Source organism: Grampus griseus (genome assembly GCF_964374135.1).
Source record: "Grampus griseus genome assembly, chromosome: 6".
NCBI lineage: Eukaryota > Metazoa > Chordata > Mammalia > Artiodactyla > Delphinidae > Grampus > Grampus griseus.
In genome coordinates, this window is record NC_139000.1 from 61,801,496 (window position 1) to 61,873,584 (window position 72,089).

A 72,089-nucleotide genomic window follows, 5' to 3' on the forward strand; every position below is an offset into this window, starting at 1 on the left:
CACCAAAACAGAAAATCTTTTTATTGAAAAATATCAGTAGGATTTGATGATTAACTGAATATAAGAGTAAAAGAGATAAAGACATAGTAAATATTGCCAAACTGCTAAACGATGAAAGAGGCTGAGCTCACAAACTGTGGCACCATAAATTAAAATAAGGAAGCACAGAAATAGCTGGTTTAAGGAAGATGACAAATTTAATTTTAGACATGATTCTATGTAGCATGAGGTAGTAGGAAGAACACTGTATTAGAGATAAATTTGCAAAGCCTCTAGCTCTGTGAAGAGCGTAAAGAAGTTACTTATGCTGTTGGGTTAATATTTTCATTAAGTCACTTAACATCTCTGGGTATTTACGTTTCCTAAGATATTAAAAGGGCACATACATTCCTGCTATAATTACCACACTGTGAGGATAAAATAAGATGGTGATGGTTAGATTTCTTGGTTATTGTCAAATCTTATCTAAGTTAAAAATCAGAGATCCGAGGCAGAGGTACAAGTTGTTGCCTGATCCATATAGAGGCGGTTTATTTGCTCTTTCTAGGATCTTACAGAGGAATGAAACTCTCCCATATCTACTGTCAAAGGGATGGAAGATAAAACTGCAGAGAACACAGGATTTATTTTCTAAGAAAACAAATCCTAGGATTGGCCAAGCTTTCTCCTGTCAACCAAGTACCTCTATTTTCCTAACTATAGAACAAGACATCCCCAACCCATTTAACTGATTTGTTCTACAAGCTTCAGCAAACACAAGAACAGGGACATTGGATGGGTGGAAGAGGGAGAAAGTGGTGCTGGGTGACAGGGATATATGGCTCTCTGAGTTACAGCAGATCTACAGAAAGCTAGAACCAAGTAGAAGGAAGGGACCTTTTGATGAAAAGGGGAGAAAGCATTCAATAATGATTAAGCTAAGTGCATGGACTCTGGAATCAGACAGAAGAGTGTTTATCTTGAGATAAAACACAGCTCCTAGCTGTGTGGCCACACACAGCTTGCTGAAGTTAGCTAAGCCACACATTTTAACATGGGCACAGTAAGAGCACCCACCCCCCAGAGTTGCGAAGCTTAGATGAAATACGAGTAAGTACCCCATAAATGCTAACATTATTAAAAGGAAACAGTGTTAGATCAACCTGAATCAGCATGAGGACACCACTAATTATTTCTAGTCTTTAAATATAAGGATAAAAAGAGACAGAGAGAAAATGGAAGAAAGGAGAGCAAAAGAGAGAGAGAGGAGATAGCAGCCAGGATAGGTAAAGGAAAAATGGGATAAAAATGAGGGAAAATGGGGAGAGAAATTGACAGGGAAGAGCTGAAAAGAGCAATGGCAAAAGGGGACAGGGGAAAGATTCTTAAAGTTAACACTTAACAGTTTGAAATTTCCACATTTTGTTCCTTGGTCATTGAAATAGAAGAACACAATAAAATATGATTATGAATGAAACTGGAAAAAAATGTTAATGAAAGACTCATAGGAAAGCTTAGTGGGAAAGCCAAAGTATAAAGGAGGAAAAAGCCTCCATGTTGTACTTGTGAGAACTGATTAAAAGACAGAGAAAAATAATTTCATCTAATTATTTTCTGTTCTTCTGTTTTACATATTTCTATAGCTACATAAAAATGCTATTTAAGTAACGTGCATTGCAAGCCTTCTGAGTCAAATACAGTTTGGCCTTTATACACTATTTTAAACAAAGTGCACATATAATTAAGAAGGGTACCATAATACAAAGCAAAGATATTATATTAGACGAGGAAACTTACGTTCTATAAAACAGAGCGTACATTCCAGCAAACTAGCAAATCCTTCTTATAATCCCTATTCATACACAACTCAGAATGATGTAATGCCAGGTTATATATCAACTAAACCATTCTTTCAATGAATCTCTGATCCAAATGCCTAAGGAGTCTGTCTGGAGTTGATGGCCTGTTGAAAAAATGAATAAACCCTGTGGTATGACTATCTATTATGGATTACTCCAGTTCTCACACAAGAACCAAAAATAATTCAATTCATGACACTCACATTATGCTTAGGAAATGAAGATTAATGTGATGAAAATTCATTGAGTTAGGACGTTTTGCAATTTTCTTGTGAGTTGAGAAATCCTTCATATAGACTGAGATTTACAGATTTAGTGACCAAGAGACTTTGAATGTGTAAGACATGTACATTCAGGGGTGGCCATGGGAAAACTGTGTAGCACCTAGCTTCTATTTGATGACCCATCACCTCTCAACCCTCCTTCCCTCCCACACATCCAGATACACGTACCGAGAGACTCATCTATCTCTCCGGACACAGGACACCCAACCAAGTGTCTACACTCTAGTTATGGCTTTGGCCCCTTCCCATAATGTTATCCCATCTCTCAAACCTTCCTACCTAGTTATTTGCTACCCTACATGGCACAAACAAACCAGGAAAGGGTTACTGAACATTCATAGATTGAACTCCTTTCTAGTTAACATATTTGAATGATAATGTTAAAAAAAAAAAGTTCAGTGGGAGTGCTGTGGGATGATAATTTTGCTAGATCATTTATTAAAAATATAGAGCACCCATTATTTTATGTCACATATAGTCTGCTTTTGACTATGATATTCCACGTTGTATCAGGTAATAATCCTACTGAATTTCTAGAGTTATTCTTTGCTCCCTACTTAAAGGTGTTATTCCAAAATCATATGCTATTCCAGAGTAAGCAGCCTCCTTCACTAGGGAAAGGTGTAACACAAGTTTGCCATGAGGTAGCCAGAGAGTGATCATATTATTGCCATTGTATAGAGTTAGGGTTTTAATATTCAGTATTAACAAAGGCTATTTAGAAAATCCCCCCGGATTCCCCTTCAAAATTATTCCACTTAATTTCTTTCTTTAGGGTTAAAAAAACCCCACTTGTTTTCAAATGTATGCATAAATATTTAAGAATAAAATAGAAGGCACTAAAAAGAAATTTTAAAAACAATGTTCTGAGGGTTTTTTAATAATTAATTATAGTTAATAAAAATAGAAAAGCACAGAGATTAAATTAAAACTCCCATCATCTCACCACACAGTGATACTTTTGATAAATTTGCATACACATTTTATATGACTTTTATATACATCTAATATGTGAATGTATGTATGTGTATATACTTATATGCATGGCAGCTTTTGCTTGCTTGGTTGTTTTTCTTTGGGATTTTGTATTGAACATATTTATAAATAAATCTCTCCACATATTGCTGATTACCGTTTTAGAAATAAATTCCTAGAAAATGAACTGCTGAGTCCAATGGTTTGCCTGATTTAAAACCTTGAACACCGGCTCACTCAAAATGTTATCAATTTACATGTACATCAACAGTATATTTAATTCATCCCAGATATAGTCACAACTCAAGTGTTTTGAAATCTGAGATGGTAAGTAAACAAACAAATACTTTGCCTTCTGTTTTTCTTGTAAAGCAGTTGTAACAACTTGCTTAGGAGAAATCAAAACCTGTCTTTTCAGTATCCTGTTATCCCCCTAAATCATCTCTAGCACAAAACCAAATCTGAGAATGAGAATGAGAGGTGTTTCTGCTCCCAATTTGTACATGGCTGTCTGATGAAAGCGGCTGCTGTTGCAGCAGAGTGACCTTCACTGTCTGCAGGGAACTGTTAGGTTTGCGCTTGTCAGAAGCGCTCTCTGGCTCCCTCTATCTCTCCCCCCACCCCCGACACCCATCCTTTTTTCCTCCTCCTCTCCCTCCCTCTCTCTCTTTCTGAGACCATATCTTCTCCTATGGCACCTCAGATGTTTATGATCACATTTTTCCACTGACCCCCAAGGATCAGCATTGACGCAAACTCAACTCAGATATGAAGTGTTTCTGGTACAGCATACTGAAATTTACCTATCGACAGGATTGAGCAATGTTCTTAAATCAAACCTTGACGTGTTTGAACTACCAAAGTATAGCCTAAGGTAACACGTCAAAGGTTATGGAACGGAGGGTCAGCTACTGCAAAACCAGCTACAACATGTGGGCTGGGTATGGGAAGAGTACAACAAGAAGAGATGGAGCAATGGCAGTCTCAGCTGCCTTTTATCTTCTGGAACGGCAGTGTGCCTTGGGCTTTTTCTTTCCCCTGTGAAGTTGCCTTGCCCTTGGCATTTGCCACATCAGACTGGAAAAGAGCAGTCGCCCTGGTCAAGAGGTCATGAAACCTTCCGCACAGTGCTGATTATTGCCCAAGCTTTCCTACAGCACCCTTTCACGATTGCTCTGCTCCTCCATTTCCATTATTTCTTGCAGAGCTAGCTCCCTTTGAATGAAAGGATTAATTCCCACATCTATTCAGATCTGGGCTCCACCGAGAGCCAGATTCGGTCTCAAATACTGGCCCCTTGCTGGAGGAGGGAGTGATAATTCACATGAAACCAAAGGTGGAGAACAGGAACTTCCTCATGTCCCTTAACGATGCACTGTAAATGAATCTCCCGTGAATGCACTTATTTCTTTCTAATCTATTTCACTTTTTAACTCTACCTCATTTGGAATTCGAGTTTCCCCAATAACATAGGAAGCAACTCAGTGTTGACTTCTTAAAAATATATGTGTAGCAGTGGAACCCCTGAACAGTTGTGAAGGAGGGCTAATGCCCATCTTTCAAAGAAATGGAAACAATAGGAGTTTGGGAGTAAACTCTAACTTAGGGCAAATCCCAGCTCTTCCACTTATGCTAATGAAGCATTAGGTGAGTAGTTTCACCACTTGGAGCTTCAAATTAATCTTAGGAGAGCAGGGTTAATAAAATTTGCTTCTCTGGGTTGTTATGAGGATTAAATGATACAAAATATGTAAAGAATCTGTCATAAAATGATGTTTAATATATAACACCGACCCCTTTAGCCAGTGCTTTTTCAGAGTTTCCTCCACTTTGTCACTGTGATTTGTGTTGCTCTGTTAAAAGTGCTTTTCTACTTCAAAAAATGTTCTTGCTGATTCATCAGATGGGCATTATAACCAGTAACTATCTGCCTGAATATTCTGAGGACATAATTACAGTATTTATCTTTTATATAAGGTGCATATACTCAGTATGTCTCATTATGGTCACAAAAGTATTCTCATTGAATCATACATACTGAAAGAAAATCACATTCTCTCTCTGACTCTCCAGGCAGCAAGCTTACTTAATAGCTTAAGAAGGCTAACTTTCAACTGTTGAGTAATGCTCTTAAGTCCTAAGGCTAAGATCTGCAATTCTGCTATGGGGAGTTCTTGAGTTTTCACTTCCAAATAATACTAACTAATTTATGTGTGTCTTTACATATAATCCTTATGATCTTTTCAAAATTAAAAAATGCATAAAACGTTTATTTCTCTTCCTCCCAAGACTTTTGAAAGGCACTTCTGCTTTCCCTTCTGTACCTATGATGCTAAGCATAAGGAGAAAGTGGAAGCCTCAAATACGGACAGGAATTGAGATATTCATAGGACATTACCAGAAGTGGGCATTGATCCTGAAGCCATGCCATTCAGGTGGGAATTCTATGTCGTGTGCCAAACCTCCAGGTCAAAGCTCTTGTGGAAAATCACAGTTCTCTGTAAACTTCTTGGACACCATCCTCTCTGTGAGCATTCACCATTGCTTTTTTCTACCCTGATTGGGGTTCTAGTTCAATATGCTTAGTTTCTGTGTTCCATAAAATCAATACTTCAAATAAAATCTGTCAAATAATTTTCAAATCAGTTCATAAGTTTGCCTCTAAGCTAGGACATAGAAATAGGGTATTTCTTTAGGCCTTTTATTTTTATTTGTAATGTTTACACTATATAATGTTAGAGCCAACCTCAAATTCAATTTTAGAAATTGTCAAGGTATTTGGTGAAAGATATCAAAAGTGGATTTATGAATTATGTCCAAGATCATGTAACTGGATTTCAAGATAGGGATGTTTCTGTGATCAAAGTTTTCTAGTCTATAAAAGCATACTTTAAAAAATAAAGCTAATAGCTGTTATTAACTAACTCAGAGGTGATTATTAATAAAGGAATAAACACATTTTTACTGATTAGAAAAGAGACTGTTAACTATTTCTTTTCTGTGGCTTTAAGCCTTCAAGGTGACCTCCATACATCACTGCCAAATATAAAAAAGTACCAAATAAAACGAAGATTCCAGTTCTTTCGTATTATTCGCAGCCTCATGTCTGAAGTGGACCTGCAAGACCTACATCATTCCACAGTGTTATGGGCTGAATTGTGTCCTCCAAAAAGATATGGTGAAATCCTAACCCTATCATACCTCAGAATGTGACTTTATTTGGGGATGCAGTTGTTGCAGTTTTAATTTGCTAAGTTAAGATATACCGGAATAGGATGGGTCCCTAACCCACAATAACTGACATCCTTACAAGAAGAAAGAAGTTTAGACACAGACACAGAAGGAAGACAGCCACCTGATGATGGAGGCAGAGACTGGAGTTATGCTACCACAAACCAAGGAATGCCTGGGGCTACCAGAAGCTGGAAGAGGTGAGGAAGGATCATTCCCTAAAGTCTCCAGAGGGAGTATGGCCCTGTCAGCATCTTGATTTTGGACTTCTCATCTCCAGAACTGTAAGGCAACAAATTTATTTTGTTATAAGCCACTCCATTTGTGTAACTTTGTTATGGCAGCGCCAGGAAACTAACACAGTTTTATGAGACCCCTCATCTTTCTACTTTAACTTTGGGACTCACTTCCCCAATTATCACTTTACCCAACCTTAGACTTAAAGCTGAACTGCTTTCTCTGGCTTTGAGTTTTTAATCTCTTTTCTTAACTAGAATTAATGATCATCCCCCAAGATTTTATGAAACAGAGGTACACTGGAGCCAGCCCATACCAGTTTACAGCAGCCAATTGTTAATTTTTTAGGAATTTTGTAAGCCAGTTGCTAAACACAGCCATTATTTTTAAAATAACATTGTATAAGTTTTAAATTAGGTAAATTATACTAAGACAAATGTAATAAATATCAAAACTCATCACTTCCTAATTGTTTGACTACTTTTTACCATAATCTGTGCTTTTGAGGTTATTTATGTCAAATGTATCTGTTTGGTGGAAACAGTTGGGGAAAAATGTGCTACTGCTCATTTTTTCCCAGCTTACACTGGTAGCTTGAAATCAGCCATGGTGGGAATACTTACACCATGAAAACTGTCAAAAGCCACAAGCCAGATATTTTTATATTTTCAAAGAATTAATTGTAAACATTTACCAGCACTCCACCGAAATAACCTTTAAGTCCATTCAGTAAGCCAAACTAGGATGACTACAGAGGAAAAGCTCGTGGTTAGCTTCATTAAAGATATCTCTTTTCTGGGCCCTGCTATGCACCTCTCAGTAGAAATTCAGAGCTCAGGACAGCAAGTAAAAGGAAATAAAGGAGTCTATTACAAACAATGAAGACAGAGAGATTTGACAGGGATTATGAAGAGGGGATAAGACAGACTTAGATGCTGGTGACCTATTTTTAGTATTGTCTAGAAAATCTCTCAGGAAAGTGTTTAGCTCTGATTATACATATTAATTACACTCCAATCAGAGAACTATTTAAAGGATCTGTGCTCCTTAGGGAAAGGTATTTCAGACAGATAGATAGATAGATAGACAGATAGATAGATAGATGGATGATACAGGGATATATATGGCATACACATGTATAAGCTGTTCAAGTTGGTAATAAACCAGATGATTTTTCTTAGTAAAACAGACCCAACCAAGCTACAAAATTATAATTGAATTAAATGACTCTATAGACAGGCAGGGTAAAATCTTCATAGCTTTAGCAGATATATAATTCCACTATGTATGGATGGGATCAACAGTCTTTAGTTTTGCTATGACACCTTCCTTGTTAAACACATCATCAGCTGAACAAAAATATTTATAGGAACAGTACCTCTACACATTTAAAACAAAGATTTAAAGAACCTGACACCCATTACATAGTTACTTCCTAAAATTCTTAAAGGTAACTTGAGGCTGTTAACTGTTTGAAATTACTCTGCACTGTGGGGATTGGAATCTCAGGTTAGAGACTCTGCCCTAGTCCTTGAACTCTGTGCCAGCGAGAGTTGGGAATGCTGCAGACTTTCAATCCGTGCCAGAGAGAAGGTAGAAGGCCTTTTTTTTTTTTCTTTTCACCGTAAGGCCAGCAGCAGATTATGGAGTGGCATTACTCACACCATACAAAGTCTTGCTGAGTCTACTTCTGCTCTAAACACTGTCTCATACCAGGAAGTGTTCTAAGGGTGGAATGTGTAAAGCTTGCACCACATCACTCTGTTTTTGTGACTGAGGCATTCTTTTAAAACCTGTCATCTGAGTCCAACAATGTTCCCACTTCATTAGCTACCAGATTTTTTTTTTTTTTTTTTAATGATAAATAAGAGTCTCTCTTTCCTTCTTTGTGAACACAATCCAACTGGGGAAGAAACCCAGTCTCTTAAAAGTTCTCCATAGTTTAATAGCCATTCTTAGATTCCTTAGGCATTCTAAATGGAACAAAGGCAAATCCAGCTCATACAATAAGGCAGTCAGAAAAGGACGCATATAATAAGGTAGTCTGGGTCTGGAAAATTATATCACAAACACAAATAACAGAGTAACTACTTTTATGATTTTACTTTTCAGTATATTAGTCTTGGGGAAACATCCTGAGTTTAGGTTGTTGCTGGAAGATGCTATCAATTAAGGAAACAAGAGGTGGCTGGAGAGGGACAAGAAAAGCAGGAGCAGGAAGGGAGCACTGCTGAGAGAGGGGGACCAGATAAATATAAAGAATTGCTCTGCAGAGTTTTTCCCTCCTATTTCTTCTCTGTTCTCTCCATGGGCCCTCTTTTTTGCTGATGACCTCACTTCCTCCCCAGGCCTGCTACTGCAGTTCTTGTCAACTAAACCCTCAAATCAACGTATAATATAGGGCTAACAGTTAGCAATTAGTTAAACCTCTCACACATTCTTTTTCATCATAGAAAAATCTTGAAGACAAACAAAATATTCTCAAGACCCAAAAGTAAAAAAAGATCCTTATTTTTGAACGTTTTGGGCAAGGAATTTTCTCACATCAGACAACATAAAGCAGTAATTGACAGGGTTAACACAGTCAATTAGAGGCCTAATAAGATTACTGTGATTCTAATATGTTTTGAAAATTATCATTTTGGCATTCAAAACATCTCTCTTTTAAACTAAAATGTCATAAAGCATTAAGTTGAGAAATTTTAAAAGGCTTATCATAACTAAGCTTTTCTTAAAAAGCCCACATTTGTTTTATATTGCACCAGCACAAAATACTGATTTACATACAGATCATGTTTTTACCTTCAGAGATGGTTTCTCTGCAGAAATCTAAAATGAAAAAAATAGTTTTCTATTTTTGAATATCTTCGGTATCAAATACAATTTTACTGTCTGTGACTCACAGCAAAGGAGGTGTTCCTTTTTTGTACAGTTACACTGATGATAATTTGACAATAAACTACTTTTATGGACCAAGTTCAAGTTAGATACTGTGTTTACGCGCTACTCTTCTCAGCCAGCCCTATGCTGAACTTTGTAAGGGCTTTATGACAAAAAACAAAACAAACAAACAAAGAAAAGCAAAGTAAAAACCTCTTCTTTACTGAAATTCAGGCTTTCCATAATTACATGTTACAGTGTAATTCTTATCCAATGAGCTTGTGGTTTTCCAAATTTAGGACAGAGCATGTAGTTTTATCAGTGATTTGAGATTTAGTTTTGTTCTCCTTTGCTTCCATAAATGGTTGTTCCAACTCTAAAATGGGCCACTTAATTTACAACTATTTTCTTCATTTCTTTTTTTTTTTCTTTACAGGTTTTTCACCCACAATAAGCCTTTTTTTTTTTTTTTAAGAAGAGGTTGGGGGTAGGAGTTTATAAATTAATTAATTTATTTTTGCTGTGTTGGGTCTTCGTTTCCATGCGAGGGCTTTTTCTAGTTGTGGCAAGCGGGGGCCACTCTTCATTGCGGTGCGCAGGCCTCTCACTATCGCGGCCTCTCTTGTTGCGGAGCACAGGCTCCAGACGCGCAGGCTCAGTAGTTGTGGCTCACGGACCTAGCTGCTCCGCGGCATGTGGGATCCTCCCAGACCAGGGCTCGAACCCGTGTCCCCTGCATTAGCAGGCAGATTCTCAACCACTGCGCCATCAGGGAAGCCCTCTTCATTTCTTTTTTAAGAGAAGAAATAACATACAATTTCTGACATGTTGACAAGAGAACTTTAGCAACTTTCTCCCTGACGTGAAATATTTCACTCAGAAGGCTTGTTTCCTATCTATCCTTAGGCTTCCTGGATGAGGCTCAGCTAAGAAAGTACTCTGAGATGTATTTGCCCATGTGCTTATAAGGGTAAAACCTGAGTGATGTCTCTGGGAAGGACCAAGAACACAAATACTTACTTGTCCCAGAAAGAGAGGGGTCCCTATTTTGAAATATCGTAATGGAACCCCAAACAGAGCTTACTAGGTTGAAAATAGTACCCTCTACTTGCAGATTCTTAACACGAATTCAATGTTGAATCAAAGCTATGATCCATATAGCTCATAATAACTTACTTGGTAGAAGAATCTCCGATCAGTAGATGGCAGGCTTTGGGTTTCTTTCAAATAGTTGGAAAATACAGATAGATTATCAAAGACTAGTTTTACCTTAATTACGGAGAAAGAATATTGAGTATAAGTATCTCAGCAACCTTCTCCTTTTAAAATCCACCACTATCCTCAGTAGTCATAGAGATTATTCTGGCTATTTTTCACATCTGCTTGCGGTGACAATGTAGCATTTGGTAAGACAATTAGCTTTGGTTGCACATTCTCACTGAACTTTTGGTGAATTTATTACACTGTATATTAGTACAAAATTATTAGGAAAGGCTTCTAAAGCTAAAGTTTTGTCATTTAGGAAGATGGGGGGTAGGGAATGACACTACATTTAAAGTCATTCTTCTGCCTCTATTGTTACCAGGCCTAAAAGTTGTAGCTACCCGGCAATTTCGTTGGGAAAACTGAAAATCTAATCCCCGTATTAGACACTCCCAACTAAAACAGGATGTTGAAACTACTACTGGCAGCAGGGGTAGGAAATTTTCTGTTGCTCTTCTTGCCTGTGTTTTACGGTACAGGGGTTGGCCCTGGTTTGGTCCACCTGCCAGCGGAGCTTAAAGTTTCCGAGGCTTGGGGGAACACAATGACTTGGATCTAACAGCCTAAATGAGAAGAAGGGAATTTGTGCTGCCTCGAGGAAGCCGTTAAACTCCTGATAAGCGAACTCTCTTTTTTATGCATCTATGCACACGACCGACCTCCTCTATCACTGACTAGAAATAATTTCTGACAATCCAGGATATTCCGAAAGCTTGGAGACATATGGCTGGAAAATGAAACTACCCTGGAGTGTGGCCACATCATTATTTTGTGTCGCATGGTACCAGATGGGCAGGTGGTGAATGGCGCTGGGATGTGAACGGACAGTTTAACAATGTGAATTTTTTTCCCCCATAGAGCTCAGACAGACTTCATTTCCCTCTTGTCTTTCGGTCTCTAGTACTTGGAATTTCCCCCTCTCTGCAATATCAATTAACTCAACTTTGCAGTGGGGTAGCCAAAAAGGAAGAGGATGAAGGGGGCTCTATAATCCTAACAAGTGTCGAGGGAGTCACTGCGCCCCGGGAACCGCGGCGGCGACCCGCCCATCCTGTGCGGATTTCAGGGCTGATACCGCGCGGGCGGTTATGGAGCGGACCGTTTGATCCGCCGAGGATAGAGACCTGGGCTCGGTAGGGGTGTGCTGATCTTCAGGCAGACGTGGAGGCCCCTGCTGCCTCTCATCCGTAGCGTTTTATAACCATTTTCATCGTTCTTCAAAAGTCATGGACGACGGCCCGCTGCCCGACCTCCGAGACATCGAGCTGAAGCTAGGGCGCAAAGTGCCCGACAGCCTAGTGCGCTCGCTCCGTGGGGAGGAGCCGGTGCCCCAGGAAAGGGACAGAGACCCCGCCGGGGGGAGCAGCGGCGGTGGCGGAGTCTGCAGTAGCAGCAGCAGCAGCTGCAGTTTCCCTCTCTCCCTGTCATTCTCCTCTTCGCCCTCCCCAACCTCTGGCTCCCCACAACCTAGCCATTCCAGTAGCGCCCTGGAGAGGCTGGAAACCAAGCTTCACCTCCTCAGGCAAGACATGGTGAGTGTGGCTCTCCAGCTTTGGGAGTGGGGGCCCGCGCAGAAGCACCGGGAGATTGGAAGATGCGGTCGGGGGCAGAGAGGGCGGCCGGGGCGGCCGAGCTGAGCCATGGGTGCGTGGGAAACACGGGGAGGGGAGCGCGCAGCGGGTGCGCATCTGGAGGCAGCAGCCGGGAAGCTTGTTTACCCGAGACTTTGCTCGGTCACGGTTTGCTAAGACAGCAGAGCCTGCCCTGCTCTGTGTACTTTCTGACGTCAACTCCCTTTTCCTGGCTCTGACCATTGAGATGCCAGTCTGCAGCCTCCCAGGCATAAGCCCGCCGAGGGGGTCTGCAGTTATTGCACGCATCTGGGGCCTGCTGTGCGCCGTTCACACTTTCAGTTCAAAAGGTGGCTCGGTCCCTTGCACTTACTGTAAAAATACTTCCTGGTTTGCCGAAAGGTGGCGCGGCGGAGTCCCTGCAGCCCTTCTTCCTGGCTCACTCCTCTTCCACCACCACCGCCCCGCCCCTTGGTGCAGCAGCCGAGCAGTTCCTAGGCCACTGTGGAGCTGATTCTTCACTGCTGGTTCTGAAAACAATGGCCCACTCGGCCTTGATGTCCTTATGAATAGCTTGTCTCATGGTTGATCCAAAAGAGCAGGTGATCCCCAGGCCCAGGGATTTGCTAATGACCACTTCCTACCCTCCCCCGTCAGTCCTCAATCTGCAATTGTTTTCCGTGCTGTTTGCAAATGTTAGCCTAAGAATAGGACAATGGGACTAGAAAGGGTCCGAGAATACTTGTTATTCCGGATGTACTTAGAGGGAGACACTTATTTACTTACCATGAACTCAGGCAAGTCACTTAACCTCTGTGGACCTCGGTTTATTCGTACAATGAACTGCTTGGAGGAAATGATTCCTTCCTTAATCCTTTTAAGAAGATGACCACAAAACAACAGCATTTTCCACCAGCTTGGAAAGGAGGAAAGTTACAACAGGGGCCTCAGCCACTTCAACATAAATGACCGATCTACTGGGGCTTTGCATGAAAAAGAAGTAACCGGTGGTGTTACTTTAGCTCCTCTCTTTTTGCAGTTGGAACACTGGGAGGGAATAAATTCCAAGCATAAAGTAATCTTGGCAAATATACTAGTGCAAAAAGCCATTCTTCAGAGATCATGTCCTATGCTCAGAATTTTTACCACACTATCAACACAAGGGCTCTAAAAACCTCTCTCAAGATCTTTTAAGCTGGTTTACTTAAGAACTTTAGTTTTTATGTCTCAAGAATCCATTTTCTTCCCAGTTTGAATGCAAATATATAGAGACATACGTATATAGGTCTATGTATGTGTGTGTGTATATATATGTGTGTGTGTGTATTCATACAACATGTGTAATGCAAATGATTTTATTACTCTATTCATGTTTCACTAAATATACACACACACCACAGGTTATACATGTTAGTTATTCAACAAGTATTGACTAAGCATTGACTATACCTGGTAATTAACTGGGTGCTCAAATTACAAAACAAAAAGTTCAAGGAGCCTATTTAGGGCTCTCAAATCTCTTGCACTCATTTGCCATTTATTATTTGTAGTATATAAAGCCTAGTGTGCTGAAGAATTTTGTAGGGTAAAAAAAATCTGGTTATTTTCAACAAAAGACATTTTCCAGCCTTGTCTATTTTTCTTAATGAAAATGTCACAGAGTTAATAAAAATCTGTTTCCCCAAGCCAGATCTTGTTATGCATAATGATTATGGTATATACATAAATACATTTTAAAAAAGCAAGCAGAAACAACAACAACAGGAGGGGTAGATTATTAAACTGACTATTCATTATGTTTTCTACGTGAAGCATAGTTATCTATGAACCTAGGAGAATTTATGTCAGAACAGATGTTTTGTGTTCAACTCTGTACTCTAATAAAGGTCTCCTTTATTGAGCAAATGATAACATTGGCTATGGGAGTTTAGAGGGAAAGGATTGAAAACAGGTATATTCCCCTGCCAATGAGACAGTTTTCCCCCATTTTAACATAACTCTTACGGGTACTAAAAACCCCAGCTTCAGCATAATTGCAAAGCAACAGATTTGTTTTTATGCAGACTTGGCAGTTTAGTTATAAACATGGAACAGATGCAGTTGTGCAGTTCTTCCTGTCTCCTGGCATCCCCATGTCGAGAAGTTGGGCGATGCCCCTGTGAGTTTTATGTTCTTTTCTGCTCTCTTCTACGAGCACTGAGTCAGCCTCCTTGGTCTAACGCTTGACCACACATTTCATGCTCCTTACTTTGAGTTGTTCACAGATTTTTCTTCTGGATGGTCTGGAATTATCAGGCTTCGTTCAGTCCTGCCCTCAGAACTCCTTCGTAAGAAACACCTTAGCCATGTACAGGATTTTCTAGAGACTTTCAGGAACTAAGCCTTCCTTCTTTTCCTATTAGGATTGATGTACTTACCACTGACACAAGGCACCTTAGACTTGCAGGGACGGAGTCTCAAAACTTAAACTTATTTACATGCACCTGATCTTCTCATTGTCTCTCTCATCTCCTTTTATGAGATGAATCATTTCCTTAACTCTTCTCTGTAAATATTACAATCAATGCTCTTGAAGTCTGTGAGATACAGGTGGAAAGGAAGCAAGATGAAAGAGATGGAAGTTGGGGGTGGACGGGGGACTGTTTCTGTGGCCAGACTTCTTCACCTTGAAACCCTTATTAACAACATAAATAGCACAATACATAATAAAGGGTGTGGGAAGGAAAATATTGGAAAAGAAAACTTGCAGGCATATATTTGATACAGTAGGCCAATTCAGATGTTCTGGAGAGAGAGCACATTTTCCCAATGTGTAAAATATTTTTTATTTTTAATTTAAAGATAAGGAAATTTGACAATAAGCAAATGCAGGGATACACATAGGAAGTTTATAATGAAATCAGAAATAGATGTCAGACTTCTGGTACGAAGTCTGCCCAATTATATTCGTTCACTACTTTTCAATTCACAGTGTTTTACGATCTGTCATATTATTTGAGCATAAGGTCATACTGGGAAATAAGTATTTTCATCCACATTTTGCAAATGAGATCACTGTGGCTTAGAGATGGTTGAGAAATCAGGCCAATGTCACATAGCTAACTAGTCAACAGAATCACAATTTGAACTCATATCATCTGACTCCATGTACTGTGCTTTTCCCCCATTCTCGTCTGCATCCCAATAATTTCTCTTCAAAATAGTTTTTATATATCTGTGGTAAGTCAGCAATCCCTAGAGTACTAAGGGACCAACAAACAGAAGCCATCAGGATGCATGTCAAGGGCTGTTTCAGATATGGGTTCACTCAATAATCAGCAAATATTTATTGAGTGCCAACAATGTACCAGGCCAGCCTGGAGACCTTGGGAATATAGTACAAAATGGCTACTTTAAAAAGTCAGTCTTCGGAAGAGGTCCTGTCCTATGATTGGACTTTTCATTCCACTGTCTATGCAGACTCCTTTTACAAAATTTTCTTAAGACTTTAAGCATTACTTATCAACTGCTGCTCTAAGTTTTAGAACGCCTCATAACATCTGAAATATTTTTCCAGTAAATGTAAATAATCTCTGTCAAAGTCAATGTTTACCACTTAGTAATACATTTTATACTGCACTTTTCTTTTACAAGACGTTCAAAGGATTTTAGTGCTATCTCAATAATGTCCATATCATACCTCTAGTTTAAGAGTGAAAATTATTTTCATCGATTTACTCTGGAAAAAATTTGAAATGCATAAGTTTATAAAGGCAATCACTAATGAATCAGAGCCTGGAATTAGAAGGGATCTAATGGACGCTCCCAAGTTTGCCTTCCTAGATAATTACTGTTCAGTCATCAAAGTATAGTTTGAAATGAAGTATATACTACCTATTGATGCCGTATTCCAGATTTTAGTCAATTCTGTGTCACGCTGGAATGGTTAATGTGGTACCATTATGAATAACTAATTTGAAGATATTGTGTCCTGATCCCATATTTTTAGCAAGTACATATTGGCACAGCAGCCGTGTAACAGTGAGAGAGAAACAATTTCAAGCTAGTTACTTGTCTTACTATTAAAGCATTCAAATACCCCACCTGATTCCTCAACTCTTGCTTTAATAAAGTTTTCTAGGCAATACACAGGGCTAGACACAAACACACATAAATGATACCAGAAGAACATGAATCAAAATGTCAAAATTTTTGAGAAGGATACAATTGTACTTCGTTTTTATCAATATTTTCTCTTATTGATCTTTTTCATGTCCCCGCACCCCCATAATAAATGGCTTGCCTATTTTGTAATAAAAAATATACTTTATATTTCCTCAAAAAGAGGAAAAGATCATAATTTCATTACATTAACGTCACAACTGCTTTGGAAAAGATTCAGAGTAGGCTAGGAGCTTTCTATCATTTGTTCCATAATACTTTCAATACTATCTTTACTATTTTATCATTTAGGTTTTTTTTTTAATTGAACAAAACTTTAAGGAAAACCCTTAAGGAAGGCGTCTGCCTTGATGAGTTCACAAGATAGTTGAAAAGATAAAATGGGGATATAATTTTGCCAGAGAAAGATTACAAACCAGCACGTCAGCATGTACAAGATGCCATAGTGGAAATCAGACGTAAGTGTTGAGATTAAAAGATAAAGCTGAGGAGATCTGTCATGGCGAATGTGCCTTGTACAAGGAATTAAAAGTGCTGATAGGGCTTCCCTGGTGGCGCAGTGGTTGAGAGTCCGCCTGCCGATGCAGGGGACATGGGTTCGTGCCCCGGTCCGGGAAGATCCCACATGCCACGGAGTGGCTGGGCCCGTGAGCCATGGCCGCTGGGCCTGCGCGTCCGGAGCCTGTGCTCCGCAACGGGAGAGGCCACAACAGTGAGAGGCCCGCGTACCGCAAAAAAAAAATAAAATAGATAAATAGAAAATAAATAAATAAATAAATAAAACCCGAATAACTCTCCTTTTTAAGAAGGGGCTAAACACCGTGCTGGATGTTTATATATAGCTATTATGTTCATTTTACAGATAAGGAAACTATGGCTTACAGGGGTTAAATAATTTGAGTAGGTCACCGTAAGTGGTTTCCCAGCCATTCATTCAAACAAGAACCACTGGCAATCCGCTGGATCCAAATTACTCCCAAACCATACTATATCTCAGCACCATGAAGTGTGCCTATGTATTGTGACTGAATATTTCTACAGTGATTTCATCCCACAACTACCAGTGGATCTTTTGGTATTCTTTTAAAACTGTTATTGTTTCCTTTTCAAAATTAAATATATGCTCTCATTATAAAACTTCCAGAAATATGATATAAAGAGAAACAAAAGTCCCTTTTTACCTACTCCCAATACATCTTCCCCATATTACTCTTTACCCCAAAAGAAACCACTGCTGACAGTTTGGTGTGAATCCTCTCAGGTCTTTTTCTACGTCTTTGCCTGCATATATAGGCACATACACATTTACATAATTTTAAAATGTCTGGATTTCACTTTTCTTATTTTACATAATAATATTTTATTATGTCACCTGACATTTATTGGATGATTACAATATGTCAGTTGGCACTGTAAACAGTTTTCATGTATTACGTCATTTCATTCTCACTCCTCACCCACTTGTGAGGTAAGCACTGTGGGTTGTTAGGTAATATAAACAGATTCCTGATAGAATTTAAGAAATGTTTAGGTAATATTTATTCTGTCAATTCTCTTATATGAACCTCAGCTAGTTACTAATTAAAATGAAAATATCATTACTTTGCTTTTTATAATAAATGATTATCCAAATATTCAATAGTTCTTCTAGAATCAAATTCCATCCACAGAAATCTGACTTAATCAGAACACTTCCTCTATTGAAGAAATAACCAAGTCTTCACATTGGAATGTACTTCTCCTCCATCACATACCATTTTAACATAACCTTTTTGTTGAGTTTTTTTTTTTCTTTTTTGATAATAATAATATCAGTAAAACCTCTAAAAGTTGGATCAGAATGCTAACATGGCACGAGATGATCCCTACCACATGGAGAAGGCAGAATGGCCACCAAGAAACTATGGCTCAAAACCATCTTAGGTTTGTTCAGACTTTAGAAGGCCCATGATGACCAAACAGATTCTGCTCCTAGAGATCTGGCATAATCAGAACACTGGATTCTTTAGTTGAAGATATAATTAATATCCTTCAAATCAACTCATAACAAAGTGATGTATAACACTGGAACTAGGGACTTCCCTGGTGGCGCAGTGGTTAAGAATCTGCCTGCCAGTGCAGGGGACACAGGTTTGATCCCTGGTCCGGGAAGATCCCACATGCCACAGAGCAACTAAGCCCGTGTGCCACAACTACTGAGCCTGCGCTCTACAGCCCTCGAGCCAGAAATACTGAGCCCAAGTGCCGCAACTACTGAAGCCCGCGTGCCTAGAGCCCATGCTCCGCAACAAGAGAAGCCACCGCAATGAGAAGCCCACGCACTGCAGCAAAGAGTAGCCCCTGCTTACCGCAACTAGAGAAAGCCCGCATGTAGCAATGAAGACCCAACACGGCCAAAATAAATAAATAAATACATTTATCTAAAAAACCCAAAAAACTGGAACTATAATATATTACTAACTCGCCCTCTCCCTGAAGGCCCATTTTATGGACAGTTGGAAGACTGGTGAAGCAGAGGATCAGCACAATAGTGAGATAGAAATTTGATGGTATCCTGGCACTATCGGACCCAGCGCTGCATTTGGCATCTCCAGGACAGCCATTTCCCTTGATTGTCTTGGTTGGGTCTGCCAGCATGTCCACTGCTGTTCAGCCTGTATTCTAACTGACACATCTTATTCTTCAAAATGTTAATCCCATCAATCAGGAGTTGGTCATATTGGACGTCTTTAGGGTGAGTTTTCAATCTTGATCTCTGATGTCTTATTATTGATTTCAGATTTTCAGAGGATAATCAATTTCCCTCATTTCTAAGTGCCAGGGGGCACATCACATTCCCATGTATTTCCCCTCTACTATCAGCATCACATTGCTGTTGTAGAATAATTTTTAATTTTTAAAAAACATTCTGGATAACATGGCTTATTTTTATGTAAAAAATGATCAGATTATCCATTTGTAATTAAAATTACGGAATGTTCTTTTTTTCTCTGTATTTTAAATTAGGATGCCTGCAGTGAGGCAGATGTAAGTCTTCAACTTTCCATATATTTGGGAGCAGAACAAAATTGTTGCTATATTAGTACCCACCTCAGGAAACACATAGAAAGGTTTTAACACCAGCACCCCAAACAGTGAGATATATGTCACAACTCAGGGATTGATAGCCCAGGATATGATTATAATAGTTTCTCTGATTATTTATTTATTTAGTTTTTGCAAAAGACATTTAACTAAATTTACGTTGATTTTGTTGTTTTGGTGCCGACCAAACGAAGCTTGAGACCGAAACTGAGAAGGAAAGTCCTTCCTCATGGTGATAAAGTCCAACTTTCACGGCTGTGCAAGTCACAGAACTACCTATAGTTCTTTTGCTGAGAATTTAATCATAAAGAGCTACTACTAGCTCTTTATTGGTGTGATGTTAATTTTGTTTCCAGGTTTTCCCTTAATTTCATAAAATGTTTAAATTATTATAATTGAAATGATACATGCTGTTATTAAAACATGCAAATAGTACAAAAGGATCTAAAGTAGAAAATGAAGGTTCCCTACATCCCCCTTCCCAATTTCCAATCCCTAGAGACAACTACTATGAATAATATTCTATGTATCCTCCTAGAAATTTTCTGAATATATGTAAGTATACCTATAGTTTCTTATATACCTTTAGCTATAATTATAGACATATATTTGTGGAGGCATATGTGTGTGTATAATTTTAAAATTGAGACTCTCAGAAGCTCATGTTGCAGCTAGTTTTCTAGATTCAGTAAATACTCTGGTATTGAATATATATCTATAGCTTCAAAACACAACTTACAGTGCTCCCACTTTGGATGGGTTACTGGCAAAGGACAGCAGTTAGAGTCTATTTGTATAAAAACATACCGCAGTTGGTGAGGCAAAAAGACAGAGTCAATAAACTCTAGAAATAGAAAAGACCACTGTAGAACCCTAGGGTGGGAAAGAACTTAAGAGGTTCCTTGGTGCCTTTAGACCAATTCCCCACTGGCATCCTCACCCATTGATCATCCATCCTTTGATGAATTTCTTCAGTGATGGGGACTTCACTGGCTCCCAAAGCAGACCATGCCATTTTCAGACACTTCTATTCATTATACTTGTTAACTGGCAATTCCAGTTGTTCATCAAAAAGACAAAACTATAACCGTTCATCAAGAGGTAAAAAAAAAAAAAAAATGTTCCAGCCTGTTGCCTACAAGCCATGAGTTTATAACTTAAGATGGATGCTCTATCAGGTGTAAAATACAATGAAAGCTCAGTGAGCTTCTCCTAGTTCGATATGTACATGACTAAAATAAAAGCCTTTCTTGACTTCCTTGCAAAATGAAAAAAAGAACGGCAATGTCAGGTATTGGCAAGGATGGGGAGAACTGGGCACTCTCCTGCACTGCTGCCGGAAGTGTATGTTCCAAGCACCTTTTTAAGTGGTAAACCTGACACTGTATTTAAAAGAGGGGGGACTTCCCTGGCGGCCCAGTGGTTAAGACTCCGTGCTTCCACTGTAGGGGGATGGGGTTCGATCCCTGGTCAGGGAACTAGGATCCTGCACGCCACAGCTCGGCCAAAAATATATAAATAAAAATAAAAAAGGGGAAAAAAAGATACTCAACACAGCAATTCTGGTATCAGTAATATTTAAGATAAATATAAAAATTTACTCTAAGAAAATAATAATGAATTTGTACAAAAATATAGTTTGTGTGTACCTTTGGTATTATGTATGATTGAAAAAAAATGGAATAATCTAAATGACCAATAATGGTAGGTAGGCTATTTATCTGCATATGATAGAAATTTGTGTAGCTATTAAAATTATACTGTAAGATTATTTATGGAAGAGAGAAAATGGTTATAGATATTTACATGCTTAGAACAAAAGGCTGGAATCAAATACTACTGTTAACATTATAGGGTATCATTGGATGGTGGGGTTATGAATGACATTTTAAATTTTTTCTGTTGTGCTCTGTTGTTCTATTTACTTTATCTGCACTAAGTATACATTGTATTTTGATAAGAAAAAGTATAAATAGGCAGAATTTTAGAAAATAAAAGAGTATGGGCTTTAGAATAGGTAAAGGTGAATTCAAGGAATCACAGCCCTGCCTTTTACCAGCTATGTGTCTTTAAGCACATAATGAGTTTAATATACATAAAGTAGCTGGGAGTCTGCCTACTAAATAGTAAGCACTCATTAAGCATTAGTTTTTTTTGTCTTTCTCATTTGATTAATGGCTTAACTATTTCATACTTATAGGAAAAGATGAGATTAGAAGTTGTCCTATTATCTTTCTCTTCTGTCCTTTTATTGTATTTCATAGAAGAAGGGGGAGGGGCATGGCTACATGTAAAATAACTTCTTGTCCTGCACAAACTACATCTGGGTTGCTAAATTTGGCATTGAGCACAAAAGCAACACCAGGAATGATTAGTGCCCAAGTAAGAAATGACCACTTCAACTCTGGCAAGTCCTTTCTGTTGAAAAAGGTGAATTAAAAACCAACTGACAGGGCTTCCCTGGTGGCGCAGTGGTTGAGAGTCCGCCTGCCGATGCAGGGGACACGGGTTCGTGTCCCGGTCCGGCAGGATCCCACATGCCACGGAACAGCTGGGCCCGGAGCCTGTGCTCCGCAACGGGAGAGGCCACAACAGTGAGAGGCCCGCGTACCGCAAAACAAACAAACAAAAACCAACTGACCCATCAGGATCTTGGAGTGGCTGATGCTAATCACGGGCAAGACCACCACAAGAAGGTAATGGAATGGACGACTGCGCTCAGAAACATTTACCAAGCATTCCACAGTCTCCTCCTATGGGCCTTATGCCTCCTGCCAGAAGCAGATGGGTAGAAAATATGAAGACTCTGATAGATGTTCACATAGGTTTTAAGAGAGAAAAGTAGTCACTGCTCAGAATACAGAAAAGGATAAGAGATAGTTGATTACAGACAAAGCCCTTTTTTGGATTTCATGGGTAAGAATCTGAAACCATAGTCCAGCCTTCTACCATCTTACAAGGTGATGATAACACAGTAGTGCAGAAAATAATACACAGAGCCACCAATGTAATCACTTAGATCAGTGATTTTATCGTCACACTATAAAACTTAATGATTTCATGGTATTTCAAACATTGTTCATTGACACAATCTTTCTGCAGTAAAAGCACATGGTTATTTAAGTTATACTTATAAGTCTCTGGAGCTACAGATTTCCACAAGGTGAGAGTCTGACAAAATCCTGTGTACCTGACTTCATTTGTCACTTTATTATTGGGCCAAATGTTCAGCTGTATATTTCAACTTGGTTAATAAAACTGCTGTCTTTTTCTCCCTCCCTATAATCACCCTGAGGGCAGAAGCTATGATTAATCAATGCTTGTGTTTCTCTAACACCCAATCATTTAGGGACTCAGCATTTGCTTAATGTGTAAATTAAAGTACACCTTAGTCCTAATTCTAATTTTTGGGTTTGGAATGCATTAGCAACATTACTTTTTTGGACAGGAACACAGAACCCCAATCCGTCCTCTGCTTCCCACTGGCCAATTCCACTCACCTGGAATTTAGGTTCTTGGTTAAGAAAGACTAAAACATGTTTCTTCCTATTACCTGTTACTGTGACATTTGACTTAGAAAGAGAGAGGGAGAGAAAAAGAAGCAGCAGGGGGCGGGGGGAGGTGAGGGAGGAAGGGAGGAAGGAGAAGAGAAAAGAGAAGAGAAGAGAAGAGAAAGGAACCTTTCTTCCGCTGTGAAGTGATACAACAGAATTTCTTCTTGGTTGCAGGACCTACTCTATCCTCAGATATGGTCAGCTGCAGAAACCATTGCTGTCAGGGGTACTGGCAACACATAGAAATGGAAGAGTTGTTTTGCTACTCTGTTAGGTGCACAAACAAAAGGCACATTTTATTGATAGTTTTTGCCATCCTCTCTTCCTACTCAGGAATGAGGTTTTGAAGTTCCAGAGTGAAAAGAAAGAACTTACAAGAAAAAAGACATCATTTATAATTGTGTATGTATTGACATATGGTACAGTCTATGTGGTTTGGGTTGAAAAGAAATAATAGTCTATTTTGGCAGCCTACGTTAGTACCCAGATAGCATTGATTGTTTGGGCATTCCTTCTCTCACTATCCTTAGCACATCCTCAGTATAGACTTCGGAACTTAGGACTACGACGTCACTTGGGCACATTGTATCTGACGTGTTTGAGACAGTTAGCAAACTTGTAGTGAACCTCATCAGTGATGACCAGATGGTAAGTTAGATTGACAGAATGAAAAAAGCTAGGTTTCTTGAGTATTCATAAGATTCTAGAAGTGGAGACAGTTGCAAGGAATCAACCTATTTTTCTGTTTTTAATTAGTAACTAGATTTGAAAGATGAAAAATGGCTATCAAATACTCTAGTATTGCTACTAAAGCAGCAACTGCATGGGTTTCCTTCTGAATTTTTTTGTCCTTACATGAGCTTTTACATACCATTCACTTTCCCAAAGGCACTGGTTTTACCACCTTGCAAGAAGCTGTACTACATGAACTTTTGCTGCTTTTAATCTTCGTATTTCTTATTTATATTATCTGCAGGAAAAATTTACAAATATGTGGAGAAATATTTTTTAAAACCTGTATTTTAAAATAATTTTGGACTTTACATAACAAAAACAGTACCAAACATCACTATATACCCCACCCAGACTCTCCCACATGTTACCTTTACCTTCTCATTCTCTTCCCTCCCTCTCCTCTCTCTCTCTCTTCTTTCTTACCCCCGCCCCCGCAAACACACACACTTTTCCTTAAACATTCTTCAACTTAAAAGCTGCAGACATGATATTACTTTACCTCTAGATAAATACTTCAGTGAGCATTTCTCAAAAACAAGGACAGTCATAAATGTTGTCCTTCCTCTCTCCTATATACAGTACAGTCATAATTAATGACTTACATCATTTTTTCCTGCTGAGTTTAGACCTGTCCTCGGAATATTTTTCAACAGAGCACTACAGGAGGCCACCTTGCATCAATCAGAAGTCTACCTCAGGCCAGCATTCAGTTAAATAATACAAGTGGGCCTACCTGAAGCATAGAAGGGGCAATTAGAAGAGCATGCCCTCAATTTCCCACCTTCCTATTGACTTAATGTCAGAAATCCTGTTCTCACAAAATCATCTTTTGAGCCAGAGCTTGTGATCCATATGAAAAAATGAAAGAGTAACTGGAAGATTTTGGACCGTAGGTGGTATTCAGTAAATGCACTTTGAACGTTGGCTACACTAACAACACTATCACCTTCTACCATGTAAGCTGTATGGGGGCAAGGATGCTGGGAGCCAGTTTTGTTAAGTGAGGAAGAAGAGAGAAGAGGACATAGGAAAAGGAAATATCTTTTAGCATTTTTGTCTAAGAAAAGATTTCTCCTAGGAGTCAGTATTTTGCACTGTACACAATAGTTTACAAAGCATTTTCTCATATGCTACCTTCTTTCCTCAGTCCTGGGGTTATGAGGTTACAACAATTAGGCAATGAATATAACATTTGCAGCATATGCTGTTATACCATGTTTACAGCATGTATTTGCTAGAATATAGTATTTCCCCAGTAAATGTGACCAATAATAATAGGCTTCTGCCTGATATTATACTTGCTTGGCCAAGGAAGTAATAAATCAAGCTATGCTATGACTGTCACTATGTGCTACATTCAGTTTAGTTCTTAAAATTCAGACAAACTCCTTTTGGGGATTATATTGAATAGTAAAATCCATTTGTTGAATTAACTCTTGAAAATTATCCGCTTGTTTTTCCTTTAATCTGGCTATGTTCAGAGTTTGCCAGGAACTATGGCCCCGACAAGCCTGATGAAATGAAACAGAATTTTAACTTTTATATTGTGCTTCTTAATTTTGTTTATTAGTTCAATTTCTAAATTTGTTTCGTGTTTGCTTTATAAAGTAATACTTGTTCCAATTATTCCTTATTTGAAAGTTTTTAAAAGTTAGTTTGGGAACGCCAGAATAAATATGCGAGAAGAAAGTCAGGATAACGAAGAGATGAGATTTAGGGTCTTCTCTCTACGTGTGTTTCTGTCAGTGGGGAAAAATGAACTAGCATATGACAAGGATTCTTTTGGTGAATATTGGACTCATGATGATGAGCCCACATGGCTTTTATGGGGACCAAACTCACATAAGGACTTAGAAATGGATCTTGAAATTTCCCCCACTCAGTCCAGTTCCCCTCCCTCCAACCACCATCCTTCAGTAGCCTGGGAAATTATACCAATATCTGCCATGCCTACCAACATGCATCCTACTTCAAGACAATCTGGTACCATAGGGAAATGCAGTCTGGATTCTCCTTATCAGTATGCTTAATGTAAAATGAAACTATTTTCTTAGATGTCCATATTGGTATGATTTCTTTCGCTTATCATTTGAGTTGATTTTTATCAGCACAGTATTGTCCGTGACCTTGATCTGTACTTTGGAGTGGAGTTTGATGAACACCCTGTGTGTCCTGCTAAGCATTTTTTGGACTTGTTCAGTTACTCACCGGCAGTAATTTTTAATTGCCCTCCTTTCCAACCATGTAACGATTTACATTTATAAGTGGGATTAAAAGAGACCAATTTCATAGAAGATGGGAAACTTGTTCAGTGAAGCAACTGACTAGTTCTACGCTGTTGCAGTTGAAGTCTCATATGGATTCATACATGATAAGATCAGGAATTCTGAGAACTTAACGGTTGTCATGTATTATATTAACGTGTACTATAACTTTAAAGGGAAGTTAAGAAGACACAGTGAAAACATTTCTTTCAACAGTATTCCTCCCAGGCACAAACAAAGCAATCTTTTTAGTGAACCATAACTTTACTTGGCACTAGATGTGGAAAATCAACATGATTTGAAGGATGGTGCCAGCACCAAATGGAATTCCCCAAACATTTTGATTTAATTAATAAACGAAATGAGTTCAGAATATTGTCATTAGCAGTCAATAAATAAAAAAACAAGGCTAAAGTCACAAATGCATACTACTTTTTGTGTTGGAGACTTTTAAATAATCACAGCACAACCATATTATCTTATTGGCATTAATAAACAAGTGGGTTAAAATGATTATTGTTAGAGTCTGTAATACTTTTATTTAAAACCACTAACCATTAATTAAGTCTCCTAGGAGCACTATCAAATGATCACATTGCTGAGTTGGACGTGGAGATACGGAGACAGAGTGATTTACAGTAGATTAAGACAAGCCCAGATTTCCCACTTTCCAAACTGATTGTTCAGGATGCGTGGAACAGCCAATACAAATAGAGGAGACGCATTTCCATTTACACTTTAATTCCAAAAGTCCAGACATCATTACTGGGACTGCTCAGTAATTTCCTAACATTAAGTGTTGCGTTATTTTTGTTTGCTTTCAGTCTTAAGACAAACTGATTCTATTTGGATTTCACCCAATATTCTTTAAGGAGAAATGCACTGTTCCTTTTTTTTTTACATCTTTGATTTGATTTTGTGTCGACAGGATCAAATAACTTGAAAATTTTATCTACATGAAAACCAGTGCCTTTTTGTAAGCAAAATTTGGTGCTACTCAAAGGCACTAACACTTCTGAGAACAAATAAAGTAAGTTAAGTACACACTAAGAATGTCAAATTGATTCACGCACTTGGAAATGAGTCTAACAAGAATCTATTTTCCATCTCTTGACCTTACACATGATATTAATTTTGCCCCAGCCAAAAATCTTAGTTGTTCCAATTAAACACTGATGATGCATATCTATAGTAAATATACATATTTCCAAATCCTCACTCTGTTGGGCCTTAAAGACAGATGGAAACTCTCAGTTGCACACCATTTAACTATGTAAATGTCCACCCTGGACACTGTTCCCCATCTCTGCTTATAGAAATGTTTCTATAATAGAAATCAAGTAAATACAACATATTTTAAAGCATCAACTATATCCCACTCTTGTATAAACCCCAGAAGAAATACAAAAGAATTTGAAGACATGAATTTCATGGAACTTGCAAATCAATCAGGTAAGTAAGGCATGAGGTTACTACTAAAACAATAGCAATATTTAACTTCCATAGTATTGAAAATTCTGATCTAATACCAAAGGTTCATGATCCATAATAAAATGCAATTTTTATTTGAAACAAATTATACCGTAACCATTTAATGCTGTGCTTGTCTTTTACATCATAATGTACGACCCCACCTCAGCTCCTGAAATGTGCTATGTATATACTCTTGTCTCTGGACATTTGTATGTGCCATTCCTTTTGCCTGGCTCTTTCTTCCTCTCCCAGCCTTATCCCTCACACCTCATCCAGTTAACTCTGACTTTTTATCCTTCAAGTCATACCATTGATAATATTGTATTTTGTTTTGTTTTTTATGTCCCTCATGAGACTATAAGTTCTCTCATAGCTAGAACCTTGTTCAATTATTTCATTTCTAGAATTTAGCAGACTGTAAGAGCTCAGTATTGGAGGAATAAATGAATAAAGCTCTCTAAAAAGTTATTACAGAGGAGGGTAACAGTAGGTAGAAGTAACAGTAACAAGTTTGGGGTTATAAGCACTGACTGCCCAGGCAACAGTAATGATTGTGAGAGTGATTGAAGTAGATGGGAAGGTTATGTTGGAGCTAATGAAAAGAAGATTGGAATGGTAAAATATTCCCAATGAATAGAAAATACTATTCTAAGAAGTTTGAAGACAATTAGATAGGCAATAAGGACCAACAGTAGTTGTTATTTTAGAGAATTTATATAATGAAAGCTGTGTTATATTTTTTAATACTCTATTTTTTTCTTATAGTTGTCTTCTTGAGAACTAAATGGTTCCATGTGTTTTATATTATGGGATCCTTAAAGTATGTTGTCCTTTTGAAATACTCATTAACAAGAAAGCATACTGTTTATTACTGAGGAATGAAAGTACGCAACAGAATAAAAAATGACAAAAATATTTTTGGAACAAGGAAAGAGAAAAGGTTATATTCATTCAAGATACAAATATGTCAAAATTGTTTGTTTTCTTCCTACTAGATATAATTTCATAAGTACACAGATTTTGATTATATGTCCTCAATAAATTTAAGTTGCCTTTATTAGTTATGTTGACACTTTCTAAACAACAACAAAAAAATAAGTATGTTTTAATCATCCAAATGACATTTACCTATGAACATCTATTTATACAATTCTCTATGCTTAGGATTGTTTGATTTATTTTGAAATTAAGGGTTTTTCTGATTAAAATGTAATATACTTTCCTGATGTATATTTCAGGGAGTACATAAAATATAAGGAAAGGAGGGAGGGACCAAAAAAACATGATTACATTACCCTGAAGCCACTGTTGTAACATTTTTATCTTATTAAAGTATTTTTCTTCTGTACTTTTTCCTTTGCGTTGTTGAAGTTATAATATATATCTTATATCTTATTTTTTGTAAATCCTGGTTTTTTTGTTCAACATCATATCATAAACCTTTTCCTATATGATTTTTCTAAACTTAATTTGTATTACCTGAAAAGTATTCAATTTTCTGTGCATTTCTCTAATATTGGATAGTTAACTTGCTTCTTGTATTTTTGTTGATGATATAACATTTCAGATTATTTCCCTAATAATTCCTAGGCAGGGAGAATAAATGTCATTCCTTTTGTAACATGATTTTCCAACTCTTGATTCCTTTTTCTTTTGTCAGACTGAATATTGAGTAGTTTGTTTTTTTAAAGGGTGCATGAATCCTGTTTTCTTATCTCTTGCAAAGGAGAAAAGAAGCAGGTAAGCACAAGGGCTTCAGAGCCTGATAGATCTCAGTCTGAATCCCAACTCCATCACTTATTGTGTGAAGCTGACAAGTTACAGATCCTTTTTGAGGTACAGTTTGAAGACAGTAATATCTATCATTTAAAGTTTTGTGAAGATCAGGTGATACTCATCATAGTGCTTGGAACTAGTGCTTTATTAAAGAGTAGCCATTATTTTGTATGCTATTATTATTGTTGGAATTCTTTGTTGTCACTATGGAAGTTACCTTTAGTTAATTAAAAATTTCTGTGTGGGATTACAAAAACAATAAGACAAAAATCAAAACAGCGAATACTTTATCAAAACAAAAACCTCCACTACCTTTAAAATGCATTGCTACCAGGATTCCTCCTATTTCTGACATCAATCACAGGGCTTTATTTAAGGTACCTATGCTTATTTCCCAGAATTCAATATACAACCTCCAGCTGCTCTTTATCTGAGCAGTAAATTCTGATCATTGCAAAACCAGCCTAGAAAGATGCTATTATTACTATTGAAGAGTGGCAATGAGAATCACTGTGATTAGTTTATAAAAGCTGTACATACAGACTGTTAGGAGGGAGCCATGTCAAGTTTTAGTTGATTACAAGAATTACATTTCTGAATCAGGAGATAGACAGTGGGAAAAGAAAATAGGCTTTTTTCTACTTTTAGAGGAACCTAGGCACATCACTGATTATGTTTTAAATTGCATCCACCAGGATTTTAATTAGCAGACAATAATCTCAAACTCTAGTGATATCTGAGTGAAAGTCTGAGCTGTTATTATGGTAGTTTTGTCTTTTATTCTGTATTATAAGATAAGCTTTCAAGTTTTAAATTCAGAAAATTCTTCAAGGATTTTATTTCAGTTAGACTTATATATTTTCTTTAATAGAGAGAGATGAAATCAACCCAAATAGAGCCTTATTTAGAAAATTCACACCCAAGGAAAAATATATGATTTGGCATCATCTTTGCCAATTATATGGCAAACACTTGTATAAAATCCAGCTATTATTTACTATAACATGTGTGAATATAAATACTTTGGGTTTTTTTATCATCTGAGTTGACGAATGGTATTTATGGAGCCAACTCCATAGATGATGGACTATTTCTTAAAAATGAACAGTAGTTTAGAAGCAAGCATCCCATCCTGGGGTATCTCTGTATTGTTTTATAGGTATTAAGTCAAAGTTTTATCATAAGCATCATTCTTATTTCAAATTTATAAAAAATGGCACATATAATTATAAAACTATAAATGCTTCATAGATGAAACTTTCAGTGTAATGTTAGGATAAGGCATCATCTGAGTAAAAATAGTACAATTTGGTATTACTACGAAGCCGGGTGTCTGGACATGTCCTGATGAATTCATCATGTGCCATCTGTTCCAATATTTCTTGCCACCAGCAACCATTTTTTTTTGGCCAGTAGCTATTGTAGGTTTCTACCTATATTTGTTTGACTCTATTATGGATTTTTCTACATGGTTATGGAGAAAAATATACTCCATACTATGACATACATTTATACTATGACATAAAAGTCCTATATGTTAATAGGACATTTTAAAACTATAGGAAAATTAGGACCCAATTAAGACTGCATTGCCTTGATTTTTTTTTTCTTTTCCATCCTTCTCACCTTATGTGATAAGAATTAAGAAAAGTGAACCATCCTATTCCCAGTAGCTCTTTTTAAGTGTGGTGACCCATCTGTTGCCATATGCCAGGCATCTGTTTTTATCACCCTCATTTGTGGTCCTTCAAAGCTAAAAATGATGAATTAACATTGAATTTATGCTAATTTTTACTGCAAGAGAACAGCTATTTGCAAACCATTTAAGCTGGCAGCAGTGATTTTCAGGTGTAAGAGAATATAAGAGGATAAGAATAGAAATCAGCAATGTATTTTTATTCTCAGCTACCTTTTTGAATAGGTGTACAACTTTTAGGTAATTGTAATAACTGCGTGGCTCCATTCTTCAAGAGCAAAATGTGAGAAGTGATTCTTGCTTGTAAAATATCTGTTGAATTTAGATCAAAGGAAATATGACATTAAATGTAATAGGGTCGAACTGTTCATGAATGCTTATTCAGGTGAGTGCCAGTTTAATCCAAGTAGTAGAATTGTTTCTTTTTTGAAAAGATGATTCATTTTTATCCAATCCTAAACTATCATCAGAAAGTGTTGATGGACTATTAAAGGCTAATACTACTCTGATCAGAACATAATGTAATATTTCTCAACTTTTTAGTACTGTGGAAATATCAATGAATTGGAACCAGAAGATAGAAGTCTCAGTACTATTTCTGCCACTAAGTGGTGATACAATTTGGGGCGAGTCATCAATCTTGAGTCCACGTATAAGTCTCAGCATATGGTAACCTGACTTGATTATTAACTGTGGTTTCTTTTACCACTAGCAATCTGAGATTCTTATGCCTGTCTTTAAGGTATATACTTTTTGGTTGCATGGAATTAATCATGTGTGCATTTATCAATTAATCTAATTTTTCAATGTATACATGTAATTCTGAAGTACAATAGATATCAATGATATTAGATATTTAGATTGAAATAGCACTGACTTTAAAAATGAAAATTAAAATGTCTTAAATAATGTGTATTATGCAGATTTTCTATCCTGAAGCCAATGTATAAATAATCTTTTTGAGCAAGGGAACAACCAGATTTTTATTGGAAACATATTCAGTCAGCTTCATTGACCTGCTTAATTACCTTGAATTTCAGCATCCTCAAATGTGGCAGACGTTATTTTAAAAATTCAGGTCATTTTGGGCTTCCCTGGTGGCGCAGTGGTTTAGAGTCCGCCTGCCGATGTAGGGGACACGGGTTTGTGCCCGGGTCTGGGAAGATCCCAAATGCCGCGGAGCGGCTGGGCCCGTGAGCCATGGCCACTGAGCCTGCGCGTCCGGAGCCTGTGCTCCGCAACGGGAGAGGCCACAGCAGTGAGAGGCCCGCGTACCGAAAAAAAATAAATAAATAAAAATTCAGGTCATGTTAAAAGTAAAGGAGGTAACTGAAATTTTTTATTGTGGTAAAAAACACGTAACATAAAATTTGCCGTCTTAAGTATAAAGTACAGAGGTGTTAAGTTCATGTACCTTGTTGTACTACAGATCTCTAGAACATTTTCATCTTGGAAAACAGAAACTCTATACTCATTGAACAACTCCCCTCTTCCCCCTTCCCCCAGCCCCTAGCAACTACCATTTTACTTTTTGCTTCTAAGAGTTTGACTACTTTAAATACCTCATGTAAGTTAAAATTTTGCAGTACGGTTGACCCTTGATCAACAGGGGGTTTGAACTGCACAGGTCCACTTATACATGGGTTTTTTCAATAAATACCAGAGTACTATGCCATCTGCAGTTGGTTGAATCTGCAGATACAGAACCATGGATAAAGAGGGTCAACTATGGGACTTGAGCACCCTCTGATTTTGGTATCCTTAGTGGGTCATGGAACCGATCCCCAGGGGATATAGAGGGACAACTGTATTTGTGTTTTTCTGCCTTGCTTGTTTCACTTAGCATAATGTCCTCAAGATTTATCCATGTTGTAGCCAATGACAAAATTTCCTTTTTTTTTAATGGCTGAATAATATTACACTGTATGTGTATCACATACACACATTTCACACATCACATTTTTTTTATCCATTCATCTCTTGTTGGACATTTAGGCTGATTCCACCTCTTGGCTATTGTGAATACAGGTATCCCACATTTTTCAAAAGTTTGCTTTATGCCACTTCGCCTTTACAAAAGACCTACACTAGTACTGTACCTGTTTTTGCTAACCAAAGACATATGGAAAGTGTTTTTCCTTCCACAAAAAAAGGCAATTGCTTCTACCATTTATGACATTTCAGCTTAGAAAAGGTTTCATAGGAATGTTCTACTTTTGGATAGCTGAGGAAAGCTGTAATGCTGCAATGAACATAAGTCATTCTTTGAGATTCTATTTTCAATTCTATTGGATATATACCCAGAAGTGGGATTGCTGGATCACACGGTAATCCTGTTTTTAATTTTTTTGAGGACCCGCCGTACTGTTTTCCATAATAACCACCGTTTTACATTCCTACCAATAGTGCCAAGGGTTCCAGTTCTCCACATCCTCACCCACACTTCTTATTGAATGATTTTTTTGGATAGTGGCCATCCTAACAAGTCTGAAATGATACTTCATTGTGGTTTTGATTAACATTTCCCTGAGGATTAGTGATACTGGGCATCTTTTCATATGATTATTTGCCATTTGTATATCTTCTTTGGAGAAATGTCTGTTCAAGTCCTTTATCTATTTTAAATCCCATTATTTGTTTTTTTGTTTTTATGCTGCAGGAGTTCTTTGTGTGCTCTGGATATTAACCCCTTTTCAGATATGTGGTTTACAAATATACTCCCATTCCATATGTTTCCTTTTCATTCTGTTGATTGTTTCCTTTGCTCCACAGAAGTTTTAAAGTTCGATGTAGTCCCATTTGTCTATTTTTTGCTTTTGTCGTCTGATCTTTTGGTGTCATATCCAAAAAAACAAAACATTGCCAATCCAATGCCATGAAGCCTTTCCCTCAGGTTTTCTTCTAGGATTTTTATACTTTTGAGTCTCATGTTTAAGTGTTTAATCAGTTTTGAATTTATTTTTGTCAATAGTTTAAGGTAAGAATTCAACTTCATTCTTTTGTATGCATATATCCAGTTTTTCCAACACCATTTGTTGAAGAGCCTATCCTTCCTGCATTGTGTAGCCTTGGCACCCTTGTTAAAGATAATGTGACCACATACAGAAGGTTTTATTTCTGGCTCTCTATTCTGTTCCGTTTGCCTCTATGCCTGTCTTTGTGTCAGTACCATACTATTTTGATTACTGTAGCTTTGTAACATGTTTTCACTTCAGGAAAAGTGAGGTTTCCAGTTTTTTTTTTTCTTTCTGAAGATTGTTTTGGCTCTTTAGGGTCCTCTGAGATTCCGTATGAATCTTAGGATTTTTTTCTATTTCTGCAAACAATGCCACTGGGATTTTTATAGGGATTGCACTGAATCTGCAGATCACTTAGGGTAGTATGAACATTTTAACACTATTAAACCTTCCAATTCATAAATACAGAATGTCTTCCCATTTATTTGTTTCCTCTTTAATTTATTTCAGCAACATTTTGTACTTTTCAGCATACAAGTCTTTCACTCTCTGGTTAAGTTTATTCCATTTTATTCTTTTTGATGCTTTTATAATGGAATTATTTTCTTAATTTCCTTTTCAGATTGTTCATTGTTACTGTATAGAAATGCAACTGGTTTTTGCACGCTGATTTTATATCCTGCAACTTTGCTGAATTTGTTTGTTCTAACAGTTTCGTCTGTGTGTGTGTGTGTATGATTTAGGGTTTTCTAGATATAAGATGAATTCATCTATGACCAGAGATATTTTACTTCTTCATTTCCGATTTGAATGCCTTTTATTTATTTCTCTTACCTAACTGTTCTGTCTAGTACTTCCAGTATTGTTGAATAGAAGTGGTGAGAGAGGGCATTCTTACCTTGTCCTTGACCTGAAAGGTAAAGCTTTCAGCTTTTCACCATTGGGTATCATATCAGATGTGGGCTTTTAATACATATCTTTTATTTTGTTGAGGTAATTTCCTTCTATTCCTAGTTTGTTGAGTGTTCTTATCAGGGAAGGATGCCAAATTTTGTCAAATGCTTTTTCTGCATCAATTGAGATGATCATGTGTTTTTTTGTCCTTCAGTCTGTTAGTGTGGTATATTTGGTTGATTCTCCTATGTTGAATCATCTTTGCATTCCAAGAATAAGTCCTACTTGGTCATAGCATATAATCCTTTAAATTTATTTTTTTAACTCTATCTGCTAGTATTTTGTTGAGGATTTTTGCATCAGTGTTAATCAGGGCTATCTGTTTACAGTTTTCTTATTGTATGGTATCTTTGATTTTGGTGTCAGGGTAATGCTGCCTCATAAAATGACTTAGGAAGTACTCCCTCCTCTTCAAGTCTTTGGAAGAGTTTGAGAGGGATTGTTCTTAATTCTTCTTTAAATGTTTGGTAGAATTCTCCAGTGAAGCTTTCTGTTTCTGGTCTTTTCCTTGTAGGGAGGTTTTTGACTGATGATTCAACCTTCCTACTAATTATAGGTATAGGGGAGAAAAAAGTTTTCCTTGACCCTCTTAGGCCCGCAGCTGGGTCTGAAAATTAAACCGACAAAGGCATAGTAACAGGAGAAAAGCATACAAATTTGTTTATTTAATATAAAGTTTATGTGACATGGGAGCCTGCATAAGGAAATGAAGACATGAAGAAATGATTAAAACTGAGTACTTTTATGTTAGGTTTGCTGAAAAGTGGACAATCATGGAGAAATATCATAGGTCGAAGAGTATGAGCTCAGTATAATAAACTGGAGGAAACTTAGCAAGGCCTGTTGGTTCAGATTCTTTTCAGCGAGGGCAAGAGCAAAGGCAAGGGCCTTTGAAGATAAGGATGCTTCTTTCCTCTGAAGATAGGGAAGGCACCTCTCACCTGAGAGTTTCGGGACCTGTTTCAGGAGAAGAGTGGGGAAAGGTGGTCAGAGTGACCTTCCTGCTTCTGCTCTCTTCTCAAGCTCCTTCAGCTTAAGATATTCAGTATACCAAGGTTCCTTTTTTGGAGGTAGCCTGTCATGAATGCCATCATAGGCCTGTTTAGGTTTTATTTATATATGATTCAGTCTTGGTAGGTTTTATGTTTCTAGAAATGTATCCATTTCAACTAGGTTATCCAATTTGTTGGTGTATAATTGTTCACAGTAGTCTCTTATAACCCTTTTTATTTCTTCTGTGGCATCAGTTTTAATGCTTCCTATTTTATTTCTGATTTTTGTTACTTAAACCTGCTCTCTTTTTTCCTTAGTTTAGCCAAGGGTTTGTCAATTTTGTTAATCTTTTTAAAAAGCAACTCAGTTTCACTTATTTTTTATCACTTTTCTATTTTCTATTCTGTTTACTTCTGTTCTAATTTTTTTTTAATTTCCTTCTTTCTGCTAATTTTGAGTTTAGTTTGTTCTCCTTTTTATAGTTCCTTTAAGTGTAAAGTCAGATTGTTGATTTGTGATTTTTTTTTTTTTTTCTTTTCCCAATGTAGGCATTTACTGCTATAAAGTCCAGGAGTTAACTAAGTTTTATTGAACACCATTGGGCCAGGCTCTATGCTATGTGTATACATTATTCCACGCAGTTCTTCCAACCATACTAATATAGTAATCCAGTAGGTAACATATGCCATCTTCTGGGTGAAAACATTGGTATAGAGAAAATACTAAGTAACATGTCTCATTGACCAAAATCTAAGAGCTAATTAGTGGAATAATTGTATTTTATCCCTGATCTTTCAAGATCCAAACCCAAGTTCTTTCTAGGATACCAGTCTGCCTGGGACACCATTTTCCTACACTGTTTAAGTCTGGAACTTCATAAAGATGTAGCAAAGAAATGCCCAAATATACTGAATCAAAAAGGAAAAAACAAAATAAAACAAAAAAATCTATTGTTCCTTAGTTTATTTAGAGAAAACGGTTAGGTAAAGTGTTTCTGTAAAGTGATATTACCAATGTATGAGCAAGATTCTGTTAAGATTATTTGAACGTCGAATAACTTTGTAGTTTTCACAGTGAAAAAGAAATAGTGTCTGGATGGTAGTCTTTTCTTGACAAGCTTAAACAGAAACTGATACCTCTTAATTTTGACTAAGCATAAAGTTAAGGTGCAAAAGCAACTGAAAATATTTAGGGCTTTTACATAATGATACAGATCAAATTCTTAGCCTTGGTACAAAAATATTTTCCCATGAGTTGCAAAAGCTGAGAATGAGATCTCCTAATTATGATAATCATACTGCAATTCCACATAGTACCTTTTATCCAAGAACATCTAACCACTCCACAAACTGTAATGAACTGAGTCTAGCTGCATCTCTCTGAAGTAGCATGAGATATTATTTTGAAAGTGGTTAAGTATATTAAAGATGGCTAAAGCTGTCAAGAAAGTTGCTCAGAGTGAAATGAATCAGGAATCACCATATATCTTAGGAATCTATATCCCTGTTCCACAGAATGGAGCACCAGGCTATTTATTTTTCTTCTTAAGGAAAACGAGATTCTCATATCATCATTCATTTAAAGAAATTATTACTACATTAACTTCTTAAACTGCTATAAGGATATAATTTAAAAAGGAAATCTTGCCTTAAGAACTTTTTTAAATGCACTCATTTAAAACATAAAGTGTGTTTACCAATTAAGTTGAAAGGCATGTAACAAACTTCTTTTGTGTTCATTAAAAAAAAAAAAAAAAAAAAGGCAGCATAAACATAGACTTCAGAGAAATTTAAGTATGTCCCTAAATAGGAAGCCAAAACTCAAGAGGAAGAACATATTTGTCATGAGAATTTTAAGAACAGTAAGACTGCGTTTATGGGGAGGAAATGGGAGATCAGAATAAGAATTTGGAGTCAAGACCTCTGGGCCTTTCTGTGTCATATGCTTGAAAAGCATTTTACCCACATCTTTGCTCCTGATTAAAAAATGGAAAACAGCCTTGTTTCACATGTACAAATAGACGTTTTCTGAATGCTCAGCCCGATTCCTCCTAAGAAAGAATCTATCACTTTGGATTCAGGAGCGTGAAGTAGTAGGTTATTTACAGTTTGGCAAAACTCTAGAAAAAGATGCACAAGATAAAGGTGGCCTGGTGTCAGTCTAAGCTCTAGTCTTTAGCTAACTTCTCTACACAGCCAAATTGTTTTCTTTAATATCTTTTGTTGTTGCAATTAGCAAAATTTTGTCCACACTGAAAATAGGCCTGAGATACTAATGAAGCCCCGTGAAGCTCTTCTGAGGGCAGCTTAGAGTCAGTAACCCGCAGCATAGCAGTGTGGTGATATCCTAATCAAGAGCTTCTGTTTAAGACAATATGGTGAGCTTTTCTACAGCATGGACTCTCACAGCATTTCTTACCCTTGCTCAGCACTCCACACTCTCCATGACATGCCTCCAAATTACATTCTCACCTTCACCTCCAAAAACATTCTTGATCCTCGGCACCTCTGGTTGGCTTGCCACTTCCCTGATCAGGAAGTGAACTTTTACATCTCTAGTCTTTGCCTATTTTCTTCATTACAGGCTCAAATTATAATGTCCTTCTTGACATAAGCCACCCATATTCATCTCTCTCTATCCAAATCCATCTTGTTCGTCATTATGCAACTGACATAGGTCTTCTTTTCCCAAAGAAAATTAATCCATACTTATTCTCTGCTACATTACCATATACATATGGACCAGTTCTTTTTCTCCCTCACCCGTTTCTTCATTCAACATACCTTTGTTGATTTGCCATGGACTGAATACTAATAATCCCAGTCAGAAACTAGGATTAATGGATAGGATAGACCCATTGCACTGGAGGAGTCCCTGCTTACCACTTCTTTGTCATTTGTCTTTGCCTTTGATTGTTATCACTATATCTGTTTCTGCCATGTCTTGAAAAATTCTCTGCCTTATAAGATCCCTTAATCATGTGCAAACTCTTTCTACCAATGCAGTCATGTCCCAGAATCAAACTCTGGGATCATTCCAACAGTGTTCTATTGGACACATGGGGGAAATTTCACTTTTCTTTGCAAACTGTATATTGATCATATACTATTAATGTGATATTTTGGAGAATCAAGACATTTTAGGCCTGGAAGGAATCTTAAAGATAATCTCCAATATTTTTACCTAACAACAGGAAAATGTAGGCATTGGAAGATTAGGTGACTTATTACAAGTCATAGCTTAAGTTACTAATGGAACCAAAACTAGAATCAAGGTTTTAGGTTTCCTTGTTGTTCTCAACAAACTACCCCATCAGTGGGTAATTGAGTCACAGGACATCATTGATATAAATAAATAATAAGTCAGCCATCACCTCTGTTTTAAAAGCATTGTATGTTTTTAAACATACAGAAATAGAAATAGAGAATATATCTACACAGAAATAGATTAGTGTAGATATAAACATGACAAACTACATCACAATCAAAGAAGAGCAAACTCTTACACATCCAGGTGAAATCATCTAATTAGAGTAAAATTCTAGGAGAATACTAAATTGGAAAAATAAATATAGTTTTTGAGGCAATGTCATTTAAAGGGCTAAATAAGTTCATTTAAAATAAATCAAACACAGTAATTTTTTAAGATGGTATCATGCAAAGGGGCAGTTTAAACACTTTAATTTCTAAAAGACTAAAGATAGAAGCATATAAGTTTAGTTATTGATAATCTTCAGTGCCAGAGGCATCATTAAGCTATCTGCAGAAAATGGAAAGGGCTCAATAAGATTATGAGCACTGGATCATCACAGTACTAGATATATGCTGAATCACAGATAATCAGAGAGAGAAAGACATTGGAAATAAAGAACACAGGCGTGTCCAGTCATTTGCTGTGGCTGCTGTCTAGCAAATGGGTGCCTTTGCAGAGACCCTAAAGACTAGCTTGGGTGTAAAAGATATATAAAAAATTCACCCCTGAATTTGGGGTCTTATCTTGAGAAGGTAAAATTAAAAGGGTTAAAGTATTATTATTAGAATAGATTTAGTTGTTTGATTAAAACACAAGCATATGTGCCTGGAAATAATGAATGGTCATAGTTTGGAGTTAAGAATACAACACAATTTTTAAGTCACTCAATAACTCTTTAAGCAACTTTTTTTTTTTTTTTTTAATCAAGGACATGCCAAAGTCAACACAAAGAATGGAAACTTTTCAGGTTAGATAAGGAATCTCTGCTATCTGGGCAGATTACACAGAAGAATAACCTTTTACTTCCTCTTGTTAAGAGCAAACTAAATTCTTCTACACCAATTTTTCATTCCAACAGAGGGAAAAAAAAACAAGTTCTAGCTTTGCATTAATAATAGTAGTAATTTATCCACAAACTCCTTTATAAAACTGTCTCCTAACATATTGTCTAAATATCTTTGATAACTAAACTGTTTAATGAAATTTGTTGTTTTTCATTGTTTTAAACCTATGTTTTTTCTTCTAATAAAGATTTAGATTTTAAAAAAATTATCTCCTAATTAATCCATCAAAACTGAGCAAATTTTACCAACATTTTGACACATTTTATTGCTTTTTTTCCAGAATCATTCTTTGTAGATATGATAATTCAAGGCAAATATAGTTTGGATTTGCTGGCATATTTACTCAGTTTCTATTTCAATTCAAGCTCTGTTCTTTACTATCTCCTTTCACATTCTGGAACAAACCATATTAACTGAGAACAAAAATACTCTCCTCTTTGATAAGCAAAAACATTTAGTTATAGTTCTTTGCCATGTTTATTTCTAGTTTAATCTCAATAACACATATAAGCCATAATTTTTAATCAAACTTACTATTCGTTCGGAGAAAAACTGGAAAGTAGTCACTGTCTGTCATACATAAGCATTTTACGAGACCAGCAAAGCTTACACCACTACACTGTAAGATCTCCACAGCCAAAGGCATACCTTTAACACTTTTGTAGATGGAAAAATATGTTCATTAAAATGACCCAAAGATATAGTCACATTATTACTGTTAAAATTAAAAGCAAAGATATACATAACAAATTGGTGTCCCATGTTTCAATATTCTATTTTCCTTAGAAATTAGATATCCATAGATTTTTAGTTATTAACTTGATTTATATTAAAGTTCTAAAATTAATAAATATCTTGCAAATTATGTTTAAACTGACACAGTACAGAACATAATTACAGTTGAATCAAAAAGATTAAGAGTTATAATGCAATATAGTTGAATGTGTAATTGCATGTTTTCTTAATCTCAGTATATGGAAGAAACATTAGCTTATCTCACAGTAAACCAGTATAAGAAATTTAGGAATTTAGTATTAACTGGTCTCTTCATTAGAAAATAAATCCAAATCTTAAAAAATAAAATAAAATTGTATGTTTAGTCTCCATACTGAAAAAAGCTGAAAAAAGGAAAAGGTATTCTGTGATTGTAACCTAAAATTACCAAACCAATTCATGTCTAAAGAGTCACTTTGATGCTTCTGCGATAACACTGTGAGGAATTTTTTTTCCTTAAAATGTCAGTGCATTCAATATACTAGAGTTCGATTTTTTTATTTTCTTGAAATTCTGGGAATAGTAAAATTTTGCAAGTATTTATTATGTCTCTAATTAGAAAATTCTCTTTTTGCCTAAGAGACTTTATAATTTATTAGTATACTCTAGAAGTAGGGAAATATTTCGTTTTCTTATCGGTGAGCAGTAAAAGGTTTTTCTCAATTAAATAGCCACCAACAGGACTTGAAACTTTAGTTCTACCACCCCAGACACAGGGCACTAGAAAATGCAAAGCACACATTCTCAAAGAGTTACTCTACTAATCAATGGAAATAATATTTTATACATGGATTTGAGCACACCAAAACACAAACAAACAGTATAGAACGACTAACCATATTCCTTGTCATCTCTCACCCAACTGAGAATAGATTCCCATCATCCTAATAGAGATCCCCAAGTGAACACATCATGAAACCAGATTGCCAATTAGAGCTACCCCAAATGGGGAATAATTTATAGATTATATGACCTTGAGTGGCCTAGGGGTTCAGTACACAAGTCCCTGGAATTGGTTATTTCACACATATTTTTTATACAGGAGAGTTCAGTACCCAGTTGTGGAAGTGGATATTACCTAAACAGTAAGTTAAGCAAAACGATTAGCCAAAAATCCAGAATAACAACAAAGCAAACAAACCAGAATAAAAAGTACCAAGTCAGAAGAAAACTGAGAGTCAGAGAAGATAAAGTTCAATTGCTATTTGTGATTTCACTCCAGAGGCCACTTCCTGGGCAACTCTGTTTAACTAGTTCCAGCAGGTGAGCACACTAGGCATCTTGACGGCAACCTCCAACCCTATTAAAGTGTAATTATTAAGTAGTTGGAAATATGGCTCTCGTACAAACAGAGGGAGCACGTGTTGAAGATTTATTTAGCTCATTTAATGAGAGAAGCATCAAGATGATACAGCTGGTCCAAAAGAGAGGAATAGTTTATATATTTTTTCAGGAAAGACATGTGAAATTATTTGGTTAGAGACAAAACTGTTTAATGTGGAGTGGGACAGTAAAACCGTAACTTTGAGATTTATTTTTTTTCACTGGACAGAAATCATTTTCATGTCTTCCGAACACAAATCTACAAATCAACTTAAAACTTCATAAATCTGGGCCAAATTAGTAAACTATGGGTCACACAAAGGTATCTCCCCATAGATAGTTGAATTATGCTTTGGTAGGCCTCTTAGGTTATGCCCCAGCACATCACTGAAGAGACATTTAAACTTGAGCTCACTGATCCTTTCCTTGGCTGTGTCCAGTCTACTGATACATTCATCAAAAGCATTCTTCACTTATATTTTAGTGTTTTTGACTTATAGCATTTCCTTTTGATCCTTTCTGCAAATTATCTCTCTGCTCACATTACCCACCTGTCCTTGCATGTTGCCTTTCTTCATTAGATCCCTTAGCATATTAACCACAGTTATTTTAAATTCCCAGTCTAAGAATTCCAAAATGTGTGCCATATCTGAGTCTGGTTCTGATGCTTGCTCTGTCTGTCTCTTCAGACTTTTTTGCTTTTTAGCATGTCTTATAATTCCTGGCTGAAAGCTGTATATGATATAAAAGGAACTGGGATAAATAGGTCTTTGATGTGAGGTTTTATATTTATCTGAGTAAGAGTTAGATTGTGTTTACTGTATGCTGTAGCTGTAGTTATCAGAGAATAATATTTCCTCTAGGATCTTTTTTATGTCTATTCTGTTGTCTTTGGGTTTTCCTAGAGACTCCCCAAATAGAGCCTGAGGCCCGTAGTACTTTTAGCTGTAATCCCTTTTCTTATGCAGAAGCCCTATCGATGTGATGTTAGGTGTAGGGAAGGAGAGGCATTGTGTAGTCCATGATTAGGTCTCAGTCTTTTCTCGAGCCTGAGTTGGGCATTTCCCTTCCCCCAGGTTAGTTAGGCTTTGGTAAAACCCCAATCAGTGAGGCTCTGGTAAAACCGTTTCCCTTGACAGCAGGCCTTGTGCAGGAGAACGGAGAGCTCTGGGCATATTTGAGAGGGCTCACTTTCCCCCTGTCTGTGCCAGCAGCATCGGGGATAGTGAGAACGTGGTGGGGTTGCAGGAGGAAAAACTCATGGAAGTGTGGGGCTCCCCCTGAAGTTTTTAACTCTCAAGGTAGTCCACACTGAATCTCCAGCACTCATCAATTAACAACTTTAAGTCTTCCTACTGATAACTGGCTCCAGATGGGCCTCCTGCTTCTGGGCATCTGTTTTCGGTTAGCTATGATCCTCTGTAGCCACCTCTTTGTCTCCTGGGGACAGCAGTTTACCCTGTGACATCAAGTCTCTGAGGGATCTAAGAAAAGTTGTTGATTTTCAGTTTAAGTTTCTTTCTTGTTGGGAAGATAGGAGTGGTAACTTCCAAGCTCTTTATATGTCAGATTGGAACCACAATGAGAATAATAATCAGCTTCCCAGATTTGTTGTGATAATGACATTAAATGTATTAGATAAGTTAATATTTAAGGCATGGCATATAAGTAGCAGTTAATCAATGACAGATATGTTTACTAATATCCCTAAAGCTGTTCTTTTTTTTTTTTTTAATGAGACAAAATCACTCGATAAAAAAAAGTCAGCATATGATCAACGGATGTTGGAATATGGCAGGTGTTTCTCACTGGCCGCTCTTCAGGGTGTGAGATCACTGCTCCAACTTGTGTCATCTGGAGAGCCCCACCCAAATTTTCCCAAATGAAAATATTTAGTCAGTGTTTAGGCATCATATGAAAAAGAAAACTAATCTTCATCATAAAGTGAAATATTCCAAATATTACCAAATTATCAACATTACGTAAAAAAATGAATGGTTCTAAAAAAATGCCAGCGCCTCAGTTACATTTCCTATGCAAAAGGACCATTCTACAGAAGGCCCTTTCTAAAGAAAATGGGTTAATATAGGAAATACAAGTCTGGCTCGTAGGAGGCACTCAGTAAATACAGGTTTTATCCTTAACCTAATCTCCTCCTTCCTTTCTCCTAGTGAGGCCAAATTAAAGTGAATTATTCGAATTAAATGAAGAATTTTGAAAAGCAAGAGTGTAATTTAGTCAATTTGTCAATATTGGAAATTCAAAGATATTAGTATAGTTAATCTTAGTGTATTCTAATTTCTTAAACTATATCTGAATGTTATTATTTACATTTATTATCTTCTACCCTCCATTTTATGACCATCAAATTATAAGGAGTATTATTTATAAGTGGTATCTATTGAAAGCATCATCTGTGTCACTAAATACCAGAGATATCATTTGTCATTTCTCCTTGAGGGTAATAAGCCATCTTTTCTTAGGGAGAAGAAAGGTGGTCCTATGGGAGATACAGATGGTGCCTCAATGAAGACCTTGAGTCCCTTGAACATTTCTTGTCTTCATCAATAAACATTTAACTAGTTACTCAATTTTTTACCTTTTTCAAAATATAAAACAATGTATCAATAGTGTAGCATTCCACAGACATGGTGGTCCAGCATCTATCATTCAAAATTATCCACAAGTAGAAAGATATCTAGATCCTTGCTACTCATAGTGTAACCCATATACCAACAGCATTGGTGTATTAGTTATCCCCACTGCATAACAAATACTCCAAAACTTAACAAGGTAAACAACAAACGTGTTATCTCACAGTTTCTATGAGTCAGAAGTCTGGGCACAGATAAACTGAGTGACTCTGGATTAGGGTCTCTTCCAAGTCTGCAATCAGCACGTCAGTTGGGGCTGCTGTCACATCAAGGCCCTATTCAGGGAGCATCTGCTTCCAAGCTCACTCACATAGCCAGTAGCACATGGCAGCCCTAGCGCCTTGCTAGCTGTTGTCCTGAGATATCAGTTCCTTACCATGGAGATCTCACAATAGGACAGTTCACAGCCTGGCAGATGGCTCTCCTCAGAGCAAGTGGGAGAGTATACCCAAGACAGAAAGCACAGTATTTTTGTAACCTTTTCTCAGAAGTGACATCCCATCATCTTTGCCATATTCTATTCCTGAGAAACTAGTCAGTAGGTCCAGTCTGCACTCAAGGGCAGGGAACTACACAAGGGTGTAGATCCCAGGAGAGAGGGGGTTTATTGGGAGATATCTTAGAGGCTGCCCACCTGTACTGGCATCCACTGGGAACTTGTTAGAAATGCAGGATCACAGAACTAGTGAAGAGAATCTGAATTTTAACAGGATTCCAAGGTGATCCATATGTCAAGAAGCACTGCTCTAAGGAGCAAGGGCCAGGTGCTTTATTCTGTTGCAGAGGCTGCTTCCTCACTTAATTTTACTCACTGGTGAATGTTACTTTCTAACAATTGCAAAGATTAATTTTCCTTGCAACTCAGTTCTCTCATACTCAAGAAAAAGGAAAAAATGTAGGGTTCCTGAAGGACTACTGGGCTGCAGATAGCAGATCAGAAAGAGTTGAGGGACTGAGGAAGAAAAAGGGAGCAAAAGGACTGTGACAAACAGATCTAATATCAATATCCAGTAATTACTGAAAGAGAAGATTGAGCATTTGTACGCATAGGGATGTTCAGGACCATGGGGAAAAAGGACTAATGCCCTATTCCCTCAACAGCCCTTAAGTGCACTGCTGAATAATTCTGAATTAGAAATACTCTGTTTATGGTGGTGGCCTCTTACTACTTGATTCTGCTTGGGTCTACTTCCTTCTGTTTACCAAGATAGAGAAGTTCACAGCATATTTTAGAAATAAACTATCAAAAATTATAATATAGAAATGCAAATACTTAAGTGAGTTTTAGGCATCTTGATTATTCCCTTTCCAAATACATTTTATATCTCAATGATGCTTAAAGAATAATCTACATTCAGTATTTGAAACCTTTCCATAAAAAAACACTAATAACTTTGGTATAAATATTTTATATCTCCCTCAAATTCTTCTTAGGGGAAAAGATAAAATTCCATTGAGCTTGTAATCCTCCATTAAAAAATGGCCTAAGGGGAAAAATGAAAAATCTCTAAATCTACTTATCACAAACATAGTAGATTGGGGAAAGCCTCTATTCTATACCTTCACTGGTAGACTGGAGCCGACTCCTACTTGGGTGTGGGAGATGTTTGTTAAATTTTTAGTAGTTTTACATACTAGTTTTTAACCACAGTCACAATTAAAACTTAAAGTATGTATATAAACCTACAAATTAATAATTTATATGAAAAAACAAAGGTAACAGATACTCAAAATCATCACTTTGTAATTATTTTCTACACTTTACGTTTAATCTTTTTTTTAGGTTATTTAAAACATCTGTTGTATCTACAGGGTTTTCACACTACATAATGCTGTACTACCGAGCATCTCTTACGAACCCTGTTTGGTGACATCACATTGGTAGCTTGAAACTGGCCATGGTAGGAGTATTTACAGCACAGAAATTGGAAAATGCTATAAATCAGAACTTGACTTAATTTTGTTGATTGTCCTCAAGACAGGGAAATGTTAATACTACAGATTCAGCTTAAAAGTGTGTCATGTCCTTAGCTATTACATTATCAATAACACAAAAAAAATTGGTAAATACTCTTCATGCAGTCAAAAACTATTATCCGGTTCAGCAAAATTGCTCCCATCACTGACAAACCAGTAAAGTTCAGACGTAACTCGTGCTAAGGCTGAAACAGGCTTCAGTTTAATGAATATAATTTGTACTAGGGTGAAAAATACTTTAACAACAGATCACGTATCAGATTTAAGGATGAAAAACTATTTAGAAAAGAGTAGGTGGATTGGGATCAATTCTATTTGTTAAATTATGGTTGAAACTGAAACCACAAGTTGCTGTACATACAAGAATTCAACAAAAATGAACAAAAACAGTCTCTGAGAATCAATTAGTTACAGTATATGGAATTTATAATAAAAGGTACTGTATATTTTAGTGTTATTTGTGAAGAGTGTGCTACACATCTTTTGTATCAGAACAGTTTCTACTACATGCATGTATGCATGTTTGTGTGTGTGTACGTGTGTGCATAGTTTTGCCAGGGAGCCAATTATTCAACATCTACCAGCACACCACCCTGTCTCCTTCCCTCCCAAGGGAAACATGGCCACTACAAATCACAGAGGGGTACATTACCATATCCTAGTCTTCCATGTAAAAATATCATTTTAAGTTCTAAATTAAAAAAATGCACATGCAGAGAGAACATTTATTATAAGTTAGTGGAAACACTTCTTGGCTGGTCTGTGTTCTGCTACAAATGTGGGGAGTCCATGTTTTAGTGACATCATTCCAAATGCATTTCAGCTCAGGTGATTTACAGTCTCTTACATTAGCCAAAATTACACTTTGCATATACATATTAAAAGCTCTCAGGAAAACAATTTTCACTGTACTAGGATGTGGAAAAGGAAATGACGTCATAGGCATCTAAGTATCAACTGGACCTAAAACCTGACCGAATAAGGCTGAAAAGCTCTCTGTCTTACTTTGGTAATCAGAGGACTCGCCAGCAGACACTATACAGATCTCATGAGCAGGCCTGGTGGCAGGAATTTATGTTCAAGATTCAGGGGAGTCACACGTGCCCCTTTCAAATAAACCAGATGCAACTTTCTAATTTATCAAAACAACATCAACCGGTCAGCTGTGCTGATGATAGTGTTTTTATGTAGTAATTTAGTCTTTGGGGAAATTACTCTTCTGTGAGGTTTTAAAGAAAAAAGTGAACTGTTTTAGTTAATGTTCAACTCCACATAAAAACAACTCAAATGGAGGAAGACGAAGCCGACTGATATAAAAATGGAATCCTTTGTTGCCCAGTTCAAAACAAATTCTGTTGTAAATTTTGAACTGGCTAAGAAGGCAGAGGAAAGCTTTGGCAGAATAACACTGACTTGTAAATGCTACAGGCTCTTCTCCTAAAGCATTCTAAACCAAAAGCAGTGGGTGCAAATACTGTAGAGTGTCTTCTCAGACTGTAAAGAGACAGTGATATCCTTATGGGTCCTCTGAGAGAACAGTTAGAGGAGTGCTTTAGAATTACAGCTATTAATAAAACTGCTGGAAATTTTAAGGATGAGTAGGCAGAAAATCTTCTGTATTCATCAAACTGAGGATGAGAATTTGGCAAATGTGAAGAGGGAGCAAATTTAGACATGAGGAGGTTATATAAAGGGAATATCCAGATAAACTGGGATAAACTGCTGGAAAAACAATATTCTAAGCACCTTTACAAAAGCTCTTTAAATGAGTACACATAGATGCTTTTGAATTTTTTTTTTTGTATATTTAGAAATAAATATGGCTAGAAAAGAGGCCTCCCCCTAACTACAAATTTGAAAAAAAATGCCGATTGGTTTCTTCTACTTGCACACTAGGATTAGAGCATCACATTACAAGGTAAATCTTATTTATTTTCCTTTCTTCATGTGCATGATTATGAACTTGCTTGCAAAGTAGTCTTTCTTCTAATTCATATAACAGCTTTCTGGACATTTGGGATTTGGGTCATGGATACTGTGGATTTTAGAGTAGGGATTTATAACTGGGAGATGGCTTGCTTTCATCTGATTAGTCAATTCCCATAAATAAAAGGATAAAAATGGCGCAGGAGAGCTTTGTGAGAGAGATGAACACACGGCGCTGTGCAAGCCTGCACGATGACAAGGTGGAGGGAGCAACGTCCCTATTTGGCAGATACATCCAGCAGCCCATGTGCACATTTCAGTTAATATACAGACCTATTAAAGATGATATGTATGTTTATCTTGGAGCAGACACAAATACGATTTTTAGGGAAACTCAAATGGCAAAAGCTAAAATTACTGTTACCACACAATTTCTGATAAGGTGATTAAAATTCACATGGAGAGCTCAAACTTTAGCCATGAGTGTTTTACTAGCTAAGTAATTTGCCGGAGATGGAGCAGCAAATTGACTGGTCTGTCTCCTGTAGAGCTTGCATGGTTCTCTAGTCGTAGAAACAATTTTGTAATCAAATGGCCACAGGAATGACAATCAGAGACTATGTTAGAATGAAGAGTAATCCTGAGACAATCTGATCTACAGAATCTTCTTAGCAAATAACATTTTCAATGAAACCTCAATATAAAAGGCAAACAAAAGTGACAGGTGGACTCCTCAGTTGAATTAAATCTTCATTATTGGGCAGAAATTAGTCTTTGTTCACAGACTGCTTTCCTACGTTCACTGGATCCTGTGGCTCACTGGAGCTCAGAATAAACCCCCAGGATTCTTCTTCATGTATACAGAAGTTGTATATACCAAGCCACCTTGCCCAAAGGTCAACAGGTAGACGGTGGCAGTGGCAGGCCAGAGCCCTGTCCTGTGTTCCTCACACCATCACCAAAGAAGTCAACTTAGTTGGCAACTCCCTGATTAAATGAAAATGTGACCACCTTCTCTCTTTCTTGGATTCCACTGAGCCAATTCATAACCTTTGTATTCTTGCAGTATTAAAATGATAGTCTGGACAAAAACATAGATCTGGAAAAGTTTATTATTAAGAATATTTGCAAGATCTTTTCTGACCCACCTCCTAGAGTAATGAAAATAAAAACAGAAATAAACAAACGGGTCCTAATGAAACTTCAAAGCTTTTGCACAGCAAAGGAAACCATAAACAAGATGAAAAAACAACCCTCAGAATGGGAGAAAATATTTGCAAACAAAGCAGCAAAGGATTAATCTCCAAAATATACAAACAGCTCACGGAGCTCAATATCAAAAAAAATCCAATTAAAAATTGGGCAGAAGACCTAAATAGACATTTCACCAAAGAAGACATACAGATGGCCAAGAGGCCCATGAAAAGATGCTCAACATCACTAATTATTAGAGAAATGCAAATCAAAACTAATTATTAGAGAAATGCAAATCAAAACTACAAAACTGCAAATCACCTTACACCAGTCAGAATGGCCATCATCACAAAATCTACAAACAATAAATGCCGGAGAGGGTGTGGAGAAAAGGGAACCCTTTTGCACTGTTGGTGGAAATGTAAATTGATGCAGCCACTATGGAGAACAGTATGGAGGTTCCTTAAAAAACTAAACATAGAACTACCATATGACCCAGCAATCCCAAAGTACTGGGCATATACCCTGAGAAAACCATAACTCAAAAGGACACATGTAACCCAATGTTCATTGCAGCACTATTTACAATAGCCGGGACATGGAAACAACCTAAATGTCCAATGATAGATGAATGGATAAAGAAGAGGTGGTACATATATACAATGGAATATTACTCAGCCATAAAAAGGAATGAAATTGGGTCATTTGTAGAGATGTGGATGGACCCTGAGTCTGTCATACAAAGTGAAGTAAGCCAGAAAGAGAAAAACAAATATCGTATACTAACGCATATATGTGGAATCTAGAAAAATGGTACAGATGAACCTATTTGTAGGGTAGGAATAGAGACACAGATGTAGAGAACAGACATGTGGACACAGAGGGGTAAGGGGAGGGTGGGACGAATTGGGAGATTAGGTTTGACATAAGTACACTACCATGTGTAATATAGATAGCAGTGGGAACCTGCTATATAGCACAGGGAGCTCAGCTCGGGAGGGAGGTCCAAGAGGACGGGGATACAGGTATACATATAGCTGATTCATTTCACTGTACAGCAGAGACTAACAACATTGTAAAGCGATTTTACTCCAATTAAAAAAAAAAAGAATATTTGCTCTTTCAAGACCCCCCATTTCAATTTCTACCCTAGACCCAGTTCATTGCTTGTTCAAAAATGGTATGAAACTTCAGGCTTCATTCAGTCTAGAGTTGAGAGACCTGTTAGGATACAATCCTAAAGCATGAGAGACTTATGAAGTACAAAGATGGATTGCATTGCAATAACTGTAATGGCCAAAGTGGACAAGTGAAGAGGAAAACAGGAAAGGACATTGACATTTCTTTGGATCAATGAATGAAAACCTTCCAAACAAATTTTTTTGGTAATGTTCTATTTGTTTGTTCCCTTTAACTTTTTTCACCAAGTGTTCACAGAACAACTGTGCTGTGCTAGTATCAGTTATTACCTCGGAACAAACAGAGTAATGTTTGGAGTGTGATTCACCCCATGAAGTCCACTTCCTTTCAGAGATACTATCTTGTGATCTGTACATTTAAGCTAGGAATAACCTTGCCCCAGTTATTCAGTGTTTGAATTCTGTGAATGAATGGGAATGGGATTTCATGCTGGATTTGCTTCAATACTGCAAAGCTCTTTCCTGAAGTTACCTTATTCTTTCCCTTCAAGTATCATATCACAGCAAAACCCAAGGGAGGGGCATTCCTGACAGATGGTTCAACCTGAAGCAATCATTCAGCCCTTGGACAAATACTAATTGTATACCTACTATGTGTCAAGCACTCTTGTAGGTCTTGGGCACAGAGTGGTGAACAGGACAGACCAAGTCCCCTTCACTGTGATGCTTACAAGCTCATGTGGGATACAGAAAATAATAAGTAAACAATAATAAGCAAGATGATTTCCACTAGTCATAAGTATTATGAGAGAACATAAAAACATAGAAATGTTGTGTACAACTAAGCGTGGAGACTGGATACCATGATTGACCAGACAGGCGCTCTCCAAGGAGGAGTCACTTAACCTCAGACAATGAGGAGGGCCTCCCAACTCCCAATATCTTCAGAGTAAAGCCCTGGGATCTTATATGACCTCAAGTGAGAAAACCACACATATTTCTGCCCAAGGGGCAAGTCTACCGTCTTTTTAATGGATGGCCAGACTTCCTAAGGACTGACATACTAACAGTGAGGAAAGGGAGGGCAGCTACTGGAGACAGAAGCCACACTGTGATTTAGTCCTGTGGTGAATTGTTCCTACTTTGAAGGTTCATCCGCAGTAGCATAATCGCACGTTAGTTCCAGGAGAAAGCAGTGTGAAGTGGCCTGGAGCGCCAGGTAATGGGCAGGAAGCCGTGGGCTCCTACGGTGGGAAGCTGTTTACTCTCTCCCCAGGAGGACACAGGGTTAGACACAGGTAAGTCTGTAATCATTACCAGACAGATCAACACGTTCTAAGTGACTTGCTTTTGTCATTTTTCCCCTAACAGTGGTTCAATGGCCTGTGAATGTTTGCTTTCAGAAGAAAAGAATTTTTTTAATTTCAATAAATCATTCATGGTCAAAGGAAGCTTTTGTTACTTCAGCGTCTACTCCCCTCTCATTCACATTGCTCAACAAAACTGAACAATTTTTATGTGATGCAGCCGCTGTTTAGCTCAGACAAAAACTGCTGGAAAAAAACTATCCTAAGTATGTTTTAACCCCCAGTTGATACAGTTGCTGGGAATGTGTATTATTGTTGTCTCAACAGCTGAACTTTCTCAGATCCTAAAATTTTGACTATTTCCAAAAAAAAAAGCAATCCATGCTTAAGACAGACCTTAAGAGATGTACGAAATGTAAGACACAGCTTCTTTAAGGAACTGAAAGCTTACCTGAAGAACCAGTGAGAAGACACAATCATAGGTAGCAACATAAGTGTACAAAATTAAGGTATACTGTTAGATACAAACTAAAAGGACTGAGAGGTTAAGCGGGCCAGCAGAAGAGGCTAGAATCAGCAAGTGGTGCTTGATGGGAGAAGTAGGACCTCAAGAAAGGGGAGGATCTGGACAGCAAGAGAGTCAAGTATTTCAAGTGAGGGGAGTAACAAGGAACACGCCCAGAGCTGGGCACGTGTGGGAACAATTTCACAGGACAGGGTGGGGATGTGAACAAATGCAGCTGTGTTTCGTTTGCGGAGCTGTCGGGAAATGGTCACACCTCTGTTGCACCACGCCTACAATGGGCACAGCAAGTTTTATCAGCTACAGATGACTAACTGAAGAATTTTGTAAGACTACGGCTCCAATTTATTTTCTAGGCTCCTTAGTGGATGTAAGCAAATTGTGGATGATTTGTACATATTGGTTGTATTGCTTGTAATTTGAACAGTATCTTGATGACTCATGGAGTATGGGGAGTATTTGAATATGAAGATTGCCAAAAAAACATCCTGCCCCCACACAACATTACTGCAAGGTCATTGAGACAACACCACAAATAGAAAAGCATCTCAAGACTTACTAAGTTCTGCTCATGAATACCTCAGAGAGAAATGATTGTCATTGCTGACCCCCTATGCATTTTTGGTGCATTTCTCAGAGAAGACAAGGCAGTCACCCAAGTTACTTTATTTAATATCCTAGCAAAATTAAGGGTTCTTAAATTGTACTTCATGCTTTTTATATTTATACATACGTATGTGTGTGCATATACATGCACACACATTTCAACCTATAATCTTACATCTTTGAAGTCACTGTAGAAATTCCATCTGTCCCAATATTTCTTTATCATATTCACTCAATCCAAAGTTCCCCTTCAGTTACAGATTAACTCCTACCCAGGAAATATTTTTACAATATGAATGCATACATCTGAAGACAATAGGCTTCTTTCTCCCTCATGGCTTGAGTCACTCACGACTGAGTGCCTTTGAGAATTCTAGAAACCCACAAATCTGAATTAGTCCTGGGTCTTAAAGAGAGAATTAGCAAAGTCCAGCCTCTTGGGTTAAAGACCCCAACAGAAGAAACTGGAATCCCTTTCAAACCATAATGAGTGTGACTAGGACCTCTGGTGGCCAAATTTGTCTCTGCCTCCCTGTCCAGGCCCTGGCATTTTTGTAGGAGCCTTATTTCTTCAGTTCCAACAAGAACAAGGGCTATCATGAGACTTCTTGCAGCCTCCCTTTCCCCACCTTCCCCAGAACAACCACACTCTTGATGTTAACATATATTCCCATTGAACTGTAGGGCCTACAAAGAAATTCTGCTTTGTGGCTGAGAAGACAGATTTCTCTGAAGTAACTTAAAACCATCAAAAACACTATACACCTAGAAAGCACTATGGGGAGTTCTAGAACCTCCCCAGAGTCTCATATCCAATTTTGATTGGGACTTCCCTAGACAAATTTGAAGGAAATAATCAGATCTACAGAAAACATCTGTACATTCATTGTGTAGAGTGGATTGGCCTCGTTTATCAGCACACTTCTGGATTCAGGGAATATTAAAACACTTTGGTTCTTCTTAAAAATAAAAGCATTATTCAGCATTATATATTTGTCAATATAATCATAAAAAGTGCAGACCTTGGGGCTTCCCTGGTGGCGCAGTGGTTGAGAGTCCGCCTGCCGATGCAGGGGACGCGGGTTTGTGCCCCGGTCCGGGAGGATCCCACATGCCGCGGAGCGGCTGGGCCCGTGAGCCATGGCCTCTGAGCCTGCGCGTCCGGAGCCTGTGCTCCGCAACGGGAGAGGCCACAACAGTGAGAGGCCCGCGTACCACAAAAATAAATAAATAAATAAAAAGTGCAGACCTTTTCTGTACTCTGAACTTTTTTTTTTTCTAGATTTCAGTTTCTTCATCTAAAAAACGGGGATAAAAATAATAATACCTACGGCACAGGGTTACTGTTATAATGTAATGAGTGTTAGGTTTTGTAATGGTGCTTGCCACATCGTCACTCAAAAAATAGGAGCTGCTGCAATGACGATGATGATTCCTTAATTTATACATTCCTCTTCTCTCCACCTCTCAATGTCCACACACATGTTCTCAATTAACATGGATAAACTATTAATCTGGCCAGAGAGAGAATAAGATTCTTGACAGAATCTGCCATTCAATAGGTTACTTCCAGGCGGCTTGCTCAAGGTCAGGGATGCAGTTGGAGTTTTATCGTGCTTTTGGCACCTGATGGGGCTGACAGGAAGTGGGTTCTTTGATTAAGACGTCTACCATTTGTCAGCAGTTTTCAAAAAGATCCTGCACTCAAGTGAATTTGTATTTTATTCTATGGATTTAAAATCATAGACTGCAGAAGACAGAATTTAAATGCCTTTTGGGTCTTTCAAGAACACAGAGTAACTGGCAGGTCTCTCCTCTCTCCCTGTCCTCCGTAGGTTAACCTCAGAGCCACAGACGGCAGGCTCATGCGCCAGTTGCTCCTCATTAACGAGAGCATTGAGTCCATCAAGTGGATGATTGAAGAGAAAGCCACCATCACCAGCCGAGGCAGCAGTCTCAGTGGCAGCCTGTGCAGCTTACTGGAGAGTCAGAGCACCTCCTTATATGGCAGCTACAACAGCCTCCATGATGGCAGCGACGGGCTCGATGGCATCTCCGTGGGGAGCTACCTGGACACTTTGGCAGACGATGTCCCAGGCCATCAGACCCCCTCAGACTTGGACCAGTTCAGTGACAACTCAGTCATAGGGGACTCACACGCACTGCACAAGCGTCCCAAATTGGATTCTGAATACTACTGCTTTGGCTAATGACCCAGTTTTTTGCATGGGATTGGTGTGCAATTAACTTGTATTTATCCTTCTTCTCCGCTGCTATATTTTTGGTGTGATTTTTTAAAAATATGACAACCTTTTAAAAAGAAGCTTATTTTGGACGGCTTGATGGTATTTCTGTTGCTCCTAGTATTTCTCACCTGGACTGATTAATCTTTGTCTCTCTTATGTCTCTATTTTTATTTATTACAGTGATTTTTCTCCCTTCTTTCACAGTGGCACAAATAAGGTAGGGGGAAAAGAATAAGCAATAATTATGTTTTTGCTTCTGTTTTCAGGGCAAGGGGTCAGGGATTACAAGATAAACTTTGCTAAATTTTACAATAAACCAAAGTCTGATAGTAGCTAATTTTGTTGCTTGTATTCTTAAATGTTTCAGAGATTCATTTTCCAGAAGACACTGAGGTTTATTACTGTTTGTATGTTGGGTTGAACAAAATGCTCGGGACAAAGCTAGGCATTATTTCTAGGCCACAATGTCCTAGCGTGAAGTCAACAATACTGTTAGTCACACACTTCTCATGACAATCATTTGGAAGCCCCAACTCTATGCAATCTGTTCAGTTAAATTTGCTGTTCATAGATCAGCATTTTGTCATCAGTGATTCTAACTCAAGCTGTAGACTAAGTTGTGTAATGATATATATGATTCTCCCAAATTTCAAAGAATAATTGAGATTAGGTATGGAGGTGATTAGAGGTTAAGGTGTCCTAAATTTAATTGTATTTTAGATTTTGTTGATGCTTACTGCATGCATTTTACAATTCTAGGATATATAAAGACATAGATGCACACAATGGATGAATGAATGGATGGATGGATGGATGGATGGATGGATGGATGGATGGATGGATAGAGTGGGAAGTAGAATCACTATTCCCTTAAGAAGTCTAATAGTCTAATAGATTCTTTCATCCTGGGATGGGTAAATAATCTCTTAATTTTCTGAAATGACATCTGAAAATATCACTCGTACTGAACATTTAGTTTTGATGTAATATTATTAATCCTCTACATTTCTTTTACCTTGATGATTCCTAGTGAGTGAATCTTATTGAGATTTCAAGCTGTTCTTTGTAATGATATAGGTTTCTGCACTAAACACTTGACAATAGGAATCAAAAAGTCTTTCTACTTGTAACTTTAAAATGCCTATACTTAAGAAATGATTTCCCCCAGATTTCCTTTGTTATTATACGTATTGCATACTTGTCACATTTGTTCTTTCCAGGTTATATATTATTCAATTTCCAATTAATATAGACCCTGTAGGTTTTTTACAGTAGTCCTTTTTTCGTAAATTGCTGATAAAATCCTCATCAACAACAATCTCATGTCAGGATTGTCTCCGTTCTGTGTTTGAGGAAAATGAAACATGTAGAAAGTAGGTAACCGGGTCAAATCTCCCAGTAAGTGTCAAAGCTGGCACTTAAACAGGAGCCTGTCTTATTCTAACAGTAAAACTTGGTACCTATAGTAGTAAAATAATAACGTATGGATGAGAATGCAAACTTAATCCCTGACAAAAATAAAATGAGCAATCATTTTTCTTCCAAATCAGTAGGACCTACATTTTTGAATATGAGCTTTCTGAGCCCTTTCTTGAAATCACATGTCCAGTCAGTGATGTGCTTATAGGTAAATCAGGGAGTTGGCCACATGCCATCTATTCCTCATCTATTTCCCCCTTTCTACTTTCTTTCATTTTAAACTTAGTAAAGGCTGGTGGGTTGGCTATTTTATTTGTTTAGTTTTAATCTGGAATTAAGCCAAGCAATTTGTAGCACAGGTTTTTGTTTTTTTTACCATATTAAAATCCAAGAGCATGCATTATGATCTAGTAGATAAAACATCCTTAGAACCAAGACTGAAGAATTTCAAACAGAGGGTAATGACATATGTAACTGTATGTCTATAGCACTGCAAGGAGAACATTTCCAACAAGAGAGAAGTGAGCAGACAGCAAGACTACACGAGGCTTCGAGGCTAAATTTTAACCTCTTCAAACCCTGAGATTTGTCTAGAACAAGCCAGGCACAGGAAAGATGATTTCTGTCCTCAGATCACTGTTTCAGATTGTAAATGCAATCCGGCCAATTTCTTTCACACCCTCCTTTTACCAATCAGCTTCCCCTGCTATCTGTCCATCCTACGCCCGCTATAAATTTCTTCCCTATACAAAGGAAATGAACAAGCATGAGTAAATGTATAGAACAGTTTTCATGTATGCATCTTATTTTAAGGGACCTATAATGAACATTGGAAGAACACTTGAGAACTGTTTTTTGGCTCTATAAATTTCACTGTTGCATGTGCTTTACAGCTATTCCTATTTTTTTTTGTAAAAGATACCAAATATAGAGTCTATAATTTAGACATATGGAGTAACATATAAGCCAACAATGTTTTGATAGTTGATTTTACTATGAGGAGGGGAATATGCAACTAAACACTAATTATTGACATATTCATTGGTCTCAAGAGAATGAATGCATTTTCAACTAAAAAATTCCCATAACAAATCTATGACCTGGAGCGTTTGATATTTGATCTCTGTCAGTACCACGAGGAAATGGGGTAAAAAGTTGAAGTGCCTTCAAACTATTCTGCCTGCACTGAGTTGTGTTCTCCCAGAAAAATGGAATTTTCCTCAGCTGCAGTAACCTCTCCGTTTTATGGACTTGTCTGTTTTATACTGGGGAGAAGATAAGATAATTGGAGGTAAGGAATTTAGACAATTTAAAGCTATTACATTTCTGGAGTTTTGAAAATAAAGGAACTCAAAATAACCAACTTAGAAGTCTTAACTTCAAAGAAACTTCAGTATTTATACTATGTCAGCCCCAAATTGCATAGCGTCAAGTTCTAGGTATTTGCCAACCTTTAGAAATGCAATATGATCCTTTGCTGCCGGGTGAATTGTAAAGACACTTGGAGCTCCACGAATAATGTCAATCAGGCATTTTGATCCCCAATCCCATCAAAATACAATCACCACCATGATGCCCAAATAAATGGTTATTTTGAGGTCCTCATCTCGTTGATATCTCAGCAGCAGTTGACACATTTGATCACTGCTTTCTTTCTTTCTTTTTTTTTTCTTATTTTATTTCTTTATTTTTTGGCTGTGTTGGGTCTTTGTTGCTGCAGGCGGGCCTTCTCTAGCTGTGGCGAGAGATGGCTACTCTTCGTTGCAGTGCGTGGGCTTCTCATTGCAGTGGCTTCTCTTATTGCGGAGCACGGGCTCTAGGTGCACAGGCTTCAGTAGTTGTGGCTCGCGGGCTCTAGAGCGCAGGTTCAGTAGTTGTGGCGCATGGGCTTGGTTGCTCCGTGGGCATGTGGGATCCTCCCAGGCCAGGGCTCGAACCCATGTCCCCTGCACTGGCAGGCAGATTCTTAACCACTGCGCCACCAGGGAAGCCCCGATCACTGCTTTCTTGAAAGACTGTCTCATTTGGCTTCCAAGGCATCCCTCTCTCTTGGATTCCCTCATTCCCCACTGCCTGCTTGTTAGCATAACTCTGTTGCGGCTTCTCTTCATACTCCTGACCTCCACACACAAGAGTGTCTCTTGGTTCAATTCTGGTACCACTTCTTTTCTGAAATTATTCCCCTGGGGATTTCATCCAGTTCCACAGCTTTAAATGTCATCTACATGCTGAGATTCCTCAAAGTATATCTCTAGGCTCAGTCTCTCCCCTGCACTCTAGCCTCCTGCATCTATCTGACCCCACGGCATCTCTACTTGATGTCTGATAAGCATCTCAATCTAAACATAACCAAAATTGAAATTTTGCTCTTGTTCTGTAATCTTCCCCAGTTCGGTGAAGGATGGCTCTAATTATCAAATGCTCAGCCCAAATCCTTGAAGTCATTTCTTAAGTGCTCTCTCTCACACCATATCTACCATATCCAATCTGTCATGTAAATCATATGTGTTCTACCTTAGAAATATATCCAGAATGAGCTATAGATTTTCATAGTACCCCTGTTACCACTCTAATCGAGTCAGTGTCACTTCTTCCTGGGACTATTTCAATAGCCCTGTCTTGTTTCCTGGCTTCCACCCTTACTTTCCCACAGTTAATATTCAACATAGCAAACAGTAATCTTTTAAGAAACAAGTCAGATTTTTTGCCAGCCTCTGTACCAACCCTTTAATGTACTTCCATCTCTAAGCATAAACTAACTCTTTAGCACAGACTACAAAATCCTATGCAATCTGTAATCTTTCTAACCTGTCTGACTTCATCTCATACCATTCTCCACCCTCTCTCATTGTGAGCCTCATTTACATCTTTACTATTCTTTAAAAATCTCAAAGTCTGCACTTCCCTGGTGGCACAGTGGTTGAGAGTCCACCTGCCGATGCAGGGGACACAGGTTCGTGCCCCGGTCCGGGAGGATCCCACATGCCGCGGAGCGGCTGGGCCCGTGAGCCATGGCCGCTGAGCCTGCGCGTCCGATCTCAAAGTCTATGCAAGTCCTTACCTCAGAATCTTTGCACTTTCCATTTCCTCTTTCTGAAATGTTCATCTCCTGAATGTTCTTAAGTTTTGATTCCCCAGTTCTTTTTGGTCTCCAACCAAATGGCAAGAGGACTCCTTACATAGCACACCTGGAACATGCTGCCCTTACCCTGGTTTATTTCTCCTCATATCATCACTTGATACATAATTTTTGCATGTACTCTCTGCTTCCCCACACTAGAATGTAAGGTCTTTGAGAACAAGACCTGTGTTTTGTCCACCACCATATGCTTCCAGACTCCTATTACTCCCCGAGAAACGTGCATACGCACGCACGCACGCACGCACGCACACACACACACACACACACACACACACACACACACACACACACACCAGTCAGCTCTGGGGCTGCAGTATGTATGACCAGTCCTATGAAATCACCTGGATAAAGTGAGGACTCAACAAGTATTTGTCAAATGAATGAATGAATGAGGGAATGGGTGACTGAGTGGCTGCATGAACAGGCAGACATATCCTTAGAGACTGCTTCCTCATCCAGGATGCTGAATGCTTCCAAAGAAAGTCATTTGGGACTTTCCTACTGAGCGCTCCATGACAGAGCCACACCCTCTAATTTTCCTCTAAAGTGTCTTACAGTAGACACAAAATAAATTTTTTTTTGACTAAAGCAATTATTAGTTTTCTGAGTGCCTTCTAGGTACAGGCAATAACTGTGCTAGGATCAGGTGATAAAAAATGGAAGAAGGTACCAACCATGCTCTCCAGGAACTCATTTGTGTAGCACATTCTTTGGTAGGAAAAAATAATGGCCCACCCCCTCCATCTCCCAAAGATGTCGTATCCTAATTCCTGTAACCTGTGAATGCCTTACGTGGCAAAAGTGACTTTACAGATGTGATTAAGGTAAGGATCTTGAGACGGGAAGATGTCCCTAGATAAGGAAGGGGGGAAGAGCTTAATCAAAAGGGAACTGGGACTTGATGAAATAGGAAATTCTTAGCTATCTAGATTGCAAAAGACACTACAATTAGGAGATTCACTGTTCAGAAAGAGTGTTCTGGTGGGAAAACCAAGAGTGTGTCTGGACAACCTTTTTCTAATGCCTCAAAAAAATCCAAAGGTCAGAGTATTCAGTCACAGTGAGGACTCTTTGAAGAGATCAGGCATGTGACTCATGGATCCCCTCAACCATGCCAGCAGAAGCCAAAAACAGAGATGAAATTCTCTAAGAAAGGCCTGTGGAGGGGCTTCTTATCTAAGGTATTGAATTCCTGTGACATACACAGGAGACTCATAACGTCCTTGATAATTTTATACCAGCAAAACCATTGCCATCTTGGACTGAAAGGGATAGAGAAGTCAAAATGAAAGAGCTATAGGAACCCCAAAATTCCATAGGGAGGAGACAGGCTGATAAAGCTATTCAGCTGCAAATACATGTTACCCTTGGTGGAAAAGGGAGGATGGCTCCAAGGGCGGAACCTCAACCTCAGAGGGAGGAGTCACAAGCCCAGAGGACAGAGCTGACGACCACAGAGGATATTCTCAGGCCTTGAAACCTAACACTCATGTTTCAGCTGCATTTTAAACTTGCTTGAGAATGGTGACCCCTATTTTTCTTTCCCTTCTTTTTCCCCCCTTTTGAATTGAAATGTCTCTGACTGTTATTCTATACCTGCCCCACCACTCTATTTTGGGAGCAAGTAATTTGTTTCTTGCGTTTCACAGGTTTGCACATGGAGAATTGTGCCTTGGGAATGGATGATACCCAAGCCACACCCATATCTGATTTAGATGATTTAGCTGAAGAAATGTGGGACTTTTGAGGTGATGAGATGCTGTGTTGAGTTGAGGCATTTGGGAATGTTGAGATGGAGTGAATGTAATTTACATATGAGATGGACACACACTGCAGGGGGCCAGAGAGCAAACTTTGTTATGCAGTGTGATGACCCCCAACAAAGCTGTCTACCTCCTCATCTTCAAAACCTGTGAATATGTTACTTAACTAATACAATGCCTCTACCTAAGTCTTTCTCTGCTGTAGTTCTGCACTTGTTTTTATTACCCAATAAGAAAGTAGATACCTCAACAAGAAAGTTCTGGGCTAAATTATAAGAGAGGGTACAATAGGATTTGGCCAGCTACCCAGAATTTTCACAAACCATGTCTTAAGACAATTCATGTGGGACCAAACTCCCATTCCTTTTGACTTCATGAATAAATATGATGAGTGCTAATAAATATGCTTGGGCTCCTAACAGCTAAAGTGACACCACTTGAAACCTCCACTCTGGGAAGAAGCCCTAAATGTCAGATCTTCCTAAGAAGCACTTAGGACACTTTGGCAGGGGGGGGTGACTTGAACCATATTACATGAACTGGTCAGCATGTGCTCTGTAATCTCCCTACCACACTGGTAAACGGGAGATCAGCCATCTTTTAAAACTGGGTTTTTAATTTCAACAAGATAATTCTCATTTGCTTATTTCCTCAGTGACTCTTATGACTCATTCAGAGCTACCCTTCATCTTGAAGTGTTTGTCATTAGATGGCCATTTGTTTGAAGAGTGGTTGAGTTTCAAATACATTTTCTGTACTGTCAAAATGGATATTATAACAATACTTATAATTATTAGTTTCAATAAAATGCATTTGTAGCCAATAATATTGCCTCCGTTTCTCCATATTTTAAACACCACCTGAACCACAGCCAAAAAATTTTAAAAATCTCTAAAATATTTTTAGCTTTTTGTCTTGCTCATATAAGAGCTTATAATCTAAGGAGGAATGAAGACAATTACAATACAGTATGACAGTTGCTGAATAAGAAGCATGCTCTAACGTGGAAAGTGGTATTGTTGAATTAATGTAAAATCTGTAAAATATATCCTTGGGAAATATCAAAAGTATTATTTTAGGGAGATTTATTTTATTTGTTTTCTCATTACAAAGGGAGACATAGTATAATTCAATTATCTGTGCATAAATCTTTCCACTATTAAATCGTGTTTAATCTTGGACCATTTTCCAAGAGAACTATTTAAGATAATGCTAATAAATTGGTGGTTTGGAGTTTGTCAATAGATTCCTTGCTAACACAGCATCTATTTGTTACTTGTTCCAAGGGGATAGGTTTATTTAACAGAATCAGAATAAAAACTAAAGAGAATGAGAATACCTATTTCCATGATTACTACCAGATGCTGAATACCAGAAACTGCATCTCATGGAATTGAGAATATTCTTCTGCTGAGGGCTGTCTAATGACCATGGGTACAGTAGCAAATCCATGCTATTTCGAACCCAGCTAAATCTCTAAATAAATTACTGAAGTTCATTCAAATAGTAATGGTCAGATCTAAGATTCTAACTTAAGCATTACAGACTCCAAAACTTACAGCGTGCAGATTATAGCACAAAAATATTATGCTTAACTCAAAGTACCTCTTCTTGGCCTGAGATGTACCAAAATAAGATTTGTCTGCATATAGTTATATTTATAGCTAACATGTATTGTTATGGTCCAATATCATGCTATCTATGTTTTCCAAAGCAGAAGAAGGATTTCTCAGAGTAAATATGGAAATATAATAGTGGTATGAAGCAAGGAGAGAAAAGGAATTAGAATTAGATTTGCACAGGGTTTTAATTCCTTGCACAGCAGGATATAGTTTCTGTTTGGATTTGGTTGACTGGTACATCCATCTCACACTATTTCTAGGCAACCACAGTTACCACTGCTTAAATGTTTAGCAGAGCATTCCCATAAATGCTAAACAACACTCTTTCAAATCTTGTCACCTATTATTCTGGATTATTGTGTAGCATGCTTAACCTAAGGCCTGGCCAAGCCAAACCAGAGCCAGTGCTGGGATCCTATGACATCCACCTGTATTTATGAGTGCTAGTTAAATTCCAAACATTGCCTCAAGTTGGCATTCCTTCAAGTCATTAACATCATGCCTGTTTGTCCGACGTGGGAGAAAGAATTGTCAAAGCCTGTGTTATTTCACTCTTTACTAATGAGGGATCGTGTACCAATAGAGAAATGCTTCATTCTTGATGTTTTTAAATTATTCTCAGAGTAATTTACTACAATTATTTTTACATCAGCCAAATCCACCTATAAATCAAATATAGTTTTAGCTATTAACTCTGCATTTTTTCCCTCTCATGCAAAGGAATATACGTGAGAAGTCAGGAGACCTCCTACTCCTTAATAACTGATGCATTCCAGCTCCTTATCACTTTCCCTCCCCTCAAAGCATTATCTTTGTGTTTTTTTAATTGAAGATTCTTTGCAAATTTACTAGTGATGACTCTCAAACCATCTGAAAATTTTGTCCCTCACAAAAAACGAACTGAGGTGACTATATTCTTCTGGACCCTCAAAGATCTGATATTTTTTTTAATTCAGAGATTATATGATGATGGATCTTGAAGGGCTGCTAGAGGGCATGAAGAATAATCTATCATTTTGCAAATAAGAAAAATGAAGCATTCTTGGGTAGCTTGTACCACATGACAGACAGTGTGGCCAAGTTGTCTTTCTGAATTATGTTTTAGAAAATGATCTGATCTACACTTGCTGCAAAGAATGAACGGCTTAAGGTTTTTTGAGGCAAAACAAATAAAAATAATGAATTCTACTTAAAACATGAATAATGTAATACAAAAGGGGAAAAGAAAGACATTTAAGAAGCAAAATGGCACAGTCACTAACCTACAATTAAGGGGTGGTATAAAGTGTAAAGACTCTGGTTTCAGAGTGTTTTCCTTCTGCCAATTACTAGATGTATGAACTTTGAAATAACTAACTTTACTTCTCTGTGCTTCAGTTTTCTCATTTGTAAAATGGACATAATGAAATCTGCCTCAGAATTGTTTGGAAAGGGCTTGAAATATGACCTAGCGCACAGAAATGCTTGATAAATTATGTTATTACCATTACAATAACTAGTTAAGAAAAGGAATATGTTTATAATGAAGAAAGAAGAAATTAAGGATGACCTATTAATGGGCATATAATATAGGTACATATACTGTTGTATGACCAATCCAATAATCATTCCCAACTAACTTCTCTAATGACGACCCCTCCTGCAGAAGTTAAATAACCACCCTTGTAGCTAGGCATGGCCATGGGACAAAATTTTGGCCAATAAGTTGTGAGCAGAAATCTGACAAGTGTTTCTGGAAACCCTTTTGCTGACTTTCAGTTGTTTATATAAACCATTCCTGAACTCAGAACATTCTGAGCTTCTCATATCCTTATTTCCTATGGCAATTGTAAAACTCTTGCAAGAAAATGCATTAAAAGTGCAACTTGCATGTTAGGACTGTTAACAGAAAATGCCAGCAGTGAATTACACAAACTGAACACAGTTGTTTTTCTTTTGTCCTCAGGGTCACAGTAATACAGTTAATAATTCTGTTGTTGTTGTTTTTTTTTAAAGCAAAACAAGCTTTTGCCTTTATAATACATGCTTTAGAGTAAGAGTCAAGTTTTCAGAATGATGGAAAGGTGCTAAATTCAGATTCTGCTTTTTTTCAAATTTAGTTTTTGGAAACCAATCAAGGTACACAGAGAATTATTTAGACATCAATATTTTCTGAAACATTGTTAATTTGCTGTCTCAAATTTCACTTGGAGCTATGTTTAAAAAACTGGAAAAGGAATGTTTATATGTCACTTTTTTTCTTTTAGCTCCCTTACAGATTTAGTAACAGAAAACTCATGATTTACTTTGGTAGATTTATTATAGAATGAAAAACAAAGCCAATATAAATACGAATAGAGTTTAAAATGTAACTATACCTGACCCACTTTTCCTACTAGGTTTCTCCTATCAATCAATGAGAAAACAATCGTTGGCAAAATGATGACTAGTGATACCACTTAGAGTCACATGTACCACTTATCATAGAGTACATTTTAATTCAGTGCGAGTTCAATGATTTATTTTTTAAAAATCTATCATGAATCTACATTCTTCCACATGTTTACTATGTATAGAACTTTGGAACATTAAAATTCTTGTGGATTTTCACATTTTTGTGGAGGCTTGTGTTCCTAAGAAGGAAAGTCTATCCTATTTCACATTATACTTAGATTCCCTTTGAAGAACTATAAAACACTTTTTATGTATAACTTCCCTTTAGTCATAGTTATTCTATAGTTATATACTCTTAACATATTCCACCTAAGAGCTTTCTATTGCAGAATAATTCCCTTACCTTAGCATTCATACCTACAGTTTTATCTGCCCATGTTAGCTTTGCAATGTAAGAGCACTCTTCCTTCCCAATGGGAGGAGTAAAAAGATCTAAGGGATAAACCAGATAATAGCATCATCACTGAAGATTTTCTTAATAATCAAAGCCAATAATAAAAATTTGCAAAACCACAAATCATGCTCAACAGCCAAAGTCAAAGGACCAGAGAGTTAATCACAAAAAAAACACGTTAGAGAGCAAATCAGGATACAAAGCTATAAGTGTTAAATCTTGGTAAAGGAAACCAGGGAAAGAGGTTAGAGTTCAAACGGGGAAAAGGAGTAAACTCTCATCTGCTATGCAAAACACTGGGCAGTTCTAAAGACCAGCAAAAGCATGGCTCATGAGTGAGTCAAACTAGATAAATGAAGCAGGGAAAGGCCACACCCACTATTCTCACCTTGAACACTGGTCTGCCTATTCTCTGAGTATACCTTGAGAATACTATATCCATGTCTTTGCTTTTCCTTCCCCATGCTCAAGAATGCCTTTCTCTTTGTTCTCTGTCCATCCAAATCCATTCATCTTTGCAGATCTACCTTCTCCAGGTAGCAGTCAGCTTTACTGCAGTACTTACTGACTGTACCACATGCTTTGGAACTTAAGAATTTGCTATAATATGATGTGAGTATATGTGTATATGAGCGTATATATGTATATGTAATTTGATGGTAGAACCATAATTTTTTAGCTCCTCATTGCCTATGTTACATATTTCATAATATTCATTCTCAGTATATGTTCAACAGATATTTCTAGAATTAGTTGAATTTTTATTTGTAAGCCCTACCAAATAAATAAAATTTCAGTCATTAAAATCAGTAGAAAAATTATTCATACCATCAACATATTACCATTATTTAAATTTTCTTCAATAAATGGTAAAAAAAAAAAAGTGAGAAGAGAAATAAAAGGTATCAAAGAAAGAAACAATGGGAAGTTTTATAAACACAAAATTTAAATTCAGAACAGATTCAAAATTCAAAATGGATTAAAGACTTAAATTTAAGACCTGAAACCATAAAACTTCTAGAAGAAAACATAGGGAGTAAGTTCTTTAACATCTGTCTTAGTAATACTTTTTTGCCTATATCTCACCAGGCAAGGGAAACAAAAGCAAAAATATTGGACTATATCAAACTAAAAAGCTTTTCCACAGCAAAGAAAACTATCAGCAAAATCAAATGGCCACCTACTGATGGGAGAAGATATTTGCAAACTATATATCTGCTAAGGGGTTAGTATCCAAAATACACAAAGAATGCATACAACTCAACATCAAAAAAACGCTATTAAAAAGTGGAAGAGGGGGCTTCCCTGGTGGCACAGTGGTTGAGAGTCCGCCTGCCAATGCAGGGGACACGGGTTCGTGCCCTGCTCCGGGAGGATCCCACATGCCGCGCAGCAGCTAGGCCTGTGAGCAATGGCCGCTGGGCCTGCGCGTCCGGAGCCTGTGCTCCACAACGGGAGAGGCCATAACAGTGAGAGGCCCGCGTACCACAAAAAGAACAAAAACAAAAATGGAAGAGGATCTGAAGAGAAATGTTCCCAAAGAAGACATACAGATGGACAACAGGCACATGAAAAGATATTCAACATCACTAATCATCAGGGAAATGCAAATCAAAACCACAATGAGATACCACCTCACATCTGTCAGAATGACTATTATCAAAAAGACAACAAATAACAAGTGTTGGTGAGGATGTGGAGAAAAGAGCAGCCTCTTGAACTATTGTTAGAAATGTAAATTGGTGCAGCCACTATGGAAAATAATATGGAGATTCTTCAAACAATTAAAAATAGAACTACCATATGGTCTAGCAATTCTACTCCTGGGTATTTAATTGAAGAAAACAAAAACACTAACTAGAAAAGATATATGTACCCTATGTTCACTGCATCATTATTTACAATAGCCAAGATAGGGAAGCAGCCCAAGTGCCCATCAATAGATGAATGGATAAAGAAGACATCATATATTTATACGATGGAATATTAGCCATAAAAAGAATGAAATCTTACCACTTATGACAACATGGACAGACCTAGAGGGCATTATGCTAAGTGAATAAGTGAGAGAAAGACAAATACTGTATGATTTTACTTATACATGGAATCTAAAAAACAAATGAACAAACGTAACAAACCAGAAACAGAGTTATAGATACAGAGAACAAATAGGTGGTTCCAAAGGGGAAGGGGGTAGGGAGAGGGAAGAAATGGGTCAAGGAGATTAAGAAATACAAACTTCCAAGTTGCAAAATAAATGAGTCATGGGTATGAAATGTACAGTGTGGAGAATATAGTCAATAACTATGTCATATCTTTGTATGGTGACATATAGTAACTAGACTTTTCATAGTGATCATTTTGAAATGTACAGAAATATAAAATCACATTGTTTTGTAACAGGAACTAACACAGTATTGTAGGTCAATTATATTTCAAAAACAAATAAACTAACAGATAAAGAGATCAGATTTGTGGTTACCAGGGGTCAGGGGCTGGGGGAGGGGGAATCAGATGAAGGCAGTCAAAAGGTACAAACTTTCAGTTATAAGTCAAGTACTGGGGTGTAATGTACCATATGACAAATATAATTAAATGTGGTTTATGTTATATATGAAAGCTGTTAAAAGAGTAAATCCTAAGAGTTCTCATCACAAGAAAAAATTTTTTTCTATTTCTTTTATTTTGTATCTATATGCGATGATGGATGTTCACTAAAGTTACTGTGATAACCATTTCATGATGTTGGTATGTCATTATGCTGTACATGTTAAACTTATACAGTGATTTATGTCAATTATATCCAAAAAAACTGGAAGAAAGAACTATGAAAACAGAAATAAAAGGTATAAAAGAAACAATGGGAAGTTATATAATATTGTGATTAGAAAAGCCAAAACTATCAAATAAAATTTTTAATTAATAAATAAGTTAATAAAATGAATGACTAGATCAGTAATTTTTAAATATATCATTTTGTTATATGCCAGAGTCATTTGAGAGATGTGCAAGGAGATATCCTTCACAATAAAAATATATAAAGTAATTAACAGTAATTCTAATGAGAAATTATTTGACTTACTGAAAAAACTATGAACCTTTCAGAAAGACAATATAAAAGTTGAAAGAATGGAAAGATATTATAAATGTGTAAATTTTTTCCAATTAATTTGTGTTTATGGAACTAAATAAGCAGGTGATATAGACTGCTGTAGAAGAAAAAAACAAACAGGATAAGAATTAAATCAAGTAGGGAAGAATGGGCAAAAATATGAGAGAATATATTCAGCCAGGAAGAAATTCCCTATCAGATAATAAACCTCTTTGGATCTATAATAATTAAAACAGTGTATTGCTGGTACCAAAAATATATATATATATTCTGGAAGAAAATAGATAAAATTACACATAAAGATTTAATATTTACAAAAAGAAGCATCTGAAAATAATGGGAAAACAGTTTATTTAGTCAGTAACACTGAGATAACATGTTAGGAATTTGAAGACAAAAATCTCTTTTAGAGCTACAACTTATAGTATAAACCAAATTAATCCCATGTGCACTAGAGTGTCAGTTTTTAAAATAACCATAAGACAGCTAGAGAATAAAACATTTTAAATTTCAAACATATTGGATAAAAATCAGATATTAAAAAAATTTTAAATATACATGTAAAAGGCTACAACTCTGAAATTTAGAAAAAAGATAGACTGAGAAAACTAATTGCAGCAAATAGAATAAAAAGAATATAACTACAGAAAGTAGCTCTATCGGGAAGCTCTTATCAATTATTTATTATTGTCTGGTGCTTGTGATCTTTATTTATGATTCATTTGAAATTATTTCAAATGAAATTATTCTATAAAGCAAGACTAATTGAAAATTCCATAGTTCCAGAAAAACTAGATAAGATAACCAGTTATTATTGAAACATAAGATTTATGCTTTCTTTCATGCTCTGAGATTGTCACAAAAGAATATCTTATCTCTAGCCGTGAAAAGACTTTTAAAAACACTAGTCAAAAGCTATCAGCACTAAGAATTATTTTTCTATCTGCACTAAGAATGATTGAATCTTTTTAACTTAGTGCCAAACACACTGTAGATACTCAATAAGTACATATTATATGATTTATACCATAAAAATATCCCACTTACAAATCATTTTCCAGAAAGCCTTTTGAAGTTGTTTGGTTAGTTTAAAAACAAGTTTATAATTTGATTTTGTATAATATGACTTTGTAATTTGTAATAATAATGCTTTTTTACTCCTTAGATTGGCACAATTAGCATTTCGATTTGTACATTATTCACGTGTGGCTCTGCTTGGTTTCAGAATTAAACTCTAAGTTAAGTGGCTCTCACTGAAACTGCACTCAGGAGAGAATGTCTATGTCCAGCTGTTTATGCTTGCTTTCTTTTTTTCTTCTCTTAACTTACCAAGTTAACTGCCATTTTAGTCTAAATCAAATTCTCACAAAAGAACTGAAAACCTCCTTTTAACCCCAAGAGTCTAGTAGAATTTCTTGAACTTGTGAAGAGAAAAATATGCTTATATACAAATAAAAGAAACGATAGGAAGATGATTTCTGTGTGGTTTTATGAATTAAAATATTATCCTATTTTAAGATTTCTGACAAAACATACGATATATAACTAAACTATACTGGGTCAACACTCACACCTTTGGAAGAACAGCAAGAGAATGTGGGAAGATGAGAAACAGTTTTTGTGAAAACGAATCTAATCTTTCAAGCGGTCATTCACTCAACAAACACATTTATGATGTGCTCTAACTGAGGTGGGTGCTATGCTGGAGGTTAAGCTAACAAGGAAAAGGCATAATTTGATTTTGAACAGTTCACAGTCACATAACAATGATAAAGCATGATGAGTGCTGTAAGAATGTGACAGAAATCACAATAATAAAAAACACAGGTATCTGTCTTTCTCTCCACCTTCTAAGGATTATCATTTGTAAGCAAGGCCTGATTACATGGCTATTGTTTTTCTAAGGAGAGTCATGGCTGGAGCGGCAACACTGGTGAGCCCAAGGAGGCACTGACTAGCTTTGAGGTTAAGATACAAGTATCTGGGAAAAAAAATTTAAGAATTGGTGAGAAGACTGGAGGACTGGTGACAATGATGGAAGGGAGACACTAGAGAACAACAGTCAACTTGCGATGCAACAGAGAAGTAGAGAAAAACTAAGAAAGGAAGAAGCTGTCATAAAGGGTAGATCATTAATTGGTAAAGAAAGAGGAAATCTATTTTAGGAAGTACTACTGGGTTCTACGTGGTGCAGCTGTTACGTAGCTAGTCAGACATGAGCAGGTCCTGCCCCATCCTGGATGGGTTATCCCCCACTTGGACACGTGATCAGAACACACCCAGAGATCCTCCC

The 72,089-nt window shown here is 37.3% G+C and overlaps 1 protein-coding gene across 1 annotated transcript; it reads left to right on the top strand.

Annotated features, from left to right (window-relative positions):
- Window positions 1-11,275: 11,275 nt before the first annotated feature.
- On the top strand, window positions 11,276-56,237 carry LURAP1L (leucine rich adaptor protein 1 like). Its single transcript, XM_082655925.1, has 2 exons — window positions 11,276-12,240; window positions 55,501-56,237. The coding sequence occupies exons 1-2, from the start codon at window positions 11,935-11,937 to the stop codon at window positions 55,873-55,875; spliced, it is 681 nt and encodes a 226-aa protein (XP_082512051.1). The 5' UTR covers window positions 11,276-11,934; the 3' UTR covers window positions 55,876-56,237.
- Window positions 56,238-72,089: the final 15,852 nt, after the last annotated feature.

Coding starts and splice junctions, on each gene's coding strand:
- LURAP1L (XM_082655925.1), top strand. CDS start 11,935: ATGGACGACGGCCCGCTGCCCGACCTCCGAGACATCGAGCTGAAGCTA. Junction 12,241..55,500: donor ACCTCCTCAGGCAAGACATG/GTGAGTGTGGCT, acceptor TGTCCTCCGTAG/GTTAACCTCAGAGCCACAGA.